The 65,325-nt window shown below is 58.9% G+C and overlaps 21 protein-coding genes across 21 annotated transcripts; 8 read left to right on the top strand and 13 right to left on the bottom strand.

The window, feature by feature from the left end:
- Positions 1-392: 392 nt before the first annotated feature.
- CcaverHIS019_0210440 (uncharacterized protein) lies at positions 393-2,963 on the bottom strand (the record flags this gene model as incomplete). The annotated part of the gene is made up of 2 exons (XM_060598124.1): positions 393-1,694; positions 1,734-2,963. 2 exons carry the CDS (start codon positions 2,961-2,963, stop codon positions 393-395), a joined length of 2,532 nt encoding a protein of 843 aa, XP_060454948.1.
- A 3,597-nt stretch (positions 2,964-6,560) lies between these two features.
- CcaverHIS019_0210430 (uncharacterized protein) lies at positions 6,561-9,538 on the bottom strand (the record flags this gene model as incomplete). Its single annotated transcript, XM_060598121.1, has 7 exons — positions 6,561-7,206; positions 7,241-7,577; positions 7,612-7,675; positions 7,769-8,017; positions 8,049-8,934; positions 9,187-9,291; positions 9,432-9,538. The coding sequence occupies 7 exons, from the start codon at positions 9,536-9,538 to the stop codon at positions 6,561-6,563; spliced, it is 2,394 nt and encodes a 797-aa protein (XP_060454947.1).
- Positions 9,539-11,419: 1,881 nt separating this feature from the next.
- On the bottom strand, positions 11,420-12,347 carry stp1 (uncharacterized protein; the record flags this gene model as incomplete). The annotated part of the gene is made up of 5 exons (XM_060598120.1): positions 11,420-11,660; positions 11,819-11,929; positions 12,072-12,191; positions 12,233-12,238; positions 12,307-12,347. 5 exons carry the CDS (start codon positions 12,345-12,347, stop codon positions 11,420-11,422), a joined length of 519 nt encoding a protein of 172 aa, XP_060454946.1.
- Positions 12,348-12,676: 329 nt separating this feature from the next.
- Positions 12,677-14,069, top strand: CcaverHIS019_0210410 (uncharacterized protein; the record flags this gene model as incomplete). Its single annotated transcript, XM_060598119.1, has 2 exons — positions 12,677-12,742; positions 12,918-14,069. The coding sequence occupies 2 exons, from the start codon at positions 12,677-12,679 to the stop codon at positions 14,067-14,069; spliced, it is 1,218 nt and encodes a 405-aa protein (XP_060454945.1).
- Positions 14,070-14,132: 63 nt separating this feature from the next.
- CAP2 (uncharacterized protein) lies at positions 14,133-15,205 on the bottom strand (the record flags this gene model as incomplete). Its single annotated transcript, XM_060598118.1, has 4 exons — positions 14,133-14,283; positions 14,394-14,685; positions 14,741-15,160; positions 15,193-15,205. The coding sequence occupies 4 exons, from the start codon at positions 15,203-15,205 to the stop codon at positions 14,133-14,135; spliced, it is 876 nt and encodes a 291-aa protein (XP_060454944.1).
- Positions 15,206-15,499: 294 nt separating this feature from the next.
- MRS2 (uncharacterized protein) lies at positions 15,500-17,973 on the top strand (the record flags this gene model as incomplete). The annotated part of the gene is made up of 3 exons (XM_060598117.1): positions 15,500-15,809; positions 15,943-16,028; positions 16,063-17,973. 3 exons carry the CDS (start codon positions 15,500-15,502, stop codon positions 17,971-17,973), a joined length of 2,307 nt encoding a protein of 768 aa, XP_060454943.1.
- Positions 17,974-18,152: 179 nt separating this feature from the next.
- On the bottom strand, positions 18,153-18,911 carry ISA2 (uncharacterized protein; the record flags this gene model as incomplete). The annotated part of the gene is made up of 3 exons (XM_060598116.1): positions 18,153-18,268; positions 18,310-18,374; positions 18,481-18,911. The coding sequence occupies 3 exons, from the start codon at positions 18,909-18,911 to the stop codon at positions 18,153-18,155; spliced, it is 612 nt and encodes a 203-aa protein (XP_060454942.1).
- Positions 18,912-22,568: 3,657 nt separating this feature from the next.
- IDP1 (uncharacterized protein) lies at positions 22,569-24,923 on the bottom strand (the record flags this gene model as incomplete). Its single annotated transcript, XM_060598115.1, has 4 exons — positions 22,569-23,519; positions 23,650-23,790; positions 23,990-24,232; positions 24,921-24,923. The coding sequence occupies 4 exons, from the start codon at positions 24,921-24,923 to the stop codon at positions 22,569-22,571; spliced, it is 1,338 nt and encodes a 445-aa protein (XP_060454941.1).
- A 1,491-nt stretch (positions 24,924-26,414) lies between these two features.
- CcaverHIS019_0210360 (uncharacterized protein) lies at positions 26,415-26,927 on the top strand (the record flags this gene model as incomplete). The annotated part of the gene is made up of 2 exons (XM_060598114.1): positions 26,415-26,503; positions 26,567-26,927. The coding sequence occupies 2 exons, from the start codon at positions 26,415-26,417 to the stop codon at positions 26,925-26,927; spliced, it is 450 nt and encodes a 149-aa protein (XP_060454940.1).
- A 30-nt stretch (positions 26,928-26,957) lies between these two features.
- On the bottom strand, positions 26,958-28,792 carry CcaverHIS019_0210350 (uncharacterized protein; the record flags this gene model as incomplete). Its single annotated transcript, XM_060598113.1, has 4 exons — positions 26,958-28,339; positions 28,370-28,483; positions 28,553-28,579; positions 28,729-28,792. 4 exons carry the CDS (start codon positions 28,790-28,792, stop codon positions 26,958-26,960), a joined length of 1,587 nt encoding a protein of 528 aa, XP_060454939.1.
- Positions 28,793-29,125: 333 nt separating this feature from the next.
- On the top strand, positions 29,126-33,591 carry VPS10 (uncharacterized protein; the record flags this gene model as incomplete). Its single annotated transcript, XM_060598112.1, has 2 exons — positions 29,126-29,293; positions 29,326-33,591. 2 exons carry the CDS (start codon positions 29,126-29,128, stop codon positions 33,589-33,591), a joined length of 4,434 nt encoding a protein of 1,477 aa, XP_060454938.1.
- Positions 33,592-33,648: 57 nt separating this feature from the next.
- On the bottom strand, positions 33,649-35,187 carry CAB2 (uncharacterized protein; the record flags this gene model as incomplete). The annotated part of the gene is made up of 4 exons (XM_060598110.1): positions 33,649-34,023; positions 34,139-34,258; positions 34,448-34,885; positions 35,008-35,187. 4 exons carry the CDS (start codon positions 35,185-35,187, stop codon positions 33,649-33,651), a joined length of 1,113 nt encoding a protein of 370 aa, XP_060454937.1.
- A 764-nt stretch (positions 35,188-35,951) lies between these two features.
- Positions 35,952-37,195, top strand: CcaverHIS019_0210320 (uncharacterized protein; the record flags this gene model as incomplete). The annotated part of the gene is made up of 5 exons (XM_060598109.1): positions 35,952-35,995; positions 36,029-36,115; positions 36,148-36,419; positions 36,613-36,806; positions 36,992-37,195. The coding sequence occupies 5 exons, from the start codon at positions 35,952-35,954 to the stop codon at positions 37,193-37,195; spliced, it is 801 nt and encodes a 266-aa protein (XP_060454936.1).
- Positions 37,196-37,414: 219 nt separating this feature from the next.
- On the bottom strand, positions 37,415-39,747 carry CcaverHIS019_0210310 (uncharacterized protein; the record flags this gene model as incomplete). Its single annotated transcript, XM_060598108.1, has 8 exons — positions 37,415-38,378; positions 38,413-38,554; positions 38,591-38,710; positions 38,751-38,938; positions 38,975-39,408; positions 39,477-39,527; positions 39,561-39,587; positions 39,712-39,747. The coding sequence occupies 8 exons, from the start codon at positions 39,745-39,747 to the stop codon at positions 37,415-37,417; spliced, it is 1,962 nt and encodes a 653-aa protein (XP_060454935.1).
- A 579-nt stretch (positions 39,748-40,326) lies between these two features.
- Positions 40,327-41,929, bottom strand: APN1 (uncharacterized protein; the record flags this gene model as incomplete). The annotated part of the gene is made up of 5 exons (XM_060598107.1): positions 40,327-40,914; positions 40,959-41,157; positions 41,254-41,265; positions 41,302-41,359; positions 41,392-41,929. 5 exons carry the CDS (start codon positions 41,927-41,929, stop codon positions 40,327-40,329), a joined length of 1,395 nt encoding a protein of 464 aa, XP_060454934.1.
- A 327-nt stretch (positions 41,930-42,256) lies between these two features.
- Positions 42,257-44,169, bottom strand: CcaverHIS019_0210290 (uncharacterized protein; the record flags this gene model as incomplete). The annotated part of the gene is made up of 8 exons (XM_060598106.1): positions 42,257-42,354; positions 42,440-42,932; positions 42,965-43,642; positions 43,769-43,847; positions 43,883-43,968; positions 44,005-44,051; positions 44,099-44,109; positions 44,147-44,169. 8 exons carry the CDS (start codon positions 44,167-44,169, stop codon positions 42,257-42,259), a joined length of 1,515 nt encoding a protein of 504 aa, XP_060454933.1.
- Positions 44,170-44,904: 735 nt separating this feature from the next.
- On the top strand, positions 44,905-47,896 carry TIF32 (uncharacterized protein; the record flags this gene model as incomplete). Its single annotated transcript, XM_060598105.1, has 3 exons — positions 44,905-44,943; positions 44,977-45,056; positions 45,091-47,896. 3 exons carry the CDS (start codon positions 44,905-44,907, stop codon positions 47,894-47,896), a joined length of 2,925 nt encoding a protein of 974 aa, XP_060454932.1.
- Positions 47,897-48,755: 859 nt separating this feature from the next.
- NBP35 (uncharacterized protein) lies at positions 48,756-49,966 on the top strand (the record flags this gene model as incomplete). The annotated part of the gene is made up of 2 exons (XM_060598104.1): positions 48,756-48,935; positions 49,064-49,966. The coding sequence occupies 2 exons, from the start codon at positions 48,756-48,758 to the stop codon at positions 49,964-49,966; spliced, it is 1,083 nt and encodes a 360-aa protein (XP_060454931.1).
- Positions 49,967-50,796: 830 nt separating this feature from the next.
- CcaverHIS019_0210260 (uncharacterized protein) lies at positions 50,797-53,866 on the bottom strand (the record flags this gene model as incomplete). The annotated part of the gene is made up of 5 exons (XM_060598103.1): positions 50,797-51,038; positions 51,093-53,147; positions 53,200-53,335; positions 53,389-53,711; positions 53,806-53,866. 5 exons carry the CDS (start codon positions 53,864-53,866, stop codon positions 50,797-50,799), a joined length of 2,817 nt encoding a protein of 938 aa, XP_060454930.1.
- Positions 53,867-57,018: 3,152 nt separating this feature from the next.
- CcaverHIS019_0210250 (uncharacterized protein) lies at positions 57,019-58,661 on the bottom strand (the record flags this gene model as incomplete). Its single annotated transcript, XM_060598102.1, has 5 exons — positions 57,019-57,237; positions 57,285-57,386; positions 57,504-57,651; positions 57,827-57,996; positions 58,029-58,661. The coding sequence occupies 5 exons, from the start codon at positions 58,659-58,661 to the stop codon at positions 57,019-57,021; spliced, it is 1,272 nt and encodes a 423-aa protein (XP_060454929.1).
- Positions 58,662-59,029: 368 nt separating this feature from the next.
- On the top strand, positions 59,030-60,859 carry CcaverHIS019_0210240 (uncharacterized protein; the record flags this gene model as incomplete). Its single annotated transcript, XM_060598101.1, has 9 exons — positions 59,030-59,142; positions 59,269-59,367; positions 59,466-59,561; positions 59,711-59,806; positions 59,993-60,088; positions 60,242-60,340; positions 60,560-60,604; positions 60,660-60,664; positions 60,831-60,859. 9 exons carry the CDS (start codon positions 59,030-59,032, stop codon positions 60,857-60,859), a joined length of 678 nt encoding a protein of 225 aa, XP_060454928.1.
- Positions 60,860-65,325: the final 4,466 nt, after the last annotated feature.

The raw sequence follows: 65,325 nt of genomic DNA, 5'->3' as shown, positions 1-65,325 counted from the left end.
TGTTGTTTCGCTTCGCTTTGTAATGATTCTAATGAAATGGCGCTCATCAATCGCCGTGTTCCAACTTGATTTGACCCCTCCCTGAGGCTTGGGCCCCTTTTACCCTACCCTTCAAAGGGTCATTCAACATGACATATGACCAACTCGGCATATCGGCATATCGCACCATCCAGGCACCGCATGCCAAAGCTTAAATGCGTCAGTTTTCATCCATCGCCAAGTACTGTATCAAATGCTTCTCTCAGCCAACCAACCCTCTCCAATACCATGACACATGATGCAGCAACGCAACTATAATAAGTCTGAGCTCCTACAACCCTGTGTTCGAATCATGAAATGGCGACGCGGGTCGCTGGACCGGAGCTGTGCAGCTCTCCTACAGTCCGTGCGTCTCAAGGTCGCCCAGTCGCATACCCAGCAGGCGCGCTCGGTCCTGGGTGCTCGCCCCAAACCGCCGTGCGTGGTGGACGGCTGTAATACTGCTCGCGCCGGTTCCATTCGTTCCTTGCCCAGTGGCCGTCTCCACTAATCGTCGCCGTGGGAGGCTGAGGTGGAGGGGGTGGACCTGTGGCAGTCGCAGTCTGAGGAGGCCGCATGGGCGGCATGGGCGCAGCCGGCGGACGCTGGTACGCGTTCTCGTGCCAACCGTTGCGGTAGTATCCCGGCGGGGCACCTTGTGAAGGCGGCGGAGGTGCAGGCGGAGGAGGTGCGTTGAAGCTCGGAGTTGGGCGGTGGAACCACGTACGGTTGTCACGGTACGGCCCTCGTTGATCAAGCGGCTCTTCGTGGTGGCGCACAAGCGGCTGCTCAGATGGACCGCGGAGGTCGCGGGGGTCACGCGGGTCACGAGTCCGGGGGTCACGAGGGTCACGGAGTTCGCGGGGTTCGCGGGGGTCGCGAGCGTCACGAGGATCGCGAAGATCGCGGGCCTCGCGGAGGTCGCGGTGTAACAGAGGGTCGTCGCGAAGGGGCAAAGGCTGTTCCTCTGTACGTGATGTTCGGCGCTCAAACTCATCCCATCGCCGATCTCCGGGAGGAGGCTGCGCAAAGCGTGACGGAGGTCCAGCAGCTTGGGGTGGGCCTAAGGGCCGCCCTGCCATCATGGGTGGGGGAGGAAGGTTGAACGGCGCCGAAGGCGACTGAGAATGAGCTATCCGTAGAGGCGGGCTACGGCGCAGATCGACCGGGGAAGGAATCGCAGGAGACGGAGTCACCCGGGCGTGTGGAGGAGGCGGCAGACGAGACGGAATTGGAGCGGGTTCTGGTGAAGGCGGCGAGAACTCGAGCATCAGGGCCGGCTCGTCCACCATAATCTCGTCATCGTCCTCAGACTCTGGCTCGGGAGACGGCTCGGGCTCGGGCTCGGGCTCACGCAAGCCGAGCTCAATGAGGTCGTCGATGGCCTCGGTGGCCGTCGCGCCCTCAGGACCCAAGTCGATACGGCGACGCTTGCGGACGATGGCGTCCTTGACGACATACGCAGTGTCCTCTGACTGGTCGGACAAAAGGGAAGTGGGATGGCGGTACCATCCTCCACAACCGCGACCCTCGCCCAACATGGGCATGTTGGTGAACATGCGCTTGTTGCTTGGACGCCCGTCGTTCATGTCGTGGTAGACCTTCTCTGCCGCGAGGCGTGCCTTTTTCCTAGCAATCTCAAAGGTCATCTGGAGCGAGATGTCCTCGCGGTCCGCCTGAAGCTGTCAGCTTGCACGGATCACGGCGTGACTCACGTAAAACTGGAACTGGTTCTGTTGCTGCTCAAGGTCAAAAGTCTTCTTGAGCTCTGCTTGTTGCGCCTCGTACTGTGCGTCGCGGTACCCGATGATCCGATTGAAACGCTCTTCCAGATCGCTCCAGAGTGTGAGGAGCTTTGGGTGTGTGTCGTTGAGGACTTGTTGTTCTTGCTCCTTGAGCGACGCAAGCGCGAGGTCGATCTGTTCATGGCGGGCTTTTTGCGCAGCGACGGCCTCAAGGTCGTCCGGGTCTACCTCTCCGCGACGGAGGGCACGCCTGCGCTTCTTTCTCGGTGGACGTTTGGGCTTGTCGTCAGGAACGAGTATGGAGGCTTCTGTCGCGACGGCCGTGTCGACGGCGGTGACGTCGTTTACGACACCGGTGGGCGTGTTGTCGGCGGAGGAAGTGGAGGGGACCGTGACGGCGGCGGCAGGGACTTCGACAGTGGGGGTAGGGGTGGGCTCAACAGAAGCAGCGTCGGCGGTGTCGGTGGTGGGAATGGGGGTGGGCTCAGCAGAGAGGGCAGCTGGTGTTTGGGTGGTAGGAGAAGCGCTCTGGGTTGTAGTGATGGGTTGTTGAACGTCGGCGGTAGAAGAGGTTGCTTGCTCAATAGCGGCGTCGCCGACGGACTCGGTGGTGGAATTGGGATTGGACGCAACGACAGCGCCAGCGATGTCGTTGGTCTCAACATTGGTGGTGCCAGGAGGAGTTTGGGACCTGGTGTTGGGTGGCCTCGGTGGAGTGTGATCGGCGCTGGGGGCCAGAGCATCGGCGGCAGTCTCGGCCCAGGGTTCATCAGGGCCTGCGGTTACTGCGAGTGCGCCAGGATCTACCTCCTCAGCCGATGCCGCGTCTGTCGGAGTCGCGATGGCTTCGCGAGTCTGCATACCCGACACAGACTCGGCAACGACTGACGCAGAAGCATCAGCGGCGAGCTTCAGAACTGGGGTCCTAAAGACGAGCTTGATCTTGCGTGGCTCTTTGGATGGGCGACTGTCTGCAGAGTTGATCGCATCTTTGTTTCCGCTGCCCTTGTTGTCCTGGTCGTCATCGGAGCGGGTCTCACCCTCGTTGCCGTTGGCGTGAGGAGATGTGTTGTCGCTCATGACAATGTCGGATGAGTGGTGGTGGCCGTTTGCCAAAGCATGAAGGGATGGCGACGAGGTCTTGTGCGTAGTATTCTCCGCGGTTGGCGAGGGCGAAGAATCGGCAGTTGGCGGAGGCATTTTCTCTGGCGACTTGGAGGACTGGCTGCGACGTGATGATCGGGTAGAAGAGGCAGGTGGAGGAGCCGCACGAGAGGGAGAGAGGCTGTCACCTGTACGGGATGCCGAGGAGCGGCCCCGTGTGTAAGATGATGGCTTTGTTTTGTTGTTGCTGGTAGAGGATCCTGTGGGGGATGGAGTTTGGGTGATGGTGTTTTGGGCGGGAGCGGGGTCGGATTGGATTGGAGTGGAAGTCTGGGATACGTTGGATGACTGATGTTGAGGGTAGAGGGTTGTCGAAGTCGACATGTTCAGGAGGGGGAGGGGAGATGGCCTCTGTGGATGTCAGCTGTCTATAGATGTTGGATGGGGAGGAATGGCATAATGTTGATGATGAGCGAGGGGGATGGGGGGAGGAGATGAAGACGATGACAAGAGCTTGAATAGGATTAGGATTGTGATGATTGACGGGCCTTTACAGAGGTATACACCCAAGTACCAAGGAATACAGGCACAGAGAGAGAGGAGGGGGGGCCGGGGGGGGGGGGGATTGTACAGTACAGTACCGAAAGGGGCTGCAGGAAAAGTTAAACTGTAGTACCAGCCAGCGAATTCAGCCCAGCTAAGTCTACCAAGCCAAATGCAACCTGCACCCAGCCCAGATCCCAGACTGACTGCTTGAGCTATCGATTCAGGGTAATTTACCCAACAGGATCACAGGAGACTACAGGAGAAGGTGGAATCGTTCAGGGTCTCCAAGGAACAGAGCGCGGTAATCCCCACCCTGATAACTAGACCCAGATGAATGGGTTACGTAACGGGTGGCCAAAGCGTAACCCACTAAACCTGGGGTCTCCAGACGATAACCATCGTAAAGTGAGAGTAACCATTAAAGGATGACAGTTAGGGAGAGATGGGCCAAAGTGACTGGGTGCTGCGTGCTGCCTGCCAGCATGTCTTGCGACTTGCCTTTTGGCTTGTTGGCTTCATTGGCTTTGACACAGTTTCAACCCTGAAAAGCGACAAGACAAACGAACAGCGCCGTTTTTCCTTTTCGGTCCAAGCAATCAACCTGCACTCTCCTAGGTACCACAGCCACACACACACACCCAAGTCTCACCAAGCACACCAACCATCCGGAACCCAGAACCATCACGCAGGCCTCACCACCACCGTGGTTCCCCCCCCCCCTCCCCCGCGCCTCTAACGCTACCAGTCCTCGCACCACATAGCCATAGCCACGCGCGTATGCACTTCTTTCACCCTCTCCCTCTGCCCTCTGCACAGCCCGCCGAATTGCGGAACGAAAAAGGCCAAAGGCCAAGGATGAAACGCAAGACGCGGCCGGTGGAGGCCGATCCGTGCCAAACCCCCACTCATCCTAGGCCGAGAAGCACCCCGACCGAGAACGCCCTGCGCCCCGCGTCCCTGCGCCCCGGCGCCGCCTGTCCGCATCCATATCCCCGCCTGCGTGTGGGATGCGATTCAAGTAGACACACGAGTGGATGCGAAGAACAGTGTGTGGAGAGTGGGTGACGGCCCGTCGCACATTTGCGTGGTGGCTTGGAGGACGTGCACCGGACCTGACTCGTCTTTTGTCGCCGCGCGGCGTCGGTGCTGTCGCCAGACCTGTTACACCGCCATGACACCCTTTACGCGTGCACAGCAGGATAACTAGACTACCAGTGACTGAAGAGAGAGGGAGATGAGGTGCGGATCAAAGAAAGAGCCCATGAGGAATAAAGGGACGGCGAGAGATGTAGGTGGTACACCGACTGAGACACGGTCACTGACAAGAGGGGAGAGAAAAGGAAAGAGAGCATACGAGACAGGAGAAGAGAAGATATAGTACTCACAGTGTTGCCTAGAAGGTTATTGGGGTTGGTGGTGATGTTGATGTTGATGTTGATGTTGATGGTAGGTGGGATGGTTTATTGGGTGGGTGTGGGTGGGTGCGGGTGCGGATTAAGAAGGGGTTGATGGAAGTGAGAAAGGGAGGGACGGAGGGACGGAGGGACGGAGGGACGGAGGGATGGACTGAGAGTGGAGAGTAAAGAAAGAGTTCGAGTCGAGAGGGTAGTGGAGAGAGTGAGACAAAGACCTGTGGACCACTGTGGGTCCAAGGTCCAATGTTTGTGACTAGCTTAATTGATACCAGTGGCAAAGAAGAGTACGCAGGTAGTGATATGAATGAGAGGATGATGGATGATTGTGGAAGGAGAGGAGAAGATTGGGTGGTGGAGAGGACAGAGGAAGGGTGGAAGGGTTGAGTGGAGGCGAGTTGGGAGGCAAATCAGGGTACAAACTTTGTACCGTCGCCGCGCCGACCATCACCACCAAGAAAGATTATAATAGACAAAGATAGATGTCTCAGCCCCGACGTCGCCGCCAGCCGCCAGTTTCATGCAGTCCGCGATCTATGAGCAGTCCAGGAAACCTTAAACCTCTATGCCTCTATTCAGCTAGTTGGTTTCAGTGAATTTAGACCCAAGCACTGAATACATTCATCCACATTGATCGTGAATTACTTGACATTGGGGAATCTCAAACTACAAATGACAGTGTCAGTGTGACATGAGACTCCCATTCAACCACATACCGCACCGCCGTCAGACCGCCAGCGCGTCGCCTCGTCATTCAGATCATTGCCCAATCCGCATCTCATTCGATCACCATCCATGCATCCATCCATACTCTCTCATCTTGCTTGGAATCTTGCCTTGTTGCCATCTTGCAACCTTGCAACCTTGCCGTGTTCCGAATGACCGTACAAGCGATGTCAGCTAAGCCAGGGAAGGGGGGACAAGCTTTTCATCTCCTCCGACGTGCCCCGCGCCCCCACCGACGCCAGTGCGCCGGCCGGTCCGTGGTCCGTGCGTCGTCCACGGATCTTATCCTCAAGTCGCTGCTTCAAGGGCCACTTTTTACCTTGGCAGCTGATACATTCAATCTAGTTGAATGGCAACTTTGTTGTTTTGGTGTGTTTAAGATGAGCATCTTGGCGCACGTTAGTCATTGTCAATCTCGGATTGCCAGGCCCGAGAGCCAAAGCCAAGAACTGAGACTCGGGATTTTCTGGTACGACCCTGAGTAAGATCCCTGATCGGGCCCTCGGCCCTCGGCCCACCAGGCCACCAACCCTTGGAGCCTCGGTTTCGAAAAGCGTCGTGTGCCTTGACCTTGACACCTGTATACCTGTATATCCTGTATACCTGTATACCTGTACCTACAGCCCTATGGCCCTATGGCCCTAGAGCTCTGTTGACTGGTGCCCCATCATCCCCCCTTGCTATATTGATCCCTGGAACTCGCCACTACGCCACTAGGGGATCCGGGCAAGTCGCGAGACACCTACCATGCATGCCATGTGCCATTTGATATTCAATGATAATGTACAGTATCATCATCAAACCCCTTAACATTTAAAACGGGGGGGTGGAGGTCGTCCACTTACAATCGGCATTCCCCATAAACCGTCACCTGGCTGGCTCCACCAACCCGTCACACTGTCAACACAATAACTAAATCCATACCAATACAGCTTAGCTACATGTCCATCTAGATGTTGCCACGTGCATTATCACGTCTCGGTAAGCGTAGGCTTGTCCGCCAAATGGTCTAGCGAGGCCCACCATACCGCGAGTCGCCCACATTGCCAACACCGTTGACGAGTACGTCAAACAAGTCGTGCTGGCTGCCCCCGATCCCAAGCGCAATGCTCGTGTCCATGTCAACCGGCACACCGAGGCCAAGGTCGCCCATCGGCATTCCATCCTGCGGCTGCCACACCAGGTTGTTAAGCCATTGCGTGCTCGCAAAGTCGGCATTCTGCGGCGGCAAGTTGTTGACCGGCAGGTACGGCGCGCTCGCGCTGCCAGGACGCGACGAAAATTCCTGCTTGAGCGCTTCGAGTGTACGCAGTTCGGGCGACGTGTGACTTATTCCCGACGGTGACATAGAACTGTCGCGCACAGGCGACTGCCCCGTGCCCACCCGTACGAGCTTGGCCCCCGCCTTGAGGTGCTCAAGATAGCTAACCGTCGCGGGGTCTTCGGTTGCGAGAGGCTGACTCGCACGGCGACGCGTCTTGGCCGCTGCCTCCATCGCCTCGCTCGCTGAGAGACGCAACTGCAGGATTGCAGCAAGCCCGTTCTTGGCTCTACATCCGTCACGAGTTGCCGCCGAGATGTCAACCATCTGCTGCAGCTTCTGGTACGCGGGCACGGCCCAGACCGACATGGGTGCGCGGATCGCCACGGCAGCCCTGGCGTCAATGTGCATTTGCATATAACACTCACAGGCACACGGAAGCGCTCAGCGCGTGGAACCAGAAGAACCACCAACGCGCGATCAGCGAAGGGTGGTAACGCACGAGTTGTCGGATTGTTTGGACAATCTCGCTCGCACTCTCAAACGCAGCAACAAACGCATCGCCAAACGGCGACTGTCCCGGGTCCTCGGGCGTGTCTTTGAGGGCAATCGTGAACCAGTGACGGTTGAGTAGAAGGCGCGTCTGTGCTACGAGGAAGCGGATGCTCAGTCGGTGGATCACAATCTGCGGGCTGAGTAGTCGGTCCATCGGCAGATCCGAGATCTGCGTTTTCGGCAGCATCGTCTCTGGCAAGTTGTCACGGACTAGCGTCAGATGGACAGGGCGCCGAGTACGTACATGTGGTGATCTCTTTGTCGACAGCCTGGACTGTCGAATAGGGTGTCGGCTTGGCGTTGGTTTGCTGAGGTCAGCACAGAACGACAGTCAACAAGCCGTTGGTATTGAACAGAGGCAGCTCGCCGGCACTTGTGGCATGCGGCCCGACTGAACTCACCACATCCAAGACCCGCTCCATGATTTCAATCAAGCGGTACTTTGACCTGTGGAAAAAGTCATCGTCTCCCGCCAGCAACTCGTCGTCTGGCAGCAGCGTGTCGCTAGCACGGTTGCTCATCGCACAAGGCCGGCCAAAGCACAACGCCTGCAAGCGGTCGTAGGTGAGTACCTCCCAGTACAGCATGCGCCGCTCTTGGACCTCGTACGACGACAGGCCGAACATGAGGCCATCGCGGTGGAGACCAAGCTGGCATCAGAATATCCTGGAATGGACTCACACTCTGGGCCACTCTGGTGGCAGTGCCGAGGATGGGCCAAAACACGTCGGCGCTGTTCCCGAGCTTGTCGTTGAGGATGTACGTGCCCATTAGATGGAGGGCTAGCACGGTTGCGGGAGAGGCGTTCTCGAGCCCCACAAGGCCGAGGCACGCACGGCCGCAGAAGAAGAGCTGCGCGCCGCGGTCATCCCATGGTTCGCGGGTCAGGTCGAACATTACGCCTACGGCCATGAGGAAGAAGACAGCGGCGAGCTTGTGCGGGTGTGGGCGCACGCTTACGTCATACGCGTTGAGCAGGTAGTCGCGCTCAAATAGGACCTTACTGATCGGCTGGTACATCCAGTTGACATTGTCCCAGTACACCTTAATGATAGCGTACCCCTCACGGTCGAGGTCGGGGAGCTCGGCGCGCAGCGCATCGACATTGTAGTCGACACCAGCCGCGCCAGCGATGCCAACGCCCCCAGCGAGGAAGGCGTCGTGCAGCCGCAGGGCTGTCTCGCTGTATGCCGCGCGTGGGACGGGCGCCCCTTGCATCTCGTAGAATTTTGGGTCGCCTGCGCGCATGTGGTCGCTCGGCGTCGTGGGCTCGGACGTCTGTCCCTCCTCACGCAGGTACTCGGAGCCCGCGAACGAGCCGATAAACTGTGCCTCGCCCTCGGTGCCTATCTTGAGAGTGCCGAAGGCACCAACGGTAGCGTCGATCGCGCCGACGTCCGGCTTGGTGTCAAGTTTCGAAGGGCCAGCACCATCTTCCGTCGTGAACCAATCCGTCTCAACGAGTAGGGGATGCGGTTCTTGGGTGTTCTTGGCTCGTTCTTGCGACAGAGCGACCTCGAGCTTGCGGATGCGTTCGTGTAGGTGTTCTGCGTCCGCGAGGACAATGCTGCCATGAGCTCCGATCAGAGCGGGGGTCGGGCAACCAAAGCCAAAGGGGTTTAGGGGTTGGTGGGCACAATGTAGAGCGGATGCGCAGTCTGCTGCAATGCGTTGCCCGCCAGAGCGGCCAATGTGGGCGAGTCCCTCAAGCGATCAAGTGATCAAACGAGCGGATGGACTGGATGTCTCATTCAGCCCACCAAGTGTCTTGGACGACAATCACACCCCACCCAATAAAGACATCACCACCGCAACTCACCGTTTGCCCTTTATTGTCTTTGCCTGTCCGAAAGGACAGATCTGCTCGCAATGCCGCTTCACGCAGCTCGTGCATGGCCATGTCCGCGAACACTTGAGCTTGAGGCTGGCGTCAGCGTACTGGGTGGGGGGTGGGGGAGTGGGGGAATGAAAGGAGGGCTCCATATCGACCATGCTACAGCACGGCCACTTGCCGATCGCCATTCCACCATTAGAGTATGAGGAGGTGCGAAGAGCGCGACTCACCGCCTGCACTCGGCACAACTAAAGTGCTGTCTCGTCTGACGCGGCTTGCCGTCAGACCGCATTGTAAACGGGGATTTCTCGGGTTGCGGTGGTTGTTGTTGTTCCATCGTGTCTTAAGGCGCGCGATTAATGCCTTTGGTGAAAGATCCAGGAGAGCTATGTGATAGTGGGGTGCTTGGACCAGGGGACGAAGGAGGTGGGTGGGGATGGTGAGAGAGAGAGGAAGGGCAAGTTGTCAGGGGGATGGCCACACGTGATGACAAAAGCGGACTAGGTGGCGGTGGGGGTAGCTGGCGGCTCGAGAGCGAGGGCGAGGTTGAAGGCGCGAGCACGGGCGCAGCGGATGCAGTGAGCACGGACCGTTAAGCAAGTGTAGATTAAACGGATCAATGGATGTTGAATGTGTAACAGGTGAATCAACCAAAGTGATCCAAGTTGGAATGTAACCAAATGTAAAGTAACCACAAGCCAAGAGCCGTGAGCCGTGAGCCGTGAGCCGAAATGTTAAACGTGACCGGATTGAACCGACCAAAGTGCCAAGTGGCCAAGTGCCCAAGTGCCGAGTGCCGTGGTATCACATGGGGTGACAAATGGAGTATATGGGTATATGGGTATAATGGGGCCCGGAATTCAACAGGGGGGCAATCCCCAAGCCTAGCCCAGTGGCAAACACCTCCACATCTTACCCTCCACCTCCACATTGTCATCCGTGAACATGATCCGTCTATCACTTTCGCGCCGCTCTGATCGGAGCTCACTGCCAGCAAGATTGAACCGTCAACCGCAATTTACCAGTACTCTAGTCAATGAGTATAATACCTTGACGGGTTACAGCCCAAGCGCATCCCTGCACCCATACCTTGACACACAGCAGATCGCGCACGGGTAACAGGCCCCAAGAAGCATTCCGCACCAGATATACAAGTAGTGGCGGTAACACTCCATCTCACTACAACAGGTTGAGGGCCTGAAACTGTGGCACACGCCACTGTCCAGCTCCTCCCACGGTTTCCGGCGACTCTCGGCACCTCCTTACAACGCTAAACAACCCAAATGGTCTCCACGAACCACGGTGGCACCCTTCAACACCTCCTCGTTCGCCACTGTTCTAGTGGGCGAGCGGGTCACTACACGGTGACACACATGTCTCGCAGGTCGCCTCTCGCATCCTCCTCCTCGTCTGGCCTGCAATCGTTCGATGTGGCAGTCTGGCTCTTGAGGGTGATGGTGAGGGACTGGCGTCAGTTTCAGGCCAGTCTGATCAGGAACGGGGCCTGGCGTTTCGGGCGAATCTCGTCCGACATGGAAGGGCAGCGTGTATTCGGGAATCCCTGCTACTCACAGGTATAAGCGGGAACAGGCCCCAGCCCGCGTAAGTGGGGCAGTATTCGCGGTACTCTGTGAAGGGGACGAGCATGATAATGTTGGTGGCGATGGGGATTCAAGCTGGAGCATTTGTATCATCGCTTTTGCCTTCGCGACCGGTCCTTCCTACGTTTCGGGGCCACACGATGGAGAGAAAGGTGAAATGGATATGGACAATGGCGCCTCGTAGCCACACACACACCAGCCACACAGGTCAGGTGGCATTCCATGACAGGTGAGTCAGACGCGTGACACGTGCCTAAACACACAACCAGTTCACTTAATTCACTTATGAAAGAGCGTCTCGCCCAAAGGAGACATTAGGCCGACTGCGAGCCCGGCAACGACGCCTCTGAGGGTGTTGCTTGGCCCATACCGTCCGAGCTTGTGTTTCCTGGATCTCGGCGTGTCCTGGAGCTCATTGGCTATCGCCAATGGCTATGTCAGTCACCACCTGGTCGGGGCTCCTCCAGCCGCCACAGACACCTCACCACGAACGTATCACTCTATACATGCGATCATGCCACCCATGCCACCACTAGCTGACCCGTGTATCGGCCGGTGACTAGTGACCCCAATTGCTCCGCTTCCGGTCATGCCTGTGCCTCTCTCTGCGCTTCCGGTTAGAGCTTGGGCGGCTCCCCGCCACCAGCCTCGAGGAAGTCGAGGAATCCACGCGCGTACCGTACGCACTGGTCATATGCAATCTCGAACCCGTCGCGGCCGCCATAGTAAGGGTCCTCGATGATGCCGGGGCGGAGGCGAGCGCCGGGAGACGCGAGTGCCAAGTCGGGCTCAAAGTTGCCGAAGAGTGTGATGTGGGCGCGCGAACCACGGGGCTTGCGGGTTTGGAGGGTCTGGAGGCTGGCGTTATTGGTGGACGCTCCCCGAGCACAAATACGATCGGCTGATGGAAGAGGAGATGGGGGGTAGAGCAGTGGTAGGGGTGGCCGCGCTGGTACGGTCTCTTTGCCAGTTACTACTTTTGGGAAGGGAAGTCACTGACGGTCTGCCCAACTCACTTGCTTTCGTCCATGGCGAGAATGTAGTCAAACTTGGCGAAGTCGTTGGACTCCACCTTCCGGGCAATGCAGTCAACAGGTACGCCGTGCTTCTTGCACACTGCGATGGTGCTGGTGTCAGATGCGTCCTAGTATGATAACCAAGGAGCTGATGGGTAGAGTGTGGGAAGAGGAAGGAGGGCGATTAGTGGAGGCCGCGTGAGCGCTGTTGGAGGACGAAGGCGAGTTGTAGGAGGGAAGGTGTCCAACTCACCGGTCATCCGCCCCGTCGCCGGCATGGTAGGCACCCGTCCCAGCACTGTCAATCGTCACATTGATTCCGGGGCGCTTGGCCGCCTCGGCGATGAGCACCGCCTCGGCCATGGGGGAGCGGCTGGTGTCAGCTTGGTCAAATGTCAACAGAGCTTGACTCACCAAATACTGACGTCAGTCCAGTTGGAGCGGGATATACTTTCTGTCGTCAGCTCAAGGAGGCGGAGAGAGCTGACCCGAGGCACACGGTGAGCACTGTGAACTTCTGTGGAGCCATCGTGCTTGAGTTGATGAGTAGTGGAGTAGTTGAGAAGCAACCAACGGCTGGAGCATCGAAATCAATGAGTTCACGTCATGGCCTCCACTTGCACGTGGGGTGGTTTCCCACGGTCTAATCCTTTGTCAGCCGGTTACCCGGCTATCTAGAGATTGGGACTCGCACACAGCCGACACTACATTGCTGTTACTACTTGTGCCCACTCCATGTCGGTGATCAGGACTGCTCTCCACAGTCTTCGCATCTCGAACCGCCTTGCCTGCGCCCCACTCATCACAGCACGAACTACTCCGACTTCAACCCGCCGCATTTCCTCCACCACGTGCGCCATGGCCGTCCAGCAGGCGACGATGAACGGGCCGGGCAAGCTGGCCGAGCTTCCGAACACGGCGAAAGTGAGTGTCGGCGGAGGGGCGTTCGTCAGGTGGGGTATGGATACGTATGTGGCCACTCAGCTCTCTCTGGTCCGGGCAGTGTAGGAACTGAACACCAGCCTTGAAGACGAAGAGAGAGCGTCTTCATGCCCCACGTCATGACCACCTCCAACCCCGATCGAATCATTAACCTCAGCTCACGCCCAACGTCACTCGCGTCCTGGGTCAGAACCCCTCTCTCATGACACTGCAGGGCACGAACACGTACATCCTCGGCGATGCGGACGGGCAGATCCTGATCGACACGACGTCGGAGGAAACAGCCGGACCTTGGGTTGACCTGGTAGTCTCAGCCCTCTCGGGACCACTGGACCACATTGTCCTGACTCACCGGCATCCGGACCACGTCGGCGGCCTCGTGCCCCTCCTTTCGGCGCTCAAGGCGCGTGGTAACCCCGCTCCGACAGTATGGAAGATGCCGAACCCTGACGAGGGCGAGATCGCTGTCGACCGCCCCGAATGGTCTGACGGGCACCTCCTCAAGACCCTCAGCGGGGCGTATCTCAAGCCGGCATCCGGCCCAATCGCGCCTCTCGCGGCTCTGCGTGATGGCGATAAGGTCTCGGTCCCAGGAATGACCATCACCGTCGTCCATACTCCCGGCCATACGGCCGACTCGATCTCGTTCCTCACCGACGCCGGCGAGGTTTTCACGGGCGACACGGTTCTCGGACAGGGCACGACCATCTTCACCGACTTTGCGGCCTACATGGGCTCGCTGCGTCGCCTGCTCGACATCAAGCCTGCCGTCATTTACCCTGCTCACGGGCCGCACACGCCCGACGGGGAGACGGCACGCAAACACCTCCAGGCATATATCCAGCACCGGCAGGAGCGGGAAGACAAGATCGTCGCGGCCATGCAGGCTATCTCTGCTGACCCGGGTTCGTTGGGAGTGAAGCTCGACGCGATCCGCGAACATGCCAAGGCGAGCCCTGACGCGGCCGTCGGACCTGGTGGCGCGGGTGGCGCCGGCGCCGAGATGGCTAAGAGGGCGGTTGAGGCCGCGCGTAACTCGTCCCCCATTGCGAGCTCGTTCCCGGCCGGAGATGTGGCGGGGAGCCGTAGCGCCACACTTGCCCTCCTCTGCCGTCTCGTCTATGCGACTGGCCACGAGGGCCTCATCCGCGCCGCGAGCTTCCCCATGGGTGGACACCTGCAGAAGCTCGAGAGCGAGGGGCGGGTCAAGCGCTCGCGGGCCGTCATGCCCACGGTCGTCGACTGGAAGGTGACCGAGAGCAGTGAGCAGGACGTGTACGAGTGGGTGGGCGAGTCGTCCGCCTTGTAGTGGGCACAGGAGTCGTTGCTTCAGTAGAATATGTGTACAATGCATCTGTCTACAAATCGCACTCTAGCGGCGCGCCCCAATCGCGCCAGCAAGCTCGGCGCGCAGCTGGTCTTCGCGGGAGCGCGCCTCGAGTCCGATCTGCGAGCGCAACTCGCCGACAACGTCCTGCGTCTTACCAAAGTACACTGCGGACAGGAGGTTTCGCATCTTGATCCTGGGGTCAGCCAACGTTTGGAATGGGGATCTCTTCATGCTAGTTGGGATGCCCGAGGTAGGCGGTAGCTAGCTCGTACCCTCCAGCTGGGCTCGCTCGAATCGACTCACTCCATGTCCTCCACCATCCGCCCAACGTTGTTGACGTGCGACGTCGGCCCCGTGAGCGGGTAGTCAACCTCGGCCTGGCGCGTCATGCTCCCGCTCAGCGTGACGTTGCCCTTGGCCGTTGCGCCTCCAACCTTGGCCCCTGCCTTGTCGGTGAGAGTAGCCGACGTCGGCGCCTCGAGGACGAGCATGACCGTGCTCGTGAGCTTGTACTTTGCCGTTCGCCCGCGCTCAGTGCACTCGAAGACATGCAGCGAATCCCAGGTTCCCGTGAGCCCAGTCTCAGCGGGAAGGTCTAGGATGAGCGCCCCTCCTATCCTTGTTCCCGATCGCGTCGCTGCTGGACCCACCCTTCTTCATCAAGACGACGCCGGCAAACTCGAGGTCCTTGGTCCCCATGTCCTCCCCCAGATCCCAGAGGTACACACTGCTGGTCCCGCCTTCATAGTACATCTCGCGGTAGGTGTCGAACGCGCCATTGAGCAGCACCTCGAGCTGCCTCAGTCGCGGCGAGGGCTGCGGCGCACCAGGCGCGGGCGGCAGGTACTTGTCAGTCCAGGGGGAACGGAAGCTGTCACCGTCGCGGTTGTAGTCGCATCCCAAGAAGGCACGGCCCGCCTCATCGTCGTGAAGGACGCGCAAAGGCTGGTCCGTGTTCGCGTAGAGATCGTCAGCGAACTCGGGAGAGAGGTCGGCCAGCGCCTCGACGTTAGCCTCGACGCGCGTCGGCGGAAGCCGACGCAGGAGGTCAAGAAGAGACCCTAGAGTGTCTGCGTGAGCGGGCGGACATCCGGAGACTCACTGTCGTCGGCCATGATCGTTGGAGATGAGAAGCGCGATTATGCCAAGGAACAACGAGACGCCGCTATCCAGCGCGGGGTAGTGGAGGGGCCTTGGCGTTGTATCATCCCCACGTCATTGTTTGTGCCTGAGTTTGCTTAAGGCCGCCCCTCCGCCGAACAGCCTACGTCACGGCGTGATGTGTTTTCGTTGATTTCCCGCCTGGCCACCACTCCGACACCCGAGATCTGACACGGATTCCGATCTGGGAACGCAACGCACATTTGCCTGTATCACACTCTTTGCAAACTGTACATTAAACGACAACGATGAGTGCGCGGCCCGTCATGCTCGCGCTTGCACGCCCCACCGCCCCGCTCATCTCACGGGCAACCAGGTCCGGGCCCAGCACTCAGCAGTCTCGAGGCATCCTCACTCAGCGCGCGACGAGCTTTTGGGCGCCATCTTATCCCGCTCCCGAGAAGAATCACAAGATTGAAGAGACACCCATGCCGCCACTGCCCGAGGCCAGGGGCGGGTTGATCCCCGAGACGGCGAGCTCGAGCTCCACCAAGTCGCATCGACGGGACCGGTATCTCGACAGCTTAATGGACAAGGCAGGGCACATGTATCTGAAGTGTGAGTTCTCCACGCGCCATCGTTGCGCCTACTCCTCCCATCTCCATCACACTGTCTCGAGCTGGCTTGATGCCAAGCACACGTGCTCTGGACCTTGCGCAACTCGCTCGCTCCTCGCCGTTACTGATGCCAGGCTCGATTCTCGATGCTAACGGCAACTGGACCGCAGAGGAGGGCACATATCGCAAGATGGACTTGTGTCGAGCGCACGACCTCGACGTGAGTCACCCAGCATCCTGATTGCTAACCCCAGCCCCGCGACCTGCGCAAGCTCGACAGCCTCGTCCCGTCGCTCGTGCCGATCATCCTCACTCGCAGGAGTTGTATCCTCATCTCGATTCAGCACATCCGCGCGCTTATCAAGCCCGACCGCGTGATCATCTTCAACACACCCGGCGCGGAGGACAGCGAGGCCGCCAAACGCTTCAAGGCGCACCTCCAGGCGAACGTGCGCTCTGGCTTGGCGCCGAAGCACGAGGAGCGGGTCGACGGCGAGGACTACGGCCTGCCGTACGAGCACCGCGCGCTCGAGAGCATCCTCGTCGACACGGCGAACGCGCTCGAGGAAGAGATGGGTTTCATCCGCCGCCTTGTGGATTCCCTGCTGGAGAGATTCGAGCACGACATCGACCGCGAGAACCTCCGGCGCCTGCTGCATTACTCTCGTCGACTGGCAGGGTTCCAGACGCGCGCAAAGAGCATCAAGAGCTCGTTTGACGAGCTCCTCGACAGTGACGAGGACCTCGCGGCGATGTACGTGGGCGACCGCATGCACGGCCGTCCGCGCGCGGTGCACGACCACGAGCAGCTCGAACTCCTCCTTGAGGGCTTCACCAAGCAGGTGGAAGAAGTCGTCTCAGAAATTGATACAACCGCCGCCAACATGCAAAGCACACAGGAGGTAGCCGAGCTTATGCTCGACTCGGGCCGCAATGAGCTGCTGGCTTTGGACATCAAGGTCTCGATGGCGACGCTCGGCATCGGCGCGGGCGCGCTCATCCCCTGTCTCTTCGGCATGAACCTCACAACACACCTCGAGAGTACCGAGTATGTGTTCCTCGCAGCGTCTGGCGCGTCCATGTCCCTCGCCCTGCTGCTGTACCTGTACGGCGTGCGCGTACTGCGCAAGGTGCGCCACGTGAGCCTGGTCAGCATGCCGACCTCTCTCCCGCAGTCGGTGAGAGAGGCCAAGGAGCGCTTCGTGCGCGAGCGCGCTGAGAGCTGGCGTTGGCACGAGGCGCAGGCTGAGGCCGAGTGCGGCGCCAAGAGCTCGACCATGTATGCCAAGGGAATCCCGGACTATGAAGCACGGTGGGGGGCGGTACGTCGCTCCCTCCGCTCCCGCGCATCAATCTGGGACCGCCTCTTTCGTCCTCACCTTCTTCACCGCAACCTGCTGGGTCTCAAGCGCGCACCGGTGTTGAAGATCAGGGCGGTGGTGCATCCCAAGAAGGATGCTGCGGCGGGCCAGTCGCCTGTACCTGGCGGCGCTGGGGCAGTGCCAGCTGCTGGGTCGCATGGCGCGACCCACCCCATCCCGTCGACCAACACGCATCCGCCGTCGCCCATGGCGAGCCCCACCCGGCCAACTGCGCCTCGCACGATGAGTGCGCCTCTTGCGCGCGTGTTCACAACATCCCCTGCGAGCCAGAAGGAAGTCGGCATCCTCCCCGACAAGGACAGTCTGCCGAGCTTGAAAGCGCATCCTCCGCTCCCAAAGGCGGTGCCGGTGACTGTCACGCCACCTTCCCTAGCTGCGATCCAGGAGGAAGGCTATTACGATGACGACGTCACTCTGTTGCCGGAGGACGAAGCCATGCTGCGCCTAACCCCTTCAGCGGCCGCCCAATTGGCGAAGATTGGGGAAGGCGAGAAGCCGGGGTCACAGCTGGCTTTCCGTGTTGGCGTCGACAGTGGCGGGTGCCATGGGTACCAGTACAAGATGGAGCTGACGGAGGAGCGAGGCGGTGACGATTACGTCTTCTCGGCCGGCTCGATCCCTGTCGTTGTCGACCTCGCGTCACTCCGCCTGTTGAAGAACGCGACGTTGGACTACGCGACTGAACTCATTGGGAGCTCCTTCCGCATTGCCCACAACCCTCAGGCGAAGGATGGCGGAAACTGCGGATGTGGTGTGAGCTGGGAGCTTGAGGGACAGTTGTAGAAGGAGGATGGTGTTGGCAGGGACAATGAGGGAGAGGCAAACCCCACTTACAAAATAGACACACTGTATCGACAGCACAATCACCACACTGCTCAGTATCACTATCTTACGCATCATAATGTAGTCACCGCTCATGCATTGGTCACGTCACAGATACATGGATACATCACAGCCGAGCACTAGATCGCCTCCCAGCTCACGCCACAGCCACAGTTGCCACCCTCCTTGGCCTGCGGGTTGTCCTGTAGGCGGAAGGACGAGCCGATGAGCTCGGTCGCGTAGTGCAGTGTCGCGCCTGGTGTTACCAAAGGCCCTTGGACTAAACAGCGGACATACCTTTGAGCATTCCGAGGGACATGAGGTCGACGAGGACGGGCACCGCGCCCTCAGCCTGCATGACGCTGGTGTCAGCAATCGCCTGCCAATCCCTCCATCACCTTCCCCCTCCCACTTTCCCTACCACGGCTGTTTTCCCTATTCCTTCTCACCATTTCCGACCACACTCACTAGTCATCAACCCCCTTCTCCTCCACCAGCTCCATAATGTACTGGTACCCATGGCACCCTCCCGAATCGACTCCGACGCGCAGCGCAAGAGTCGTGTCTGGCGGTTCGTTAGCCGCGAGCTGCGCGAGCTGCCTGATCGCCTCAGGGGTGATGTTGATCCGCGCCTCGTTTTCGGGCACAAGCTTTGCGTCGTCCATGAACCCCTCCTCGAGAATTGCGTCCAGTGACGGCGGCGTCACAGTGATCTTGGGGGAGGAGGGGATCGGTGGAAGGTGGGGCGCTGACGAGGACATGGAGGCGGCGCTGGAGGCATATCTCACGCGAGTGGCGAGAGGAGCCAACGACATCGGAGGAAGGGAACGCGTGATAGGCCGCGCAGCGAAAGCACGCACGCTGCGCGCTGCGGTAGCGAGAGATCGTGTCTGGAACATGGTCTGATGGAGATGGAGTTGGAAGATGGAGATATGGAGAGAAGCGGATTGGGGCGACGTTGGTCAGCGGCGAGTGGTGGGTGGAGGGAGGCTGCGTCACGTGACAACGGCCAAATGGTATCTGCCACCACGAAATCTGCCCTCAATGATCAACGAACACTGAGCCACAACGCGCACTCTACAACGACTGACATGCTGTTGGGTAGAGAGCAGGTTATGCGAGTTGCGAAGAGCCCAACTACGGGCTACGTCAAAAGCGTCTCCTGCAAATTCGCCCCGCACGCCGTCGAAACAGAGCACTCTCCCTCGAGTTGGTGCGAGCCTTACCGTGGCATCTGCTGGCGATGCGCTCCTACCTTGCAATACCGACGGTGTACTGGCACAAACTTACAGCCCATGGTGCCCAGCAGTTGGTTGTCTTGAGGCCGTCTTGGAGCCACAAGGCCTTGCTGTCCCTCGTCCGCTACTCCAGTAACAGCTCCCCATAGCCCTATGATGCGTTCTGTGCCCGTCATTCGATCTGAATGTGACAAGCAACCACCCAGGCCGTTCCTGGCATCCACGTTCTTGGCCGGGGCGCCTGTTGGTTTACCATACCGCTATAACGCACTGTGGCATCGTTGACCTTTGGCTCAAAGTCCACATCATCCTCATCAACAACTTACACATTCTCTTCACTCCAACTTTCCATCCTCACTCTCGCATAATTTGCGGTGTCTGACTCGACGCATTGGCCCTTCTCGACCACGCCATTCCCGTTTTACCTCATGAACCCCCCCAGCAGCTCACGTTGGGTATCAACCCCAATGCGTCCGCCCTACGAGTTGACGCCTCTCCAACAGATCATTCTCCACGGAAAACAAATCGCTGACCCACCCCTGACGGACAGCTGAGGACCGTTGGCCCCGGGTTTGCTCGTCTTCGATCAGTACTACGATCTCGGGATCCCCGAGGCCCCCGATGCAGTGCGATACTACACGCACCAACACGTCGTTTGCTGGCTCGACCAGGAGGACAAGTTCACTTGCCTTTGCGAGGCTTGGAAGGAGACACGGCGGCACCGGATGTACGACAAGGTGGACGACCCCGAAGACCCGGCAGTCCTCGGGGCAGTGCGCCGCTCCCCATGCCCTGGCGGCTGCGACGGCGAGGTGCGCCCGGAGCGTTGGCGGCGTAAGCGCTTAATAGAGTGGTGTACCAAGTACTTTTACATTGCGGATCTCGACGTCCCCGATGGGGTTCTCTCTTATGTCCACGAGCCGGCCTTCCAGCGTGAGTGCAATTGCTCTCTCTGGTCCAAGTCACGATCTGCTCGAGTCATGTGGAACGTGGAGGGTACGCTGGATCCCGACGGGTGTCTTGAGAGCAAGCTTGGCCGGAGCTGCAGTGGAAACGGAAACGGGTGTGGCGAACGCCGCCACGTTGCGCAAGGTGGGGAAATGCCACTCTACGTCAACCTCGCGAATCACGAAATCCCGGATACTGAGCTGGAGTGCACGCACGGGGTCAATGTAGCTCCTTACGACAGCCTTTTTAATCGCTGCCACTGAGGCTTGCACTCGCGGGGCACCCGAATTGTGTTAGGGGATCGACGACGACAAGGATTCAGCGGTCTGTAACGCTGCCTTCTACCACAGAGGTACCGGGAATCGGTGTCGTCAGTTGGACTCGTTTAGAGAAGCCTCGTAGCATCATACAATGAAACTCACGCCACACCGGCAAGGCAAGGGGAACACAAAGAGGATCTTTGGAGGTGTGATCCTCTCAAGTTTTAACTCGACCAGAGCGCCATCTTCAAGGACACTCTCTTCGGCGGAATCAGCCAGGTTGTCTGCATCTGCAAGCGAGCCAAGGGCTGCTCCAACTGAGCTCCTAGCAATGGTACTCCATAAGTAGGATACCCATTCCCGCGCTGAACCGCGGGCTCTTCTGAACGAATGAATTGAATTTTCTTCGTTGGCCGGAACGGTAGTAGAGGACGACAAGCTAGCCGTGCCTACACCTGACGACAGCGTCAAAAGACAAGAGAGCGACCTCCGCATCGACTCCCGGTATATATATGTTCGGTTTTCGTCGACGTCCTGGGTGTTGAAGCAACCTCATTCCGACACTCTCAATCACTGGCCCCCCCGCATCGTCGGTTGCATTTACCCAATTCTGGGTCTGTTGAGGTCTATTTCTCTGCAGTTCTACTCGAAACCGAGCTCCGCCCTGGAACGTCTCAGAACCAACCTGGGAGTCTAGTTCTGGGTTCCAGGCCAAAGGGCGATCCATGGTTCCCCATCACTGGGCCTACCCGTTGGAGGTGGGAGTAGACCCGCTTGATCTACGACATGCCAGACGAATGACCCCTCCAAGTCTGTTACGGGAGTAAGTGTGGCGAGGGTCAGGCGCGATCTGCCACACCACTTTCCCCAACATCCACCTCCACTCCAATTTACACCAACGACGCTCCTCCCAGTGAACCTGTCTGCGGACAGATGCAAGAGCAAGCGAGGGTGGCGCTTTGAGCGGTCACAATGGTTTTGGGCCACGTAAGATAGTGCAGAGGGTCGCGTTGCACCAGTGACCACGAGAACGTCAAGCTCCAGTCAACCGGGACTGTGGCAGCGGAGATGGCCGTGTTGTCCGGCTACCTCCCCAGTTTATCCGAAGGATTCTCCACTCATCACGATCTCACCTCCCTGTGCAGCCTGTGCAGCCTGTGCTCCCTGTACGGCGTTCGGCGTATCAGTCCTGAAACTGTCAAACTTGATCGGAATCCGGCATGCAACGGCTGTTTGTATGGTTACGGCCAAATCCCCGCAAAGACCGAAACGCACGCCTTTGCGCCTTTTAGGATTCGAAAACGATGACTTTTCGGATTCGGTATCGGCATCGGGACCCGGAAACGCCGAAGCTCTTATCGTGCATGGTATTGCCGTGGGCTTTATCGGTGCCTCCAGCTTTCGGGTTCAGCGCGCAACGTCTTCTTTTGACGAGAAGAACATCAAGTCCTCTGCATTGGTATTGGCGGCCGTGTCGATTCTACTTAGTCTGCACCACATGGACAGCAAGATGGGCCTTTGCGGGCGAGTCGGCGCGTCCGGCGCTATCTTGGCCCACGTTGACGAGGCCCCGCGTTGAGCGGAGTGGCGTTCCGCTCATGGCCGTCCATTGCTGTGGCGCAAAGTGGCGCCAGATTGCGGGGAACCCTGAGTCCCGTGTCGCATATGGCCGGACGGTGACATGGGGGTTGATGAGGCGAGATACGGTTCAACGGCCCGATAGCCCGGTGCAAATCTGAGGCGATGGCATGCAAAGGTATCATGAGTCAAGGCGCCGCAGCCGCACTGCTCGGTAGCGATCTCGTCCGGCTCGTGGCTTGATGTACACAGACATAGACGTATCAGTTATGCTACAGCCGATGGGCTTCCCATCAGTGACTCTCGTCTGCTCATGACCTGGCTAATGCTCAGACGCTACGCGCTCTCTGTCCCCTCACATCGTAATGGGTATATCTGTATATGCATACCCGTCCTATGGACGGTGCAGCCTCGCTGCGGTGTCGGCTACATTTTTATGATGCCTGCACACGTAGTGCCTACGGTGATACGGGAGCTGCGCCTATTATGCTGCCCCCGATTCTCCCACCTGGGGAGAGAAGAGAGAACGCGCTTAGAGCTTGTTCTTGCGAGCCTGGAGCTTCTGCTGGAGGTTCTTGTTGACGGCGTCCATGTACTCGTCGGTGGTGGCCCAGTCAGCGTCGGTCATGGCCTTGCCCTTCATCGAGAGGGCAAGGTCCTTGGTCATGATGCCGGCGTTGATGACGTCGACACAGGCGGCCTCGAGCGCCTCGGCGAACTGCGCGAGCTCGGGGGTGTTGTCGAGCTTGGCACGGAACGAAAGACCACGGGTCCAGGCGAAGATCGACGCAACGGGGTTGGTCGAGGTCTTCTGGCCCTTCTGCCACTGGCGGTAGTGGCGGGTGACAGTGCCGTGGGCGGCCTCGGCCTCCATGACCTTGCCGTCGGGGGTGATGAGCTCCGAAGTCATCATGCCGAGCGAGCCGTAGCCCTGGGCAAGAACGTCAGACATGACGTCGCCGTCGTAGTTCTTGCACGCCCAAACGAAGCCACCGTCCGACTTGATCACCTGGGCGACCATGTCGTCGATGAGGCGGTGCTCGTACCAGATGCCGAGCTTCTCGAACTCAGTCTTGTAGTCGGCCTCGAAGACCTCGGCGAAGATGTCCTTGAAGCGACCGTCGTACTTCTTAAGGATAGTGTTCTTGGTCGACATGTAGAGGGGCATCTTCTTGGAAATAGCCATCTTGAACGAGGAGTGGGCGAAGCCGACAATCGACTCGTCGGTGTTGTACATCGACATGGCGACGCCGGGGCTCTGGAACTGGAAGACCTCGAGCTCGGACTCCTCACCACCGTTCTCGGGAACGAACTTGAGGGTGAGCTTGCCGGGGCCGGGAACGATCAGGTCGGTCGAGCGGTACTGGTCACCAAAGGCGTGGCGGCCGATGATGATGGGCTTGGTCCATCCTGGAACGGGCTTGGGAAGGTCCTTGAGCATGATGGGCTCACGGAACACGGTACCGCCGAGGATGTTACGGATCTGCTCTGTCAGCTCGCGTATCCTGCGGCCTCTCGCAATCGGTCATGGCCAAACTGCTCGTCCCATGTCATGGTGTGGTGACAGGAATTGCGGTTTTCGGCATACTGCGATTGGCAGGGCGGTAACTCACGGTGCCGTTGGGCGACTTCCACATCTTCTTGAGCTTGAACTCCTCAACACGGGCCTCATCGGGGGTGATGGTGGCGCACTTGACGGCGACGTTGTACTTGAGCGTGGCCTCGGCGGACTCGACGGTGACCTTGTCGTCGGTCTGCGTGTCAGTCTAGTGATCTCCAGCGTCTTGGGGTTTGGGAAAAGCCCGGGGGAATGAATGCCCGGCCGGGGCCGGTCGGCCCGTTCCAATCTTCAGCTATTTGGAATCTCCCGGTTTGGGGGATGACAACCACGCCATGCCAAACAGTGACGAGTTCACCGAGGATGATAGCGAGAAGCATTGAATCAATACTCACAGCATCACGGTTCTCCATGCCGAGGTCGTAGTACTTGAGGTCGATGTCAAGGTAGGGAAGGATGAGCTCCTCACGGATCTTCTTCCAGATGATGCGAGTCATCTCGTCACCGTCCATCTCGACGACGGGGTTCTTGACCTTGATGCGTTCGAAGGTAGCGGAGCTCATGTTTGCGATAAGGGTGGGGGTGGTGCGGAGGATAGAGTTGCGAACCGGCGCTGTAGTGCGGAGAAGGGAGGGGAGCTGAAGAGTGAAGGATGTGGTGAGCGTTTATAAATGGGATGACGATTGTGGGTGTCAAAGGGGTTATAGGAGAGAGAAGGGGAAAGGGGGGGGAGGGAGGAGGGGTTGGGGCAGCACGGTAGTAGTTTACGGAGCAACGGGGTGGTTTACATCCATCCTTTCCTTTGGCCTTAGTCCTTTGGTCCCTCGGTGGGTCCAAAGCTTCAAAGCCAGGTAAGGGCAAAAGTCGGCAGGGTCAACCAGACCTAACTTGGCTTCGCACGGTAACCACTTTCGAGGTAGTCAAGTGGGCGGGCCGAGGTGGGGAGATTGCAATGACGGTGGAACGGTGGAACGGTGGAAGGGAGGACTTGGTAGGCCCGGAGGGGGGGCCGATGGGCGGTAGAGTGGACCTATGACCGAAGGGGTTTACAAGTAGAGGTGTACAAAGGCAGAAGAGCAGAGGCATGACAAGTCGCCGTGCGTACCGCTAGAGCCCGCTCAGAGGGATTTGGCCCCAGTAAAAGCAGCACGTTGTGTCATGAGCCATGAGACATGGATGTGGAGCACGTCACGGATGTTCGGCATTGTTCGGTCCTTGGACCTCTCGCCCTAGATGCCGCCATACAGCACAAAAAGGCTCGTCCCAAACCACGAACCACGAGGCCTTGCTCAAGAGGGGGCCCAAAGCCTTTGTCACCATACTCACCATGATATTCAAGTGTGGGGAAAGCGGCGAGATGCACGGGGTCGGCGTTGAATAGGTGGATGGGGTTCGGAAGGCGAGTCAGAGGTCTCTCCGGCTGCGCACGGCGTGGGAGGAAGGTCAAGTGTATTGAGCTCGAGTTGAGTGATGGAGAGGAAGATCGAGTTGGTCGCCAGCACTGCGTCTTTTGGCATGCATCATTTGGCGGCTTTGCTTGTGGGCCAAGTTCAAGCCAGGTGCACCACGTCCGAATCGGCCGACCTCTCCGGGTGAGACAGACTAGCCCACAGAAGTTGATTAGTTTCTTGGCTAATCATTTAGCTAATTGAAACAATACATTGTCGTATGCTTCTGGAACAGACACTCCGGTGTCGGTGAGTCCCTTTGTCTTGTTTGTTACGCTTTGCTCAGCCCGAGTTGGACTCGGCCCCTCGGCCCTGTGTACGACTATGTGTACCCTGCATAACGCTGACTGTTGACTAACCAAATTTACACGGTGCTGAACCAGTTGGACCGTGCCGCAATGCCTGCAATACCCTTGAAACGGCCAAGCTCTTTTGATCTTTTGAACGCTGTGACCATGAATGCTGTGACATTCCCGAGCCCCTGCCATACCATGAGACCATCAGAGGCAAGAATCAGGGGACCATGTGCGCGATGAAGGCATGATCTGATCCGGTATTCGTTTGTGGACGTCGACGTTGACATTGACGCGGATGTGTATGGATGTGGATTTGGATGTGGGGCGCACGGATCCTAACATGATGCGGGGCCACTCTTTGTGATATCGGCCCACTCGGCGTAGGCCCATCTTTGTAGCCCAATTACCCGACTAAGCTATGTTACTAAGCTACCTTCTCGCTCCTGTTATGTACCCCTGATATACCTGATATTACCCGCTGGCCGCTGGTGACTTTCAACTTGTAAGACTGCAGTACTGCAGGATCCTAGGATCCTAGGCCCTAGGGCTTTGGATTTGTTTGATGCGCAGGCACTAATGTTGGCATGTTCGTAGGGCTTGAATTCGCTTGAAAGACGTCAGAGCCAATATGTTTCAGGGTAAAATGTCGGCCAGTTTCCAACAATCTGGTCGTGATTTCGAACAGTTTGAGCGTTTGATAAGACTACCCTTTCGGACTTTGGTCGGCATCCTCGGCCATACTTATCAGGCACCTAGGAATAAAACCCCAAGGCGGACTTTAGAAATCCGCACACCCCGCTCACCCCGCTCACCCCGCTCACACCCGCTCATCACGGCTCACATCCAGGCTTTACACTCAGGCACAAGATCCGCGTGCATGTCGTGTGCGTTTAGGCTGAGGGTGAGGGTGAGGGTGGAGGTGGAGGTGGAGGTGGAGGTGGAGGTGGAAGTACAAAGGTGAGAGCCAAGTCACGTGTCCACTACCGACTTGAACCGATCATCATGGAATCATCTACAATATCGAGATTTCTGATCAACCTCCACATTACCAGTCCACCTCAACAACAACAAACGGCATGATTCCCTCCTCAGTACTCCGCGCCACGGCCGGCCGTGTCCCCCTCAGCCTCACCCAGGCTAGTGCCCAGCTCATCCCTCCAATCCCGTGAGTTGGGCCGCTTCGCCGGAACCCTATCATTTGGGTTTTGCCGCCGGCCGCTGACTCCAGCCTCTACCGTCGCCTCCTGCGCGTGCACCGCAGCCTCCCCCACGAGATGCGCTTCATGGGTGACGCGTACGTCAAGTCCGAGTTCCGGGCCACTCGTTCCACCGACAACCCCGTGCACATTGTCGCCTTCCTCACGCAGTGGAAGGCCTACCTCGAGGAGATTGAGCGTGGCCTCACCGATTCAGAGGGCAAGTGGCAGGGCCGCAGACTCGACCCAGAGGTGCTTGACAGCCTCAATAATGAGCAGATCGGGCAGCTGTACGAGGTCATGCACGCCGCCAAGGACGTGTGGAAGACGCCAGAGCAGCTCGAGAAGGAGGCTGCTGAGGCCGAGGCGCGGTCCGCAGCAGGCAAGGAGTAGACCCATGTATCGTAGCATTGCATCTAATCTCTAGGTCCGCCGCTTCTTCTGCTTCTGCTGCTGCTTCTTGCGGCGCGCACGTTCAAGCTGCGCCGCCGTCTTGGGCTTGAGCTCCTTGGGTTCGCCGGCGACGTTGTCGTCCTCAGCCGCTGCTTCCTCCTCTACCACCTCTTCTTCACGCGGCCGCTTCGCACTCTTTGACCCCTTCCCCTCCTTCATGCCCCCTTCCACACGCTCAAAGCAGGAGACGAAGAAACCGTTGGTCTTGTCCTCGGGCAAGCAGCGGATGACGCCCTCGGCATCCGTCCCAAGCTCCTCCACGCGCCCTCGCCTCTCCCATGCCGGCAGTACGGAGGCGCGGGGTGCTACCCGCCACTTTCCGCCGCCAGACTTGAGCGCCTTGACGACGACGCGCTCGTCCTCCTCAGCATGGATAGAGCAGGTCGAGTACACGATGCGCTTGACAGCCGGGAACTTGAATGCGTGCTGGATCATCTGCAGCTGGAACGCAGCGAGCTTGTCGAGGCGGTCATCGTCCTCAGTCTCGTCCTGCTCGACAAGGTAATCGAGGCGGTTCACGATACCTGACCCACTGCAGCTGGGGTCGAGGAGAATGCGCGTGACGTTCGGGTAATCGGCGGGATCGGCTTGGGTGAAGTCGCCTCGCGTGGCGGAGGTGTTGCTGCATCCCGCGCGTGCGAGCATCTTCTCGAGCGTCTTGAAGCGGTGTGCGCTCTTCTCGAACGCATACAGTGTTCCCTTGTTGCCCATGAGTGCGGACATTAGACTCGTCTTGTTTCCCGGCGCCGCTGTGCCGTCGATGCACTCGCCGCCGTCCCACTCGCCCATGATCACGGCGGCGGGGAAACAACTCGCTTTGTCCTGCAGCACAACAGCGCCCGCCTCGTACCACCGGTCTCCAGCCCACCAGCTCGTCTCGGGCGGGAAGACGAGGAGGTAATCCGGCAGATGTGGGTCCATGAAGTACTTGCGGCTCGGAACGGGGTACACAGCCTCCTCGATGTGCGTGAACCCTTTGGTCGCGAGGTGCTTGTGTAGTGCTGGGAGGGACCAATCCTCTGCGCGACTCGCATCAATGTTCGGATTCCAGCGGACATAGCGGGCCTGCACGTCTGCGCTGGCGGTGCGGCCCAGCTCACGCACCGACGATACCCCAGCACGTAACTGGATACGCACCAGCTCGGCCTTGAGGCGGGCCTGGTGACGTGCGACGGCAGCCTTGGGCGGCCACTTGTCCGAAGCCTCGATCCGCGCGCGAGTCGAGAACAGCAAATCATGCAGCAGCACGATGATGAGGTTCCGCGAGCTCGGCGTTCCCTTTGGCCTGAAAGTCTCCCTCTCGAGCTTCAGCAGGGGCACCTTTTCAAGGAGTTCGAGGATCACGTCGCGGTCTGAGTCAGCGCATTATTGAGGCAGCGTACATTTCAGCGTCTCAATCACGAGGGCGAGGATACGCTTCGCCTCTCCCGCGTCCGCCTTGATCCTGGCCGCGGCGAGCGAGCCCTTGACACTGCCCTGGTGCTTGTCCAGGTGGTCTAGCGCCGATGCGCCCGCACGATAAAAGTTCATCCTTCACTCAGCTACATACTATGCTACAAGCCTACCTATGAGCCAAGTCCTGGGCGTGCGCGCTGTCTGTCAGCTTGGTCCGGATGGGCGATGAGGTGGGATTCAGTAGTAAGTTTGATAGGTGTGTGTCTCCACGGTGTGGTCGGACAATGTAGATAATGTAAAACATCATGATGACTGCTTGCTAGGCCAGATGATGGGAGGTACTCACCAGGTAGATGGGATGTGGTTGAAGTAGAAAGGAGGAGCAAACTGACAACAAGAATGCTCTTCATTGAAATTTAGGAGGGTTGTTGAGATTGTAAGGGGGAGGATTGAACAAGTGATGACCCGTTTGAGTTAATGTGCCTGAAGCTCTTGGTTTGTTACAGTACAGTAATGACGCGCAAGAGGCAGCCTACCCGAGTGATACGCGTGCCGTACCTCGTCGACGTGGGACATCTCTCACCATCACACTTATCTCACTTTATTAAAACATCTCCCTTTGCCACTACCTCAACGACCAGAAACACGGCAGATCGCTTGCACCTGACACCTCACTGGCTTACGGAGATACCCACGCGCACCTCCACGTTCGCTTTACGTCTCGAAATCCCGGCGTCTGCGCCATGGCCCGGATACCTAGGGCAAGCCGCGGCGCAGCACCGGTACTGCTGCTGCTGCTCGCGGCTCTTGTGAGCGTGATGCTTCTGCCGCTCGCCCACGCCGCGCCCGAAGTTACGATTACTCGCTTCAAGCAGTACCCAAAGAAACTCTTCTACTTCGACGACTCGGAGGTGAGTCCAGCCACGGATGCAGCTGACCCCAGGTCGTCTTGATGCACGAGTCGGACAGTTCATTGCAAAGGTCCACGAACGAGGGCAAGACATGGTCGCAGGTCGAGCAGGTCACGGAAGTGTTCAAGGTCTTCGAGCACCCATTCAGTAAGGAGATTGCGTTTGTGATTGGCAAACACAAGAAGCACTGGGTTACGCACAACCGCGGCGAGTCGTGGCTGTCATTCGAGACTGGGCGCGAAGCGACGCGCTCGTCTTCGCCACTCTCGTTTCATGCTACGCAACCAGACTGGATCTTGTTCCAGGGCACCGCGTGCGAGAAGGGTGGCGGCATCAAGTGGCCATGGGGCAGCTCGCAGACGTGCTGGGACGAGACATTCTACACCAAGGATGCGTTCCGCACCGAGGCGCGCAAGATGCTAGCGCTCACCTCCGAGTGTAAGTTTGCCCGTACGAAGAAGGAGGTGGAGGCACCCGAGAGCCTCATCTTCTGCGTCGCATTCTCGGCCAAGGCCGAGGACGGACAGCAGAAGTACGAGGATGCGCGACTGTTCCAGTCGCAGGACTGGTTCGAGAGCAAGGAGTACGTCGATCTCGGCATCGGAAAGCAGGCACGCGGCGTCGTCGGCATGGGTATCGTGAGCAAGTTCATGGTCGTGGCGGTCAAGTCGCCCGGCGAGGGCAAGGACGGAAATGCCAACCCGATGCAGCTCTACGTCAGCACCGACGGCAAGGCGTGGAACCAGGCTCAATTCCCTCACTCAGTCCTTCCCGACCTCGTCGAGAACGCGTACACGATCGTTGAGTCGACGACGCACTCGCTCGCCATTGATGTGCTTTCGAGCAACAAGGGCATCGGCAACCTCTTCGTGTCGTCCAGTCACGGCACCCAGTTTGTCCAGTCGCTTATGGATACGAACCGCAACGAGCGTGGTATCGTCGACTATGAGCAGATCTACGGCCTTGAAGGCGTCGGTATCGCCAACGCCGTCGTTAACAGGGAGGAGGTCATCGGGGGCGCCGTCAAGGAGCTCTTCAGCTGGATCTCTTACGACGACGGGTCGTCGTGGACGAACATCAAACCACCTGCGAAGAAGCTCGACGGGTCGAACTGGGACTGCAATCTTGACGACCCTGCAAGCTGCTCTCTCCACCTTCACTCGGTGTCTGACCGCAAGAACCTCGGGGACGTGTTCTCGTCGACAGCGCCAGGCTACGTCATGGGCGTTGGGTCCGTCGGTTCCCATCTGCTTCCCTACGACCAGTGCGAAACGTTCCTCTCCACGGACGCCGGCCTGAACTGGCGCATGGTTCACGACGGTGCGCACTTGTACGAATTTGGTGACCAGGGAAGTGTGCTTGTCATGGTCGACGATGAGCAGGCGACCGATCACGTCGACTACACGTTCGACGGCGGGCAGACCTGGAAGGAGCTCGACCTCGGAATCAAGGTCCGCGCTCTCGTCCTCACAACCATCCCCGACTCAACATCCCAAAAGTTCCTCCTCCTCGGCCAGGCGATGCGCGGCGATGCGACCGGCGGCCGATTCGTGACCATTTTCCTCGACTTTGCCGGCACCCAGCCGCGGCAATGCGGGAACGGCGACACAGAGATCTGGTACGCGCGCAGCACATCTGAGAGCGAGTGCCTCATGGGCCATAAGCAGTGGTATGCACGTCGCAAGCTCGACGCCAAGTGCTACATGGGCAATAAGTTTGAGGACCCTGTCGGCCACGAGGAGAACTGCAAGTGCACGAAAGCCGACTATGAGTGCGACTTCAACTACGTCCTCCAGGACGGCAAGTGCGTCGCAGCTGGCCCCGAGACGGTCCCGCCCGGCGCGTGTAAAAACCCCGGGGAGAAGTACATGGGTTCCTCTGGCTACCGCAAGATTCCGGGCAACACGTGCGAAGGGGGCGTTAAGCTCGACGACAAGGTCCAGAAGGACTGCACCGGCACGCGCAAGCCTGAGGACAACGGCAAGGTGTCGTCCGTCGTCCATTCGTTCGAAGCCAAGGTTCTGCGCCACAACTACTTCGCCAACTCGCTGACCATCCTGTTGCACATGTCAGATGGCTCGGCATGGCAGTCGAGCAACGAGGGTTACTCTTGGACGCAGCTGGAGAAGGACACCAAGTTCCTCTCCATCATCATGCACCCCTTCGACGACCAGCGGGCATACCTTCTGACGGAGGGCAAGAACATTTGGTACACGACCGACCGCGGCGGGTCGTGGAACACGTTTACCGTACCCGAAGACCCCAACAACCTCGGCATCCCGGTCTTCGACTTTCATCCCGAGAAGTCGGACCGGCTCATCTTCACCGGCTCTGTTGACTGCCAATCCGAGGTTTCGAGCAGCTGTCGCGCCAAGGCGTTCTACACAGAGGATCATGGTCGCCGGTGGAAGGAGATTGAGTCGTACATCAAAAGCTGCCAGTGGGCCCGTGACACCCAGCTCAAGGTCGATGACCGCATGATCATCTGCGAGTCGTATAAGGACAAAAAGGGCTCGCAGCGGCGCCCCGAGAACAACCAGATGCAGCTCATTGCGGGCGGCAACTATTACCGCAACAAGGACGTGCTCTTCGACTCAGTGGTCGGTTGGACGACTTTCTCAGAGTTCCTCTTCGTCGCTGAGCTCAAGGACCGTATGAGCCTCACGCTTCAAGTGTCGCTCGACAGCAAGCAGTGGGCTGAGGCGCAGTTCCCGCCGGGACTGCGCGTCGAAAATCACGCGTACACAATCCTCGAGTCGAACACTCACGCAGTGTTCCTGCACATGACGATGAACGCTAAACAGGGCAGCGAGTGGGGCAGCATCTACAAGTCAAACTCGAACGGGACATACTATTCCCTGTCGGTCGAGCACGTCAACCGCAACTCCAAGGGCTACGTCGACTTTGAGAAGATGATTGGGCTCGACGGCATTGCGATGGTCAACATCGTGGCCAATCCTGATCACGCCGACATCGCTGGCAAGAAGAAACTGCAGTCGCGCATCACGCACAATGACGGCGGCCGCTGGACGCCGCTCACGCCGCCGGCCAAGGACTCACTTGGCCAAGCGTACAAATGCGACACGACGGCGTGCGGATTACACGTTCACGGCTATACTGCGCGTCGCGACCCGAAGGCGACGTACAGCTCGCCGTCGGCGGTCGGGTTCATGCTTGCCGTTGGCAATGTCGGCGAAGAGCTCGCGGCGTACGAGGACAGCGACATCTTCCTGACTCGTGACGGCGGCTCCACCTGGCAGGAGGTGCACAAGGACGCACACATGTGGGAGTACGGCGACTCAGGGTCCATTCTTGTTCTCGTCAACGACGAGGGCCCGACCGACCACATTCTCTTCTCCATCGACCAGGGCCTCAGCTGGAACACGTACACGTTTGGCGAGCGGTTGCGCGTGCAGACGATCCAGACTGTCCCGCAGGACACGTCGCGACGGTTCTTCCTCATCGGCCAGCGTCCGAGCGACAAGGACCGCTCGGTGCTCATCCACCTCGACTTCTCTCACGTGTTCACGCGCAGGTGTGACTACGACGCGCAGAACCCGAACAACGACGACTACGAGCTGTGGTCACCCGCCGAGAACCGGAAGGAGGAGTGCCTCTTCGGCCGGCGGATGTTCTACCACCGCCGCATTCGCGACCGGGAATGCTACGTGGGCGAGAAGATTGAGCAGCTGCACAGCATCGAGAGGGGCTGCACGTGTACCGCGGCAGACTTTGAGTGCGAGTTCAACTACTACCGCGACTCGAGCGGCAAGTGTGTGCTCGTCGACGGCGCGAGCCCTCTGGATAAGAGCACTGAGGCGGAGACGTGTATCGGCTTTAACTCGACATGGTACGAGCGCACGGCGTACCGCAAGATCCCGTACTCGTCGTGCATTGATGGCGAGACGCTGGATCGTGGACTTCCGCACGCGTGTCCGGGTCTGGTCGGCGCTCGGCTCGGCGGGCTGTTCTGGGCGAGCATCGTGCTGCTTCCCTTCGCGTGTGCCGCACTCGGCGGGTACTGGTGGTACGCCAAGGCTGGGGGCCGGCCAGGTGCGATCCGGTTGGGCGAGCACCGCGCGTACGGTGGGGACCGCTCGTCTGGCCTCAGCACTGCGGTCAACGTGTTGGCGTCAGTGCCATACTTCCTCCTCGGCCTAATAAGTGCCGGATGGAGTGCGCTTGAGCGCCACGTCCCCGCCTTGGACCGCTTCAGCCTGCAGAGGCGGCGCGCACCCTACCGCGCCGTCCCGATCGACGACGACGCCGAGCTCCTAGGGGAGTACGAGGACGACTAGATAGACCAGCATGGAGCATGCATCATGCATTTTAGAGCAGTTGTACTTGCACTTGCACTACTTCTTAGCGGCGATCCACGCCTCATGCCGCGCGACCAGCTCGCCAATAATGTACTCTTCAATCTCCTTTTCCTTATCGCCGCCATTGAGCTGATCCAGCTCAAGCCACGTCTCCTCGTACGCCCCGCCACCAGGAGTCTGCGCGCCGCGCAGCGGCGGCGTCATGGCCCCAGTGATCCGCTTATCGACCAGCCCGCGTACCCCGCCCGTAAAATATCCTTCCTTTCCGGACGCGGGTGGAGTGATGGCCCGCTCGACGAAGACCACACGATACTTGCGCGTGTGGAGCTCGTTGCCGATCACGAGCTGGTGCCCGTACCGCGCAAGGGCAGCGCGCGCTTTGGGGATGAGGAAGTTGTCGTCGGTTTCGAGCTTGTGTCAGCGACTTGTTACATATCACTTGGGCATTCCCGCCTCCCAGCCACCAGCCGAGCCCCAACGCCACTCCCACCCCTCGTCGCGCTCGCTTCGCTCACGCTCGACTCACCTTGAAGCTGACAATGTAACCCTCGGGCGTCCACTCCTGCACGAGCGGGCGTAGGACCTTGGGCACCTGGTCCATTTCGAGGTGCAGCGATCCCTTGGCGCTCTGGATCTTGTGCTCGGCCTGGTGTCAGCTCGTCACGTTGCGGAAGCTGGGCGCTTGCCTCACACACCAACCCCCTCTTCTCCCCTCGCCCTCTCCCTCCCTCTCCCTCCCTCTCACTCCCTCTCCCTCCCTCTCACTCCCTCTCCTTTCCCTGGCGCCCCTCTCCTCTCCTCCTTCTCTTCTGGTCTTCCCCCCTTTTCAACTCACCACCTTGTCGTCGGGCAAGAAGAAATCCGAAACCGCTGCCGCGAGGTAAAACATGCCTCTGCGCTCCAGCGGCGCCATAACCTGCCCCGCTGCCCTCAGAAGCCACAGGTAATCGTTAACGGTCTGGAAGTCGATACTTAGCATTGTCCCCTCATCGTGAGCCCTATTATACGCCCTAAGCACGGGGAGGAGGTGCTTTGCCTGTTCCGGAGTCGCGACGACGCTGTCGCCAGAAATTGTCAAGAGATCCAGGAACGGGTTTAGGCTGTGCGAATAGTGTCGGCTGAATGGGCGGAGAGAGTGCAGTCGGTGCATGAACACGACGGCGTAGCCGGCACTCAGAAAGTACTCGGCTGACGTGGCGCCGCGGGTACCAGCACTAAAGTTGTCAAGGAAGCGCACGGTGTTGGATTCGAGGGGGACGGTGGTGCCGCCAGACTGGGGTTAGTGTTCAGTGGCGAACTGGAAGCACGCCCGTCAACCGCGCGTCGACGCGATCCAGAATATCCCTCATCCACCCTTCCCTTCCCTCGTCTTCCACCCATTCCAACACAACTCACAGTAACAAGAACGACGCGCCTCTTGCCATCCCACTTCTGCACAAACGACCGCATCGCCTCAGTCTGCACCTCGAGCCTGGCCGGCGGTCTCTGGGTATTGAAGTAGCTCTCGGTACTGAACTCGCGCCCTGGCGTCGGACTGGCCGCACGCGAAGGGTGCGGACTAGTTGCTGCGGACATGGTTGTGGCCTTTGTAGTCGTGGGGATGGGGAGTATTGCGGAATGGCACGACACGACTTGGAGGCTGGATGGTGGGGTTCGGTTCGGCCCACCGAGTGTTGCCGAGGTCGTGGAGTGGAGAGTGGTCCATGTCCGCACAACGCACGTGGATAATTATATCAGTGTATGCAATTGATTGAAATAACAATCTCCTGTACTTCTAATAACGGAATTCGAACCTTGAGCTATGATTCAGGTGACAATGCATGTTCATCAATTCAACCGCTCTGCTCCGAGCCTCGCCACGAGCCACGCAGGCTTCATTTGCTCTGACACATTGGCTACTCCGAGTCCGAGACCAAGACATGTTATGGTTCAGTCTGCATTGCGTGGGAGTGGCTAGTGAGAAGTTAGCGAGTGGAAATGAGGACTTTACGGTCATAACTTGGACTGTGCACAGCCTGGTTCGGAAGGCTCGTCTCGAGGCAGGTCCCGCCGATCAACCGATGTTGTTCCGTCTTCACCTCCAGCCGCCACTCACCCTACCTTACCACTCTACCATTTCCGTCTCATCTCCCAATCTCATCTCATCCATTCTCCATCTCACTCCATCTCATCCAACGATGCCTTTTATCATACTCATAGGCCAATGCGTGGCCATGTTCGCCACGAGTCTACTCGTCGGCGCGCTACCCCTCCTCCTGAAGAGTAGAATTTCCAGTTACGTACCCCTCCCATCCACACTAATATCAGACAAGGCGCTCTCAGGTGTTGAAGTCCTCGGGATGGGGTTACTCGTTGGCGCTGCGCTCGCAATCATCATCCCAGAGTACGCCACCCCACGTTATCCAACTAACAACAGGGGCGTAGCGACAATGTACGCGGCCGACGCCAAGAGCACACACGCCATCGGGTTCTCCCTCCTCTCGGGGTTTGCCCTCATGCTTCTGTAATCGCATCTTAAGATTGAGCTGACGGAAGCGTGGAGAATGTGTGTCCTCACCCCAACCATCCGCACCACGATGAGGACGAGGAACACACACACTTTCTTCCGGAACGGAGAGCAAGCATGGCTCCGATGCTGCCTAAGGAGCAGGAGGAATGTTCGTCACATGCTACAGCGCATGGCATGAGCGCGACTCTTGGACTTGTTATTCATGGTCTCGCGGATGGAATTGCGCTCGGCGCTAGCAGTCTGTCGGATAACCCGCAACTTGGGCTTGTCGTTTTCCTCGCGGTGCTGGTGCACAAGGGTGAGTCGCGGGCGCCTCCGAAAACGAGCCGAGACGCGGAGGCGGCAGTCCAAGGAGTCGTTGACCAGTGCGGCCTGGCAACCGGCAGCTGCAACATTCGGGCGGGCTGAATCGCAGCTGCGTTCATTAATTGAATGTAGCGGCCGCACGCAGTGGAAGCTCGAAGCCATTGTCCATAGCTAACTAATCCCAGGCCCCTCGGCACTCGGCCTCACCACCACATTGCTCCAGCTGCACCTCAGCCCTGCGCAGGTGCGCCCCCGCCTCATCATCTTCAGCCTCGCCGCGCCCGTTGGCGCGCTCGTCACTTACCTCCTCGTGCAGCTGTTCGGCACGGGTAAGGGCCACAGCCTTGGATGGTGGACTGGTGCGGTGCTGCTCTTCTCGGTGAGTCTTATCTTTGGATCTGGTCTTTCCCGTCTCCGGCCTTGTCCTGCCGGCTCGTATGGCATCTTTCGCCTGATCTCTCCTCTCCGCGTACACCAACACCCGGGTCCACCGCCCATCGCTCACCGTCCATCGCGGCACCGCCCACATCTCCCCCCCCCCCCCCCCGACACTACTAACCCCAGGGCGGCTCATTCCTCTACGTCGCCACCGTCATCCAGCCCATCTCGGAGACGGGACCCGACGACCACTGCCACCACCCGCACCATGAGGTGCACAGAGAGACCGACGGACCGCGTCTCGAGAACTCGACACGCACCAGTCTCATCCTCCTCGGCATGGCATTGCCTGCAGCCCTCGCACTGTTGGTTGGTGGCCATGACCACTAGGCAATGCGAAGCGACACTGAGGAGCTGCGCGCATCCCAGGGAGGCTCGCTGGGCAGAGTGAGAAGACGTGTTCCGGACCAGTGTTGTGGCGAGTGTAAGGGAGGGCGGTACCACTCATGTACCCCTCCCCCAAACATCCTGTTGCACATAGATTTTGTACGCTAGAGCTGATCTCATGCATGGCTCATCCCACAGCTGATCGGGCGACTAGATCTAAAACTAGTCCACATCCTCGGCCGACACCGATCCCGGCGCCGGCCCGCTATAGCTCAGCGTCGCGGTCGGCTCTTGCACGCCCGGACACTCGCGCATAATGCGGCCCATCGCCGCCTCACCCGTCACGCCGCGCTCCACGACGTGGCAGCACATTCGCCCCTCGCGGACTGGGCCAGCCTCCGCCCGTCCGGCCACACGACGAAGCTGGAGAAGGCCAAAGTCGCCAACCGCGTTGGAGCCGGGGGTGTGACAGAAGATCCGCGGTTCGTCAACCTCGGCCTCATCCCCGACCTCGACGTACGGTACGACGACATGCTGGTGGTTCGGCGAGTTCCAGGGCATCACCTGGACATCACCCGCGGCTCTCATAGCGCGGAACTGGGCGACGTCCGAGTCGAACAGGTCGGTCCGAGGGACAAGGCCGCCCTGCCCGAACGTGCTCGTACCGCCGCTGGATGCGGGTAGTGGTGGCTGGTTGGGTAGGGGTGCGCGTGGCAGAGGACGAGAGGAAGAAGACGGACGCGACCCACTCGGCGCCTGGCGCGTACCGGGCACCTGCATCCCACGCGCCATCTGCGCCCATTCCGGCAGCGGACGTCTCGGTGCCGTCGACGGGGTCGTGCGCACTGGGGTGTCAAAGTCGATGAGCTGCTCTGGAGGGTCATCCGTGGGGTTGGCAGGGGATGGAGGTACGTTATAGATCGACGGCCGTCGGCTAGAGCTTGGCCTGTCTATGTCCACTGGGGAAGGAGGCTGCTCGGTCGTGCCGGCTTGTCCGAAGAGACGATTGAGCACGCTCGTGATAGCGCCCTGCGCACCACCTAGAACGCCAGGGTGAGCAGGTGGCGCTGGCTCAGGAGGTTGTGAGCTACCACTTGATGGGCCAGCCTGAGCCTGGGCCTGAGGCTGCGATGGTTGGCTACCGGGTGCGTCTTCCTCTCCTTCTTGCGGGACTAGCGAGTGTCGACTCATGTCAGTAACGAGATGTCGATGAAGCTCACCACACAGGGCAGCTCCCGTTCGTCTCGAGCCACGGCGTCAGGCAGTCAGGATGGAACTCGTGACCACAGGGGATCTTTATCACCGCGTCGCCGACCACGAAGTCGTCCATGCAGACAGGGCAGTCTTTGTACGGACTCGCGGCTGGAGTCAGCCGAGAGTAACAAGAACGGAGCTCACCAAGCGTCTTCTCGTCAAAGGTGAAGCGCTCGAGACTCCGGATCGTCTCCTGCGAGGCTGGAAGCGGGCCCTGTGGTCCAGCAGCCTGCATCAAGCGCTCCAGGATGTCGTTGAATCCACCTGCCATCAGCTTGCGGATATCATTAACCTAGCTGCTCACGCTCAGTCATGACGTAGTCTCCCAGCTGCCCGTTCGGGCCAAGCGGAATGGGCTGCGCGCCCTCCTCCATTACAATCTGCATGAGCGCCTGGAGGAGGTCGCCGCCAGATAGAGGCTCTGGAGCTCCGCCACCACCACCGCCTCGCGCCCGGACGCCTGGGGACGGTGCCCCGAAACCACGGAAGAAGCTGTAGTCAGCTTAGTCATCACCTAGCTAGACTCACGCATCAAGTCCCTGATTGTCGCGGCCTGGGGCGCCAGCATACCCACCAACCCAAGGGTTTTGTCCGGGGAGGAACGGATTGCCGAAACTGCCGTCTTGCCGCGGCGCAGGCCCAGAGAAGCCTTGCACACGAACGGCACCATTGCCGAAGTTCCACTCCCATGACCGGCCGCCGCCAGGCTGCTGGCCGTGGGCACGGGGCTGATGGTTGTCCTGACCGGCGCCGGACGCGCCGCCGCCGCCAAAGAGGTTGAATAAGCCGCCCAGGAGGCCACCACCCCCGTCGTCCGCCTGCTGGGGACGTTGCTGCCCCGGCCCAATGGGCCGGTTCGCGGGATATGGTGGGGGACCAAAAGGTGGAGAAACACGGCCGGGCCGAGTAGGCGGCGGTGGAGGAAGGTCATGCATCGGATCAGGGTTGATATCGGGGTCGAGCTGGGGTTAGGGGCCTGGAAATGAACAAGGAAGGGCGAATGTAATGGGAAAGGGACGAGGGCACGCACAATTTCGATGAACTCGGAGTCGCATGAGGCGCAGTGCGGAACGCCGTCAATCTGGGTCAGTTCATGTTCAGTTGAATAGTTCACGGTCAGGGGACGCATCGTCGCGCCGCACTGGTGTCAGCGATGTCAAAACAGACGGGAAGCTGGAAGACCGCAGGTTGACGGCCTAGCCCATCGCCGCGCGTTGTCGGCGTGGACCGGGTAAGGCGCGTGCACAGGGCAGGTGACGACGTACCTCATGGCAAATCCAGAACGGGTCTGGTGGAGGCATAGTGGGCTACCACAAGGTCATGAACTAGAGAATGAGAATGAAGATGTGATCGTGGAGAGTGTGTTTGCAAGAACAAGTCGGCACCGAGTAAGCGTGCCAGATGTCTCTTCAGGCACGGGTGGCGAATGCGTCATCACCTTTTCTTGTCAGGTGGAGGTGACGGGGACAGAAAGACATTGCTTCTTGCACTGTCGATGGTCTGCTGGCAGCTGCTATGCACGGGCTCCAAGATCTACTGCTTGAGCTCGGCATGAGCTCGACACGTTCAGACCATGAAACCTGCAGAGATCTGAAGTGTGCAACATGGACATAGGAGAGCGTTGTGGCGGCCCCCGGATCGCCCCAAGGGGCAGAGGCAGAGGCAAGGCTTGTTTTGCTGAGGCCAACCCAGCGCCCCGCTTCTGGGCGCCTTCTTCGATAGAGGCTGCCTGATGCTACTTTCATGCCCGATAGCGTGTCACGTTCACTGTCATCATAGAACATCCTCGCACAGGGTCATCAACAATATTCCACCGCAGCTGTTGTAACTCAATAGCCTTGTCTGTAACTGTGCAGGTCTGCTGGGCATTACGCACGAACCTAATCGCTGTCATCGGCCTCGCTCTCGCTCCTTTGCTTCTTCTTTCCCTTTTTGCTTGCGGTCTTCTTGACAGACTTAGCCTTGGGCGGCGAAATCGCGTCCCGTTCTTTCCTCCACCTCGCCTCAATTTCGACCTTGCGCTCCTCCCATTCGGTGTCAGGTACAGCCTGGATCTCGTAAAGAAGCGCGACCTCCTTCGCCCAGATCTCGGACATGACTCCGTCCTCGGGCCCACTCGGTGTCTCGAGCGCCATCGGGATGCCCGCCATGCGCGGGTCGCGCACCAGCTCCCTGAAACCAGTCAGGCCAATCTCGCCAAGACCGATGTTCTCGTGTAGGTCCTTGTTGCCGCCTAGAGGCGCTTTAGAGTCGTTCAGGTGAATGCCGGCGAGGTACTCGAACCCGACCACCTTGGAGAACTCGTCCATGGTGGAGGCGTAGGTCTCGGGTGTGCGCAGGTCATAGCCAGCAGCGAACGTGTGACAGGTGTCGAGGCAGACGCGGACGCGTGCCTTGTCGTCCACCAGCGCGATCATTGCTGCGAGGTCGGCAAACGCCGTTCCGAGGATGTTGGAGCCTGCATTCGCCTGGCGTCAGCACACAACATGGGTAAAATAAACTTGAAACCCACCATGTTCTCGATTACCGTGATTACCTCGGGAACCTCTTTGTGCACGCGGTTGATGGCTTTGGCAACCAGCGCGAAGGACTCGTCCTTGGTGCACGCGCCGACAGTGCTTCCAGGGTGCCAGTTGTACAGTTTGACGCCGAGCTTGTGGCACCGGTCCAGATCGTCGCGGAAGCACTCGTACGCCGTGTTCCACTTGGTTCTGCTGTCAGTCTCAGAAGTGGAGGAGTGGAGAAGTGGAGAAGAACGGAAGAGGAGAGAGTGGGAGCGGTGAGGACGGGAAAAGAAGTACACGGACTCGTCAGGGTTTCTGGTGTCAGCCTCGAAGGCGGGTCCGGAAGCTCACCCCAGATTGATAAGATAGTTACCGTGGACGAGGATGCTCTCGGGTCCGTAACCCACGCCTGCCATCAGCTCCACCTTAATTCCAACTCACCGCCCTCCCTCTCTGGCTTCATCGTCTCCCTGAACCTCTCAATCGCCTCCTCCTCAAGCGGCTTAGACTTCCACGTCCGGTGGCCTTTGACGAACAGCGCTAGGCCGTTCGCACCTAACTTAGCAGCTCGGAGGAGGGCGGTCGCGACACCGCCAGCCGCGCTGACGTGCGCTCCGATCAGGAGGGGGCGGCTGAGCGCGTCAGCAGCGGACAGGAGGCCGCCGCTGACTTGCGGTGTGGTTGCGCCCGGTGGAATGAGTTCCGGCGCAGGAGGGAAGGCGAAGGGCGGGTTGCCCAGGCGCGCGGGGTAGGGCCCCTCAAGGCCTGCTGGGGGGAAGGCAAGCTTGCGCGACGAGGCCGTCTTTCCGACGGCTTTGGAGGATGCCTTGGACGCGGTTGCTTTGGCAGTTGAGGCCGTGGATGCCTTCTTGGGCATCTTTTTGGGAGGCGGAGACTCGGTGTCTGTCAGGCTGAGGGAGGATGAGCGTGCGCGTTTTGCAGCGGCCGCCGCTGCGGCGGCGCGAGTGGGACGAGCCATTGCTGATAATAGAGGGAGAGTCAGACGCCAAGGAAAGGAGAGGAGCATGCGTCCTCTATGGTGGCCGGTTGTGATCTGATGGGTGTTTGGGTGATACAGTGAATTGTGGGGTGAGTCATGTTTAGTGATTTATGACGCGCAAAAGTGGAGGTCGGTTGTCATTTGTTGTCGCGCCCACTCTGCACTCTACGTCTCACATTCATCAGTCAAAGCAGAAACGACGAACGGAACGTGTCATAACCAACATCAACAACTACAGAATCTCATCTAGACAAACGTCTCACCCTCGGCACCGAGCGACACACAACGGCGCTCGGGTATGGCTACCTATATCTGGAAGAATGGCTGGTCGTTCGGCTTCTGCTGCTGCGGCATGCCTGTCTTTTGGCTGCCCATACCACCGAACGGGTTGTTGGCACCGAAGCCTGGCGTCAGTGAAATCTTGTGGGGTTGTTTGGGGGGAATCAGAGGGCAGTGCGATTTCCCGACTTCCCACGGGCACGAACTCACGGAGATTGCCGACGTTACCGAATGTGTCGGTTCCGCCTTCGCGGCCCGCGCTGAGGAGGTTGGCAAGGTGAGCGTGCTGTCCGTCGTCCTTGTCGACGGGGGCCTGCCATGCGGGCTTGGCTGGGGACACTGGCGTCGCCGAGACTGGCGACTGGACAGGGGAGGTGGGCTGCTGTGGCAGCTGTGTCTGCACGCTGGGTACAGGGAGGAAGGAGTTGGAGAATAGCGAATTGTTCTGGTTCTGGTTGCTCGAACCCTGGTCGAGCAGGCTCTGCTGCTGTGGGCGTGGTGCGAAAGGATTGTTGGATCCCACGCTCGTGTGCTGTGGGATGAGGCTTTGCTGTTGCTGCAGCATCATCTGCTGGCGCATGTACTCCTCCTGCTGACGTTGCTGCTCTAGCATCTGCTGCTGCTGCATCATTTCTTGCTGCTGCATCATCTGCTGTTGTTGTTGCTGTTGTTGCTGCTGCGCAAGCATCTGCGCATAGAATGGCTGGAGTCAGAAGTTAGCTGTACACAACTCACGTTGTACGAGGTGAATTGTGGCTGGAGCTGCTGCTGGCCGCCCCAGCCCGTGCTCGTGTCGACGAGGGGGAAGCCTGTGTTCATCATTCCCATGCCTTGCTGATTCTGCTGCGAGTACTGGTTGTTGCTCTCGAGCTGGAAGTTGTCGTCCATTAGTGCACGCTGGTTGGCCTCCTCAGCTTCCCGCTTCTTGCGCGCCTCATCCTCCTCTGACAACCGTAACGCCTTCTGGAGGTCGTCCTCCTCCTTGACTCGTTGCGAGCGTCTCTTGTCTTCCTCACGGCTCGTGTCCATGCTCTCCTGCAGTGCGCGCTGCAGGTCGTCGTCCTCTTCCCGCGACGGGTTGCGGTAGTTGGCTGGCCTCTGGCGACGCGGTGCGTTCCCGTTGCGCCGGTCACCCAAGTCCTCCTCGCCTTGCAGGCCGCTGTCTGCAATGTTCCCCAGCATTCGGTCACGCATCGCACCTCTCTGTCGCCTCTCGGTGCGAAGCCTCTCCTCGTCCTGCAGAAGGTTCGTAATGTCCTTGGCCTTCTGGCGGACATTGTGGCCCACATCCTTGCCCTGGTCGTCGACGTAGACAAACTCCTTGAGCGTCTTGACGATGTACAGGTTGTCCTTGAAGTAGACCACGACGTTCTCCGAGCCCGCATGCAAGCAGTAGTCGAGAACAGTTAGCGCCTAGATGTCAGCCCAGTTCCATGTCATCATACGAGCGCCCGGTTGCCATCACAGACAGATGACGAGGAGCAGGAGCCCGGGCGGTAGCGAGAGCCTGAAGCTCCAGGGGTGTGTGGCTCGACGCACCTTGAACACATGCCGCCAGTTCTTGCCCTTATCGTTGAGGCGCTTATCCAGCATCTCCATGATCTCAACAAAGTCACCCCTGTTGTCAGCTAAAGGTCAATCCGGTGCGCGCACTGGTTGTATGTGAGCTGAGCGATTTCGTTCATCTGCGTTCCTGAGGGTCCCCATGGGTCGTTCGATGTCGCATCGCGCACTTTCGTCTGGCGTGAGCTTGAATGCAATGCCCACTAGCTAACCTGGGTATCACTGTAACCCTTGGTATAGTTTTTGGCCACCCGGAGGGCTATGGTTAGTTGATGGAATGGGTGGCCAGTGACGAGAATTGCTCACCTCCACGGCCGCTGAGAGTGAGTGTTGAGCTGAAGTAGTGTCACTTACAAGTGCTGAAGAGACTGCGCCATGGCCTCGACTGGTTATGTGAGAGTCGTTGCTAACGTTGATGGTTGAATTATAAATGAGAGAGTGAGTGATAGTCGGATGGAAGAAATGGCTTCTTGATGGTTTGATGGCGATGGTGTGGCGAGGGATGTGGATGGATGTTGGATGGATTGGGTGGTTGGTTGGATGGTATGGCCTGACGGCGTCACTAATCAGATGTAAGCAACTGCGATGGCCCATCACCATAGCGACTGAGCCACTGAGGGGCTCTTGTGACTGTGCGTCAGGTCTTGACTGCTAGTCTGTCAGTCAGACCCCGCAAACTCCCCGCAAAACCGCAGGCCCACAGGCTCACAGGTCCATAGGCCCATTAGCTCATAACATGAATCCCAGTCGAACCTACGGCCCGATTACATCCCGCAGTGCTCAGTCAAGGCACACACCGTACCCCTTCATCGCCACAATTCACCACGTGGACGGAGGTTTCGGCATTACCGCCACCAGGCTGCTCTCACTTTTCGATGTTCAGGTTGTGGCACGCTGGATGGCAGATGCAGACCGAGGACAACGAGCTCGCTGTCGACTTCCTCGCCCTCACCACCTCCACCCTTCCCCTCAATCCCTAAGCGACTACGCTCGATAAATCACTGCCGTAACGCGTCACCGCTGGCAGAGAGGAAGACTTAGTCTGCTAAATCCCCCAAACCAAAAATCCGGACACCCCTCCGGCCACATCTCATCTACAACTACAACGCACCATGCCTCCCGTCTACGTCAAGCCCGAGAACGCGCTGAGGGTGCGGATGCCAGAAAGACAGAGCTAACGTCAGCGCGCAGAGGAGCTCCTTGCTCTCAACACGTCCCAGTCGCAGGCTCAGGCCTTTGAGTTCCTCTCCGAGGTGTTCCTTGCGTACGTCCATTGTTCTCGCGCCTGTTAACCCCAGTCGCCGCTTCAGAAATGCGCCGATCCCGACCCTCGAGCCCATCGTCATCAAATACCTCGACCTCTGCGTTGCGCTGCAGCGCAAGAGTGATGCGCGCGAGGTGCTCGTGCAGTACAAGAACACTGCGCAAAATGTGAATGTTGCGTCGATCGAGAAGGTGCTCCTGCACTTTATCGACAAGGCTGAGGCACGCCTCGCCGATGCGATGGTCAAGGCGGAGAAGGAGATTGCAGCTCTCGGCGGCGGCGCGGCTGAGGAGCAGGACGACGACCTTCGCCTCCAACCCGTGACTATGCTGTACGACTCGTTCCTCGAGAGCGCGGGCGATCGTGAGCGCATTGAGCGCCGCCTCGTCCACCCTGCCCAAAAGTTCACGTACGACGCGTACGACGTGTCACTCGACATTGCCAAGGGCAACGACCGCCTCGAGCTCGTCTACCAGCAGATTGCCAACCGCGCCTTTGCGTTCTGCAAGCAGCACCAGCGTAAGAGCGACTTCCGCCGCCTCTGCGAACAGCGTCTCCGCAAGGACCTCCAGAACGCTACCAAGTACTCGCACCAGGCGCACTCGATCAACCTCGCCGACCCCGAGACCTTGTCACGCCACCTCGACACGCGCTTCCTGCAGCTCGAGACCGCCGTTGAGCTCGAGCTCTGGCAGGAGGCCTTCCGCTCGATCCAGGACGTGCACGACCTCGTTGCCGGCAAGAAGGGCGCCAAGCCCTCGATGATGGCCAACTACTACGAGAAGCTCACTCAGATCTTCAACGCCGAAGGCGGCAAGCAGGTCGCCGTCTTCCACGCTGCCGCCTGGAGCCGCTACTACCAGTACGCTGAGCGTGCGGGCTCCGTCAAGGAGAACGCCCCTGCTGCTGTCCTGCTCTCGGCCCTTGCTGTGCCTCTTGGCGACGTCGAGACCAAGCAGCGTCTCATCGCCCTCCTCAACCTCCCCAAGATGCCCACGCGTGAGGCCCTCGTCCAGGATGCCGCTGCCAAGCACCTTAAGCGCGTCCCCGCCGAGGTCCGCCAGCTCTATAACATCATTGAGACCGACTTCCAGCCCCTTAAGGCCTGCAAGCAGCTTGCTCCCATTGTTGCCAACCTCTCGGCCGACTACGCCGCTTACCTCCCCGCTCTCCGTGACGTTGTGCTCTCGCGTCTCATCCAGGAGCTCTCGCGTGTGTACGAGACCGTCTCGCTCTCGCACATCCTCTCGCTCGTTAAGGCGTTCGACAACGGGCCCTGGGCGACTGACATGCCCGCCCTCGAGAAGTTCCTCATGACTGCCTCGCGCCGCGGCGACATCAACGCCACGGTCGACCACGTCGCCAAGACGGTCAACTTCGCCGCCCCTGGCGCCGACCTCCACCGTCTCTCCAACCTCGCTCTGTACCTCCACACTGCGCTCAACTACCTGAACCCGGTGCCTTCGGTAGCCCGCGAGGAGGCCTACTCTGCGGCGCTCGCGGACGCCGAGGAGGAGCGCAAGCGCACGGAGCACCGGCGCCTTATTGTGCAGAAGCGTCGCGAGCTCATGGAGGAGGCGAGCCTCCGCCGCGAGCGCGAGGAGTCGACTGCCAAGGCTGAGCGCGCCAAGCAGCTTGCCGAGGAAACTGCACGCCGCGAGAAGGAGGCTGCGCGCCAGGCCGACATGGACCGCCTGCAGCGCCAGATGGAGGCAACTCGCCGCGACGAGGCGCGCAAGCTCGCCGAGCAGCTGGCGCAGAAGGGCCACCTCAAGGTCGACATCTCGACGATGAAGGACGAGGAGCTCGACACGTCCAAGATTGTCGCGATGCAGGTCGAGCACATTGCCAAGGAGAAGCGCGAGCTCAACGAGCGCCTCCGCATCATCGGCAAGCGCATGGACCACCTCGAGCGTGCGTACCGCAAGGAGGAGCGTCCTCTTCTGGCGGGCGACTACGAGCGTCAGAAGACCGAGGACCGTTCTGCGCACGACCGCGCGAACAAGTCGGCGCGTGATGCAGCTATCGCTCAGCAGGCCGCTATGCGCGAGCTTAAGGGCCGTCTTGGCCGTATGATGCCCGACTACCTCGTCGCGCGCCGTGCCGTCGAGTCACAGCAGGAGAGAGAGTTCGAGGCTGCTCGCAAGGCTGCGGCCGCCAAGGTTGTCGAGGAGAAAAAGATGTTCGCGGCCGCGGTGCTCGCGCGCCACTGGGCCGAGAAGGAGGCCCGCGAGGCGGAGGAGGAGGCGGAGCGTGCGGCCGAGGAGGAGGCCCAGCGCAGAGCCGAGGAGGAGGAGCGCCTCATTAAGGAGCGCGAGGAGAAGGAGGCCAAGGCCAAAGCCGAGATCGAGGCTCGGCGGAAGGAGCAGGAGGCGAAGGCGGCTGAGGCACGCGCCGAGCGCGAGAGGCAGCGCGAGCGGGATGCCGAAGTGCTCCGCCTCCGCCAGCAGCGCGAGGAGGAGGCCGAGGCACGCCGCCGCGAGCGCTCGGGCGCTGGTGCTCAGCGTGCCCCTGCTGCGACTACCGCGCCGGCTTCGAGCACCCGCCCGCCCGTCTTTGCTGCGCGTGGTGCTGCGGCTGGCGGTGGCGGCGGCGGCGGCTGGCGCGAGCGCGCTGCGGCCAAGGAGGCGGCTTCCCGCCAGGGTGGTGCGCCTGCTGCGGCGAATGGGTCGCCCGGCGGCTCGCCCCGCATCGGCTCCCCTGCCACTCCTGGGTCGCCCGGCTCGACGGCGCCAGCGGAGGAGAAGCCTGGTGTCTGGCGTCGCGGGCAGGGCCCGCCGCCCCGTGGTGGTGGTGCGACTCGTGGCGGGACGCCCCGTGGCGGCGGCCCACGGTGGTAAGATAGAGCCTAATAGTGTCTGTAGATGTTAGGTTTTGCACATCATAGCGAATGCGACGGTGTGACGGAGGAGTTGACTCAATGTGTGCCATTTTCTGATGGTCGGAATGAATCTCAGACTGCTGACGACTGTAGTATGATCTCACATCTGTTCGCGTGCGTTCTGACCACTGCGACTGGTCACTTTCTCATTGTCGCTCATGTCCGACGTCGACATGGAACCAGAACTCGCCTCGGACTTTATCCAGAATCGCGGCCCCTGATCCAACCTACCTCTTTCACCGCCATCGCCACGACCCTCTCGACAACACTCTGGCCAATTCCACGTGAGATTGAACACGTGGGCTCGACCTCTATCCTGCTTCCCGCTACCCGCCGCACTGCATCTCCTCTCTGGTGCGGTACTCCTGGACGCGAGTACCTCTCCCAACCCGCCCCTTAATGCGGCAAGATCAAGCGCAACATCTACGTCCGTCCTTTAAGAGCTGCGCACCGAAAAACTGAGGGACAAGTATGTGGCTGCCAAGCGCGCGCAAGAGGGTATGGATATTGGGGAGTACGTAGATATACATTGGGCAAGCGAGATGTGTTACAGGAGATCCTGAGGCGGGATGGACGACATAGCGAGAGCGAGATGGAGATGGAGATCTGACGCGAATTGTTTTGATGCATCAAGTGCTGTAGAGAGAGGACCGAAATGCGCCAGTTCTCTAGCGAAACCCTTGACCGATTTGAACCCGCTCCACCCTGCCGATCAGTCAGCACGCGATTTCGGGATGCGTAACTCCATTTAGGATCCATTTCCATATCTTCGCCACCCCCACTCAAGGACTCAAACTTGTATCACTCCACACAACAAAATGTCTCCAGATGGCGAATCGACAGAGGCTCGGCCAGTGAATGGCGTGAACGGCAGCGGCGAGCACGCGAATGGTACAGCCAAGGCGAACGGAACGGCGAATGGAGCGAATGGCAATGTGAACGGTAATGGAGCAGCCAACAGCGAGGAGATTCCTGAAGATGCGCCGGAGCACTGTCCTGTGAGTTTATTGCGGCGCTGTCCCCTCTTGTCCTCCTTATCGACCACGCCAACCTCAATGCCACTCTCCCAACCCACCATCTCCTTTCCCCCCTCTCCCCTCACCCCAATCCCGCGCGCTCACCCCAGGGCCCTTCCTCCGAACAAGCAGGCAAGGCGGACGCCTGCGACGGCTGCCCGAATCAGGCGATCTGTGCTGAGGGACCCAAGGGTCCCGACCCCGACCTCCCAGCCATCCGGGAGCGTATGGCCGGCGTGCGACGCAAGATTCTCGTCCTGTCCGGCAAGGGTGGTGTGGGAAAGAGCACTTTCACTGCTGCCTTGGGATGGGCGCTGGCGGCAGATCCCGACCTCCAAACGGGCCTGATGGACGTGGACATCTGCGGACCCTCGATCCCCCTCCTGACGGGCTTGGAGAAGGCGACAATCCACACCTCGGCCGAGGGCTGGTCTCCAGCTTACGCAGCCGACAACCTCGCCGTCATGTCTATTGGGTTCCTCCTCCCCTCGCGGGCAGACGCTGTGATCTGGCGCGGGCCCAGGAAGAACGGCCTCATCAAGCAGTTCCTCAAGGACGTATCGTGGGGCGAGCTGGACTATTTGGTCGTTGACACGCCGCCCGGCACGTCGGACGAACACCTTAGTGTTGTTCAATATCTCGCTGAGAGTGGAGTAGACGGGGCGGTGCTCGTTACGACGCCACAAGAAGTTGCGCTCCAGGACGTGCGCAAGGAGCTCGATTTCTGCCACAAGGTCGGGCTGCCTGTTCTAGGGCTCGTGGAGAACATGAGCGGATTTGTTTGTCCCAAATGTCATGGCGAGTCGGACATTTTCGTCGCGACGACAGGAGGCGCCGAAGCCATGGGCAAGGAACTTGGCATCGAGGTCCTCGGAAAGGTGCCGCTCGATCCCAGGATCGGCGCACTGTGCGACCAGGGAGAGAGCTTCCTCGATGCGTACCCCGACAGTCCGGCGACGACTGCGTACCTCGACATTGTGCAGCGTATCCGGGAGAAGCTGGGGGATGCGTAGGTGCGGCAAGCACATCCGAGGCCGGCACAACACCATAGCATATATGTAATATAGAGGTTGTCTGCATCTGTGCGCATTTCCAGGCGAGAGAGAACTCACTTTGGTCTTGGAGCTGGAATCGCGCAGCAATGATCACGTGTCTTGGCTTCATCACAGTTTACGTCTGAATCGTGCTGTAAGGTTCCTTGTCAAATCTCCGGCCACAGCACATTAAGGCTTGGCAAATGAACGGCACTAGTAACCACGCACAGCCACATTTCGTCGAATCCTCCACCGAAATTCCTGGTCTGCCAGTCACAGCACCATCCAAATCCTATTCTGAACTGCGCCATGACTATCGAATCCACTGTTCCAACGTGTTCCAACATTGCTCACCACCCAGACATGAAGACATGCTTCAGTGCTCGATCCTACCCCACCACTCCTTTTATTCCAGCCCTCCAAACTTGTGCCTTCCTTAGTCACCCGCAATGGAGCAACGTCAGAGGTACGGGCACCTTTCAATGTTTCATGTACTTGACGTTCCTGTACCTCGAGGCAATGCGTGAGACTGTTCCTCGACTAGTGTCCATCTGGCACCTAATCGCTCCTCGTTGGGATTGTTCGCGTCGTGCTCAGTCCCTCGCCGCACACTGTGGGGATTACAAATGTATACATCAAAGCACTATGTAGAACAAAGAGTTCGTGCGTAGAGTATTGTAATAAGAAGACACTATAGAACCCCCACGCTGTCACTCTGGCCCACATCAGACCACCCAAAGAAACTTATAAAATACACCGCGGGCAAAGTGTGCTGCCCTGCTGCACTGCACACACCTCTATCTATGCCCTCACTCGCTCAGGTCGACGCCATTAAGCAACCCGCCGCGGTCGTTGCGCTCCATCGTGCGCATCGAGCGCGAGTACCAGCCCTCGGCCTTCAAGCGGATGTCGCCGTACACAGCTGGACCAGGCGCGTCAGTCGTGGTCTGCGAGCGCAAGTCCTCCTCCTCCTCGAAGCGGTCCGTCTTGACTGAACCCGCCTTGCGGCCGAACCCGTCGCCGACCTTTCGAACACCTGCGGGTGGAACGGCTGCTCCCATAAGCTTCGTGATACTGGCGCTGCCGCCCGGAGAATAAGACTCGCCATCGGGTTCACTGCCCGGAGAGACAGGCATCTCCATTTCGTGCGCGCCCTCGCGGAACGAGGGAGCGCGGCCAGATGTGTCGACCGAAAGGCCCTTGGAAATCTTGGACATTCTCGAGGTGAAGCGGCCGTTCGCGCGGCGCTTCTTTTCCTCGGCCTCGCGCAGCTCGGCGGCCACGTCATTGGCAATAAAGGGGTAAAGACGCCCCAGGTCAGCTTGGGAGGCGCGATTGAAATCTTGGCGGCCACGCGCACGCATGAGCATAGTCTGCGACTTGGTGAAGAGGTTGTAGGGCGTGTAGACAAAGGGGGCCGGGGGCTTGTCAGAGTCGTGACGACCCGAGCGGACACCTGGAGCCTGGACACCTGAGGCGCGCGACTGTACTGGAGTGATACGCGCTTCAGGGGCGCCAAGGACGACCTCGAACACGATCATCTGGGCAGGGAGCTTGTCATCACTGTCCGATGTCGGCAGACCGAGGATCTCAGGCGACAGGCGGGCCGTCACTTGGAGATCGGGCCAGCAACGTAGCGCAGTAGTGAGCGCCTCGACAGCGACCGCAATGGCGGCCTGGAACTCGTACAGCGTCTCGTCGAGCGACAAAATCGAGCCGTTGTCCGAGTTCTCCGCAGCCTGCACTGCGTCGTTGCATCTCTGTAGCACCTCGCCCATTGATAGATTGGCACAATCGCGGATGAACGCGCGCATGCTGGGAGTGAGCGGGTAGCTGACGTCGGGCAGGCGGTAGGCTGGGATTTGGTGACGAGCAAAGTTGTAAACAAGGACGTCGAGACCGTTGTCAGATGTCGGGCGCACACCAAAGAGACCGAGGTACGCGCCACCAGACTGGACAACTGCGCGAGTACCACGCTTGGCGTACGTCTTGCAGGCCGAGAGGAATACGTCCATCTCCTGTTTCGAGACACCCATGTTGTCGGCAAGCGTCTTGGAGAAGAAGCGCGTCTCGGTTAGTCGGTAACCACGGACGAGGTACGAGTCGACGTTGTCCGACGAGACGCCTAACTGCTTCTCAGCAGAAGGCACGTCGTGCGACGCAGGGTTGCCGTGGCCGATAGTGCGGACGATGAAGAGCATGACACCCTCAGACGCCGTGAGATGGACCGTGATGCCGTGGATCGAGCTCTCGTCGTCGGCCTTGAGGTTTTTCTCATCCCCGAGGGCGTCACCCGGACTCTGCTGCCGGGTACCGGTGGTGAGGACCCGGTCAAACATGACACCGAGCGACTCGATCGATAGGTCGAGCTGGTGAGCAAGCAGCACACATGCCTCGACGAAGCGGGAACGGAAGAGGAGCTGCTCCCAGACCGAGCGGTTCATGCTGCGATCAGAGGTCGGAGGAGGCGGTGTCTCGGTCGTCTTTCCACGGTTGGCAATCTCGCGCAGGATGCGCGGCACGAATGGCGTGACAATCTGCCAGTTGAACGAGAGTTGGTAGAGCCACTGGAAGGTGGGGCGGCGGGGGTCCAGCTCGTTAAGGACGCGTGAGAGGTCGGCGTCCGTTTGGATGATCTGCATGGGAATGGTACCGTCGTGACGCACGAGGAGCTTGCCAGTCGGGTCGAAAGCCGCGCTGGCGACGACAATGTGGCGGGCCTTGTTACGGATGTCGCGACGAATGAGGTAGTCGAGAATGGCAATGGCCGCGGAGAGGGCAATGATGCACGCGCACATGACGCCAATGGCAACGGTGAGACGGTTGGCCTGCGACTTGCCGGAGAGAAGAACCCACGGGCCCTTGGTAGCAGACTCCAGCACGGCACCCTTCTCGGGGAAAGCAATGTTCTGCTTGACAAAGTAGCGGGCGCCGCCCAACCCGAGGTAGTGCATGCCGCAAACGGCGGTCGCGAGGGCAAGCGCACAGACGCAGCGCTTCCAGAACGAGTCCTGCCATTGCTCACGCAGTCGGAAGAAGAGGCCAAGAGCAACAGTTGCTGCAATACACGCCAGGATGAGCGAGAACACTACTGTGACGGTCGTGTACTCTGGGGCGAGGTACGGAAGCTTGAACGCAGCCGAATAGTGCATGAGGCCGACTGGGGAAGTTAGGGCCCATGACCAGAAGCAAGCAGGCTAGTAGTGACTCACTGGTGAGGCCGACAATGATACCAGAGATCAAGCCGCGCCAGTAGTTGAACTCAACCTCAGACGCGAGGAACCAGAACGCGAACGCGGTGGCGACAAGAGGTACGAAGAGTGAAAGAACCGTCATACCTGGAGAGAACTGGGGACGGCGTCAGTGGGGGTTCGGCGGACGCATAGCTTCACGTAACTCACAGTGATGTACCACACGACCTGTCCGATGTCGCTTTCCTTCAGACCGATGTGACTGAGACCTCGGGTTGCGTTGAGACGGATGGAAATCATGGAGACAAAGTGCATGCCCCAAACAGCGACGGCGGCAAAGCACACAGCGGCGAGTAGAAGGAGAGCGAGGTTGCGCGCTCCTCGGGGTGAGGTGCGTCGGCCGAGGACAAGGAGAGTGGCATAGGAGCCGAGGATGGAGACAAGGATGGAGGCGACAATGACACCGGGGATGGGATCGATTGGGACGGGGTTGCCATGGCCTTGAGAATAGTACTGTGCAAGTTTCTCGTTTGCTTTCAAGGTCAGCGAGTGTACACATGCACGCTGTGTGCGTGTGTGGATGAGTGTATCGAGTTTTGGGGAGGGAAGCTTGTACTCGGTACTCACCCAAGACTAAGGGGTCTGTCCTGTTGAGAGTGCCGTCTGGAAGGAAGTGGAGGCCCGACATGATGGACGAGTACGGCGCTTGGCCGGCGGTGCTGTGGTGAAGCTATGAGTTAGAGATGATGATGAAGGAGAGTATGAGATGGAAAAGAAACCGAGAGAGTGAATATGCGTGCGTTGATGTGTGCAAAAGAGACTGTAACAGCGCCAGAGGTCGAAAGCATGGAGACGACCTTGGTCCTTAGTTGGTGGTCACCACCAAAAGGCCCCAAATCAAGGTTGCGGCAGGGAAGGGGTTACAACTTGCTCCTCAAGGGACCCCTCAAGGCACAAGGCAACCTGCCTTGAGGTGTCCAAGGGAGGGTTCCTCTAGGGCTCTGTCAAGTTTCCTGCAGCACCCATTAGACTTCTGAAATCTCCAACAGTGGTAGCCTTTACCACAAGAGCACCCGAACACGAGACGTGTGTCCAAGATCCAAGACAAAAGCCTGTCGCGTTGACCCAAGCCCCACATCATCCTGTCCATCACTGCAATCGCGATGCTCAACAGTGATGAGGCGTCCAGGGGCACTTGGACCGTGCAGATGTGCAGGGAATGGTTACTGTGCGAATTGTGTGCCCGTGTTTACCCGCCTCTGACACGGCTGGGCCTCTAACACGACTGGGCCTTCGCAGACCGATGCCCCGCTTGCAGGAATATGCTTCCGCAAGTGAGCCCCCAACCCCGTGCGGCCAATGAGCCCAAGTATCTGCAAGCACCCATCAATGGCCATTCAGGGTCCGACGGTATGTTGCCCATGACCCAGGAGCAGCGTCGCACTCTTGTAGCCATCCGTCTGTGCACTACTGTGTCCTCCCCACCGATACCACCAAGAAACCTTCACACCAGTTCACCAGATGCCTGTACCTGATCACGAATCTGGTAGATACGGATCGCGAAACAAATCGGGATCACGACCGCGTCGTAGGCGCGTCGAGAGAACGCCACTGATGGGCCAAAGCATACGGATGATCTGTTCGCCAGCCAAGTTGACAGCTTCGAGAAGCTGTCGATCTGCCCAGGCCGTCTTGGCGGGAGTTTTTATCCCGCGTGGACAGTATCAATCTGCCCGAGGCGTGATGTGCCCGAGCAACATGTCCCCGGTTGATCTGCTCGGGATCACACAGTGCTGAGCCCGGACAAGTCGTCGTCACGCCTCCGAACAGAACGGATCCACACACAGCCGCAGTGCACAGCACACGACAGAACGCGGGCGCACTCACCGAAAAGTGTTAACAGAGTTACGTCAAAGGGGGTTGGGTGCGTTGGGTGTGGGCGGAAGGAAGGTGAATGAGCTGGGGGGCAAGGTGAAGGATGTGGCTAGCCAGAGTAGACAAGGGAATTTCGTGCCGTCAAGGGAAGGGGAGGGGAAGGTGGTCGATGCCGGTTGGCGAAAGCCAGGAAGAAATCAAAGAGCAAAGCGTGGAGATGAGTAAATGGAAAGAGTAAGAAAAGGAGTTGTGAGTGGTGAGTGGGACCCGTGGTATCGGTAACGCAGAAGCTAGGAGAAGGCGGCTCGGAGCCCCCGAGCCACAGATTACAGTAGGCTAAGGGCCTTTCAAATGTATATTGTAGTTACTGTAGAGTTGATAAAGCCACAGTAGCCACGGTAGCCACAGTAGCCACAGTCGCCACTGAAACAATTGTAGCCCAAAAGATCCAAAGACCTTGCGACCGTCCCGCGCAATGCAGGCTCAGGATCAAGAACGGCCCGTCGTTCAAACCCCTGAACCATAAATATTCTAACCCTGATCATTTGGCCACCCCATGCAACAAGATCGAAATCAGGTAGACAGCTAGACAGTGGAGACAGCTAGAAAATCAGAGCCAGTTCATCCACTTCAATCGAAGACCGCATACCACATGGCGCTATAATAAATCTCTCCTGCATCTATATCGCCATAGGTGCGTCACAGCCTATGCATACGGGTGGAAAGTGGGCACTGAATAACAGCAAATCTTCATAAGATCAATCTATCTCATGAACCCGGTTTCGCATGCCCATCATTCAGACTGCAGACCGAGCCGAACAGGAGCCGCGGGCATGAATTGCGGCGCGATATGCGGGACGTGTGGCGCTGCCCCATACACAAGTCGGCAAAGGCCGCATGACGTACAGACCCACTGTCCTTCTCATTTGCTTACAGTTGATAGAAGGATTGCATGTTGGGCAAGCCATTAGATGTCTGAATTCTGGGCCTTGGTGACCCAGCTGGAAGATGGGTGATGTAAAAATCCCACGCCCCCAACATCCATGCGCGCGGGCCCTCAATCTTCTGTCAGCGGCTCAGTGATCGGAGATCGGAGACCGCTCCCTGTATGTGGCGGGAGTCACCAAAATTCGTGGCGGGGCCATGTCGTAAGCAGCCCTGGGAAAAGTCATCGAATCGAAGCCGGATGCCAGAAGCTGGATAATAGTACATTAACCTGAATCACAGCTGCAAGCTCCTCAGTCGGGTTCGGGGCATTCTATAACTATCAACTGGTCAGCCACACTTACTTGAACTTTGGTAACGAGCTTGGAGATGAGTGCAAGGCACGGCGACAGTGACAGTCTTGACCAGAGGGTGATAGGGGAATGATGGGTGAAACGTTTGGTTTAGCACTAGTTTCCGCCGGTACCACTTTCCACTGGCTTTCAATCGTTTAGCTGGTGTTTTGAGCTGCCTTGGCGGCAGCGCCGCATGTCCATATCTGTCCATCTGGTGTGGGGTCGCGGGTAGATTAGTGGACGGAACGGCGACTCGTTGTGCTATTGGAGGGAGATGTAAAACACATTAGAGACCCCGAAATTGTCGGGTGCTACCTGCTATGGCATATGATGGATGCGGGGTATCCAAGTTTGGGCAGGGCGGAGTATCCAAGTGGAATGGTCAGTGGTTTGCAACTCCCTTGACATGTGCTCAAGGTACTGTATGTATTCGATCGGGTGTTAGTCCTACCCCAACGCCACCACGCGGACGGGTCGCTACTCTAAACAAATACACACCAACACATACACATGCCGCCGTAGCATTCCCGCGCATTCCCGTAACAGCGGAAGTCAGTGCGGAAGTGCGTGGTGGCACCAAGGGAACGGTCACGACAGAACCCTTCACCACGTGCCATCGGTACGGAGTTTCCATCTCACGACACTCCTCTGCCACGCGACGCGGCTTGTACACGGACAGGATGCGCTACCAACTCACGCCCAACACCGCACCAGCAACAGTACACACTGACGGCTCGCGACCGTGCACAAAGCCTCCCTCGCTGGCCGCCACGAAGCCTTCGCGCCTAACCGGTGAGCCGGTGCGGGGCGCCGGCGCCAGCTCGTCCGTGCGTGGCAGTACAGCGAAGTGGAGCGTGTCCGCCAAAGCCTGAGGTGGCGGTGGGGCGGTGGGGCGGTGCATGAACTGGTGTCAGCTCGGCTGATTTGGTGTAGCTGCGGTGGAGGGCTCACCTGCACAAACTGGCCCGGGAACAGTGGATGCTCAGTTTCTAGAGAGATAGAGCCGCGGGACGGATCGCCCGACAGGATACGAACGACGCGAGGTGTGGGAGACTGGGGTCAGCTGGCGACCACGTTACAGCTGGAGGGATGTCTTGTCTGTATTCAAGATGTAACCGACACCAGGGCGAGGAGCCAAGAATCGACTTTCACTTCAGCGGCGTCACTCACCCCTGGCTCCATGATCGCGAGGTAGAACTCTTCGTCCTTCGTGATCCCGCTCCGGCCCTTGCCGTCGCGCGCCTGCAGCGCGGCAATGAGGCACTGCGTCGGGTTTGAGTTGCGTCCGTCAAACGAGAGAAGAAGGTTACCGCGTGCGCTGGTGTGAGCAAAGCTTGGTAAGTTTGTGAGGAGCGTTCACCGCTCCAGCTCTGCGTGCAGGGTATTGTTGACCTGAACGGCCTGGAATGGCTACCTGCTCCCTCACTCCCTCCTCCCTACTCTCACCCCAGCTTTCCGTCTCTACTCTCCCCCCTTGCTCCTTCCCGACTCACCCAGCAACCTTGGCCGGCGCATCCAGCGGCTCGACGCCATACTCGATAACGGTGTTGCAGGGGCGCGTAATCCCAACGCCTACACTGCCACCGCCGTACACCTGCCCGCCATAGAAGAGCGTGTACGGTCTGCCTGTGAGGAACGGGGTCGCAGCAGCAACGAGGCCGGTCTGGGGTCAGCCCACTCTCCCATGCATCTCACAGTCATGGCGCCGTGAGCTCCCAGCGCTCGAAGAACAGGCGACGGCGTGCCATCCGTGAGTGTGACGATACTCTCAACCCCATCTCCGAGATGAATCTTTGTGTCGTCACCACGAGCCGCCCAAACCCCCTCCCATCCCTTACTTCCTAGCACTTCGTCGAGCTCGCCGACCTTGCCGCCCCTCTCGTCCTCGGGCCAATCCGGCTCGTCGGTGCGATACCACTTCCCTACGCTTGCGGGTGCACGCCCAGTGGCCTCGGAGTAGAACGTGCGTACGCGTTCACCCTCCTCTACATCTGGGGCGAAGGCGGCGATAGCGACCTCGGGGGTGTGCGTCGCACTCTGGTGGAAGCTCCCTACCACGTGGTTGCGGCGCGAGTCCGATCCCACCGTCGCGGAGGATGGGAGGGAGTAGGAATAGGGGAACGAGTGTAGTGCGGCGAGGAGGGGTCCGACGTCCGGCGACTGGATGGAGGTGCTGAGTGTGAAGAGGAGGGTTGCGTTGCATGGGAGCGTCGAGAGGTGGGATTCAAGCGAAGCAGGGGTCGGATGCTCCAGCGTGTGCGCGGACACGGAGAGGGCTCTGATGCCGCGGCGGCCTGGAGCGAGGACGGGGCGCGCGGCTCGGCGCATGTTTATCCAGTTGAGAGCTTGACAGATTGCGAGGTGACGACTCGATTCTAGATTCTCAAGATTCCAATGACACAATTCGAAAGTGGAGGTATGGAGATCGAAATATGTCCGCCCGGAATGTCATGACGTCGAGCCACGTTGAGCTTGAGATCTCGATCATCCACGGGCAGGAGAGGCATTTCAGCTGACAGAAGATTGAACCGTGAGCCATTTGCGCCCGCCAACAAGCTCGCCACCTTGACAACTGTAGCCCCTTATAGCCACTCCCTTCCTCTGGTCTACATCACACACTTATCTTCCCAACTCACTCCCACCTTCCTCTCCCTCTCTCTCTCTCCCTATCCTCAACTTCAAGAACACAACACACAATGGGCTGCTCATGTGAATCCAAGACGTCGAACGAGGGTTGCAAGTGCGCTGGAGACTGCAAGTGTACAAACTGCCAGTGCCCTTCGTGCCCCAAGAAGGCAGCAGGTTGCAGGTGAGTACCACGAGGGTGAAGTGGAGGTGACGACCCGTGCGTTAGGTTGGACGTGCGCTTGGATGGGCAGTTGCGATTGCGATGGGTTCCCAGCCGTTAAACGCGCCACAGCTCGCTAACGCACAGTTGTTCGCAGCCTGGTGAAGGATGCAAGTGTGCCGGCGACTGCAAGTGTGCGGATTGCAAATGCCCCTCGTGCCCTTCTAAGAAGGCAGAGGCGTGCAAGTGAGTAACTCGCTCTGATGGGCGGCGCATGTGTGGATCTGTGTCTCTTGGGCAGAGTAGACCGGATATAACACGTTGAACGGCTCGCTAATGTTCAGCTGTTCGCAGCCTGGTGAAGGATGCAAGTGTGCCGGCGACTGCAAGTGTGCGGATTGCAAATGCCCGTCGTGCCCGAAGAAGGCCGCGGGTTGCAGGTGAGTAATTCATCGAGGGTGGAGGACTGGCGACCAAAAATCAGCGCCCGGGCTGTACGTGTCCATGTCGCTCTGGACAGGGTGTGACAGAGATGAGCGTCCACCGTCATGACACACACTCCATCTCGGCCGAGCTCGCTAACGCTCAGCTGCTCGCAGCCTGGTGAGGGATGCACGTGTGCCGGCGACTGCAAGTGCACGGACTGCAAGTGCCCCTCGTGTCCGAAAAAGGCAGCAGGATGCAGGTGAGTGCCTGGTTATGGCTGGAGGCGAGGTCGCAACGTGGCGAGCCGTGGGACTGAGGTGGACGTGCATGCATGCACGAGGTGTTCACGTGCATGTGTCACTGGGACACGCACAGTACAGGAGGTGGCCGAGGCATGGGCGCGATGAACAACAGTCAACCCATTGCAAGGCGTGCTGATTCGCAGCTGCTCGCAGCCCGGTGAGGGATGCACATGTGTCGGTGACTGCAAGTGTGCAGACTGCAAGTGCCCTTCGTGCCCCAAGAAGGCGGCGGCGTGCCGGTGAGTAACTAGTTGCAGATGGAGTAGGGTTTGCGACCAGTCCCAGTGGACGTGTCGCTAGCGTATGGGCGCATGTGGCGCCTTGACCGGTGGCTACGACGGTGCAGATCCGCCCAAGTCCTGGACCCCGTCAAACATCCCGCTAACGCACAGCTGCTCGCAGCCCGGTGAGGGATGCACGTGCGCTGGCAACTGCCAGTGTGCCGAGTGCAAGTGCCCGTCGTGCCCGAAGAAGGAGACTAAGGACTGCAAGTAAGTCTGCCGGGTTGAGCATAGGACAAAGGACAGCAGGGGCTCAGAGGCTGCCAGCGGAAGCCGAAGCACAAACACAGGGCTACGTGGGGGCGTGTTTGTGTAGACGTTTGAGGGTTTTCAAAGGAGAGGAGCGGGCGAGACGCGGTGCTGAGGTCGTATGACGAGGGCAGGCCGTACGATTCAAGGCAACGACTTTCGGGACTCGCTGACGTCCAGCTGCTCGACGCCCGGCGACAACTGCGATTGCGCTGGGAACTGCCAGTGCGCCAACTGCAAGTGCAAGCAGTGCCCGTCGAAACGCGGTTGTTGCTCGTAGGCTAGGTGAGTCGGTCAGGAGACGAGATGAGAGACGATGATATGGGGAGTGGAAGTGCCGATGAGATGGCACATGGGATGTGGAGGATGGATGGCGTACGAGGCAAGACATATTGCGTGCGGATGTGGAGGACATGTTCGCATGCCGGCGTGGGATAGTGCTTACACACAGGCCTGCCAGCACAGGAAACTTTCTCATAAGTAGCGAGTAACGGCGAGTCCTGTAATACGGTTGGGCTAGTTGGATGTATTCTGAATGACGATGATCAAGGCTTCATCGGCCGTTGATCCCGGCCCAAGCTGCTGGTCCCCCCATCTGCAGAGTAGAACTAGATGCGCGCATGCGTCTGGACCCCGCGCTGGCGGCAATAAGCCTGTGCCCACTTTTCCACTGATATGCCACAACCTCACGAGTCCAACTAGTCGCAGGATCGCAGGATCGCAGGATCGCAGGACAGCCGTCCACCAACGTCAGAAATTGGTTACAACGGCGTAAGGGTGAAATATCACGTGACCGCCATGTGCCCAACCGACCAAACCGCTCCATTGACATCGAGGCGCGTCCCTACCGCTGTTTCGAGTTCTCCCAGCCTAGCTTGCAACTGGGGTCACAAAGAGAAGCTGGCCGTCCACTCGTCGCACATTGCTATCGCCATATACATCGCCCGTAGCCCTCATAACCCCCGACTTCAGTGGTGTCCTCGGGTTCCCTTCACGCCCAATTTGCCCATCTTCCATCGGCATCGTAGCGGAGTGGTTAACGCGATTGACTAGAACGTGAACATCTATATCAATTTCCTTCGGGAGCGCCTGCTCGAATCAGGTCGATGTCGTTTTGTTGCGGTCACGGGTGTAACTCCCAGGAGGTGGATGCCGGACATAGTTTTTGGGAGAGGACTTGGAGCTAGTACTCGTTTTGAGCTTGGAGTACATGGAGGCTGTGTGCCATGTTTTTGGCGACAAAAGGTCATGTTGCTTCTGCCTGATCTGGAGGTGTGATTAGATTAGATAAAAAGAGGATCTCCATTCCTTCCTTGTGTACCGTCCACGACGCTCAATAAGATTTGACCACGACACAAACTCTGTTGGTGTAGCTGCCTGGGTGGCCCGCACATCCTTGGTCGAGCTAGTGCAGGGGACGTTGCGGTCGAAGCTGGATGAAATCGTCATACCGGGACCTCGGAATGGGAAAGGACCGTCATGTGATCAGATGCAGCGGCCGAGGTGCGTTCGGCGTCCGCCTACTTCGGTATCTCACGCACGCGTCAGCTCGTCCGCGTAAGGACAAGTCGGCGGCCGGTACAGTACATCGCCGACTGGCTCATTGTCGCTGTGCACGGGCACTTGGATTGGGCATCAAATCGCGCACACAGATTATGTCGGCAGCCAAACTTGTCTCGGACGCCGTATCGGGCGATACTGAGGCTCACTATCCGTTGTCGGATTGGGATCAGAGTGACTAAGCGTCGGGGGGTTAGTGATTGTCGTTGGCTAACCGAGAACCATCATTGCTGACCTGGAAATCCCTCATCGTCTCCGAGCTGGAGACCATCATGATTTTTGGGTCGGAAATACATCAGGCCAGCCGAGTAGGAGAGTCTGATGGCATTGCACGGCAAGTCTCGTCTCGTTGGCCGAGAAGAGCAGCGTACGATCGTTGTGTCGACACCGATCTCGCTGGCCGAACGGAGATTCCCATGTTGATCGGGCATCTGTTAGCCGAGTAGGAGATTTCCATGTCGTTGACCGAGCTGGAGATTGTGCAGTGCCACTTGTACGACGATTGCACTGCAAATCGCGCTGTTCACCATCTCCGTCCGGGTCGGGAACATGGTATTCCCTCAGTGGCAGTGACACATCGGGACCACGTGACGGACCATTGGAGAGCTGTAGCCCGAGCAACAGACATACAGTACTATACTGTGTCGGTCGTTTGGGCTGGAGATTCTGGCGTTGGCCGAGCGGAGATTCTCATCCACTTCGGGGACCTAATCTACCAGCTGAGTGGAGATTCCCAGTTGGAGAGTCCGAGATGGCGGGCGCCCCACTTGGACCAGTCAAGATACGGTTGCCCAAAAATTCCGACATCGGACCCACAGTGCGATCAACCCTAGCAATGAGGGGCTGCCACAACTCGAAGTCGGCCACTCGAAATGACTGTACCAAACAAATCTCGCACCGCCTTGCTAAGAATATGCCACAATCCCGGCACGGAGGACGCCACTGCCCTCTCTCGGAGCAGGGAGAGATACTGACGCCACGCACATCGATCTGTCTGGTTCTCCGGTCCGAGTCAGGTGATGCCCTCGTGGAATGATGGTGATCAGTGACTCTCACCAGTCACCCGATACGGACGTATCAGCCTGATATGCTATTGAGGTGGCAAGTGTCCGACAGACGGACCGTCGCGCTCAACCGTGAGAGCCGACAGTCCATGCGGAGCCCCGACATCGGATATGCGTACGTGGCGCCGCACTAACATTGTGTGTCCGACTGACTGCGGAGCCCAACGTCGGTACTGATGTGGGCTCATGTGATCCTGCCGAGTCAGGCAACCGATCGCGATCAGTGCTGGTGGCCTCTGATCCTTGTGGAGCGCGATTACATCTGATTGCTCTACTTGCCCACCTCGCGAACGACTGCGTACGGGAACCCCGGTGGGAAAATGAGTGTATCTGCGGAAGTGGCGGAAGTGGCGGTCAGATAAGCTGCGTAGTAGCGCACGTGACGCGTGCATCGTTCAGAGTTGTTGGTCTCACCGTTAACCCACTACGGTACAGTACACAACGCTTCACTGTCACTGACGGGGTTGCCGCCCTTCTCCGTCGGGTTCCCGTGACGATGGTGGCCTGCTCACATGTACGTTCTGAGGACTGACAGTTGATAATCAAGTGGCACCAGGGACTGGGAGATCGTGAGACGTGGGCAAATTGGCGCCTGTTGGCGGGGTTGCCGTTTGTCTTCCGATCGTGAGAGTGAGGCGGCGGTATGCAAGTGGAGCCAGACGTTATCTACGCTGTCGGCTTCGGTGCAGCAGCCTTCCGTGTCCGTTGGATTTCAGAAATCGATACTTGATTGGCGCTAGTTGGCGGGATTTCCGTCTGTACCCGGATCGTACATAGATGTTGACGTGGACAAGTGAAACTGCGTTGCTGAGACCGCCACAGTGGAGTACACGCTCCACTTGGACTATGTGGAGCTCAGATTCCGTTCGACTCGAGACTAGGTGTCGCACGGGACTGCCGTGGGATCCGGATTGTGAGGCGTAGAGTAGGCAAGAACAATAGTGCCTGACACTATCTGCGCTCCACCACCAGGTGGAGTGCCCAGCCTGATACCGTGTCGGTCATGGTACCATTTCGAGGAGTCGACTGAGGCTAGAGTGACGTTTTCTGCGGGATTCCCGTACGTATCCAGACCGGTGAGGATGCTGACATATACATGAGAAGATGTTATCTGAGCAACACATGATTTGAGTGGTGGAGCTGCTCCAGTGCGTGGTCGGCGGATACAGAGATGCAGAAATCGGCAAGAAGACGTTATCTGAGCTCGGCGCCGATTCGGGAGGCGCGTCGTCGTGTTCGGGAGCGTGTCACGGTCTTTACTTGAAGCATCGCCCGCGGAATTCCCAGACCATACCATTCCGGAGAGGATGAAGGCGGAGTTTCCTGTGTGTAATGCCAGGTAACACATACATCTAAAAAAGTAACTGAGGCCAGGTTGTGGGATTCCCGTGAGTCTCCGGACCTTGTCGTAGTTGCAGTAGTGTCGTCAAAGGTAGGCGAGCGCAGCACAATCGCTGTCGGGAGCATGGCTCCGTTTCGCGTTTCGGGCAGAGACAGATGACACCAGGTCACACGGTCATCTGAACGGACATGTGACTCAACGAAACATGGTCATCTGCATATTCGTGTCATCTGGCCTGTGTCATGGGAGGCAAATGGGCAGATGAGCGGTTATCTGAGCGGAATCGGCCATCTATGCGGCCATCTGAGCGGAATGCGTCACTCACTGATGAATAATGTTGGTGAGGAGCTGCTCATGGCTCCACGCGGTCTGAACACGGTCATGTTCAGATGACGTGTCGGCGGTAGTGGTCAACGTGGTACCGGCGGTTATCAGAGCACTAGCGCCCATCCTGTGGAGCCTGGTCATCTGCATGGTAGCTCGCGCCCAGTTCCGCCGGCAGGTCGGAAGGAGCGTCAAGCGTGGCAGTTAGCCTAGCCGTGTTACATTGCCGGTGGGCAGACCATCTGCACGGCAATGTACAGTAGCTGCGGCGGTTAGTCTGTGAAATCCGCCCAAAGGATTTGCCGCCGCCGTCATCAGCTGGTGTGCTGCTGCCTGGTCATATGAGCCGCTCCACTGCTGGCCGGCATCAACGCCAGTGGAGCAGTGCGTATCTTGCGGTTGTGGAGTCTCCATCTGTAATCCAGCAAGGGACCATGTGGACAACTGTCATCAAATTGCCCACAAACCGATTGATAACCGATCACACGGCCCCACGGAGCCGCGGACATTCGCACGACGACTGGCAACTGCCGACCGGAGAGTTGACGCCGCGGCACAGCGCCGTGATCACATTGGATGATTCGGTCGCTCGTCGGATCGGTGGAGCCACCGTGGCGCGAGTCTGGACCGCGCTCCGACAAACAATGACGCAATGG

This window comes from Cutaneotrichosporon cavernicola, assembly GCF_030864355.1.
Source record: "Cutaneotrichosporon cavernicola HIS019 DNA, chromosome: 2".
In the NCBI taxonomy this organism is placed as follows: Eukaryota; Fungi; Basidiomycota; class Tremellomycetes; order Trichosporonales; family Trichosporonaceae; genus Cutaneotrichosporon; species Cutaneotrichosporon cavernicola.
Note: the sequence above shows the minus strand (reverse complement) of the source record. Positions and strands in the feature narration are given on the sequence as shown.